Source organism: Miscanthus floridulus, chromosome 8 (genome assembly GCF_019320115.1).
Source record: "Miscanthus floridulus cultivar M001 chromosome 8, ASM1932011v1, whole genome shotgun sequence".
Taxonomy (NCBI): Eukaryota; Viridiplantae; Streptophyta; class Magnoliopsida; order Poales; family Poaceae; genus Miscanthus; species Miscanthus floridulus.
Genome location: NC_089587.1, coordinates 217,180,896 through 217,252,984, shown reverse-complemented (window position 1 = coordinate 217,252,984; position 72,089 = coordinate 217,180,896). Strand labels below are relative to the sequence as shown.

At 48.4% G+C, this 72,089-nt stretch overlaps 2 protein-coding genes and 3 pseudogenes across 2 annotated transcripts; 2 read left to right on the top strand and 3 right to left on the bottom strand.

Moving 5' to 3' along the window:
* Positions 1-5,086: 5,086 nt before the first annotated feature.
* LOC136470642 (uncharacterized) lies at positions 5,087-5,596 on the bottom strand. The gene has a single exon (XM_066468412.1). The coding sequence runs from the start codon at positions 5,594-5,596 to the stop codon at positions 5,087-5,089; it is 510 nt and encodes a 169-aa protein (XP_066324509.1).
* An 18,098-nt stretch (positions 5,597-23,694) lies between these two features.
* LOC136474966 (probable transcription factor At4g00610) lies at positions 23,695-25,202 on the top strand (annotated as a pseudogene).
* A 2,997-nt stretch (positions 25,203-28,199) lies between these two features.
* Positions 28,200-41,635, top strand: LOC136474963 (uncharacterized; annotated as a pseudogene).
* Positions 30,302-33,355, bottom strand: LOC136475504 (uncharacterized; annotated as a pseudogene).
* A 134-nt stretch (positions 41,636-41,769) lies between the features above and the next one.
* On the bottom strand, positions 41,770-44,482 carry LOC136474964 (soluble inorganic pyrophosphatase 6, chloroplastic-like). Its single transcript, XM_066472523.1, has 5 exons — positions 44,004-44,482; positions 43,063-43,163; positions 42,785-42,966; positions 42,145-42,243; positions 41,770-42,052 (listed from the first exon to the last, which is right to left on the bottom strand). Exons 1-5 carry the CDS (start codon positions 44,381-44,383, stop codon positions 41,960-41,962), a joined length of 855 nt encoding a protein of 284 aa, XP_066328620.1. The 5' UTR covers positions 44,384-44,482; the 3' UTR covers positions 41,770-41,959.
* Positions 44,483-72,089: the final 27,607 nt, after the last annotated feature.

The following is a 72,089-nucleotide window of genomic DNA, read 5'->3' as shown; positions in this document are numbered from 1 at the left end:
GAGTCGTCCGATCAACTTGGGCAACCTGATAGCTTCTCCTTTGGGGGAGATTCTGTAGGCGGGCCCCTCCAAACCCTTCTTGAGAAGGCAGATGTCGAAGCCGGAGACGCGGGGGGTGTTGAGTATGATTTTTCTGGTGAACAGAAACACCGTAGCTATCGAGGCGTAGGGTCTGCTAGTTCGTCCAGTTTTATTCAAAGTTTTATGCCCGTATTTCGTGCCCCTGGTTTCAAGCGTACGGAGGGGTCGGGTGAGGAGGATGTCTAGACTGGTAGACATCCTCGGCAGCCCCCGGGTGATGTTCGTGTCCCCGCCGTTTGACGGGGTCGGAAGCTCGGTAATGAATTTTAACGCTTAAAGCAAGAAGGCAGAGATGCTTATCTTTCTTTGGACATTCGTTCGTCATTTGCTCCCCTTCACAGAGGTCCTGTCGTCGGATCGTTCCGTGGTCCTGCATGGGGAGGCAAAGGGTCGTCTGCCCATGTGGGCGCCTTAATTGCCGCGTCCGGAGCGGGTCAGTGGTGGGCCATACCCAGGCAGTATCCCATTTGACCAGGGGGCGCCTCGTCGACCGGGGCATGTCCCGTCAGTTCCGGCGCGTCCCCTCAGGGGTCTATCAGCATTGATTTTGCATTTAAACAGGGGAAGGGAGAGAGTTTTTCGTCCCAACCTTTTGCCTTTCCTTAGCTGTAGCTCCTCCTCTTTAAATAGGGAGGGGGACGGGAGTTCTCATCCCATCTCTTATTCTGCCTCTGAGCCGCTACCTCTCATTCTTCCTTTCCGTCGGATGCGTCCATGCATCGTGGCGGTTCCTGAGTGAGGAAGGGTAATGCGAGAGAGAGAGAGAAACTCACTGATTAGCTCATGAATCCAGAGTGTGATGTCGAGCTGGAGGTCATCCAACGTAGATGAGGTGGTGCGGGCCGCCGTTGCCGGGAAGAGCTTGCTGTCGCCGAAAGAGGAGGAGTACTGGAGGGTGCCGGACATCGTTCATTGCGGCCTCCCCATGGTGGGAGGTGCCTCTCGTTCAGGCGCCGTTGTTAGGGTTGCGGCTGATGATGATGGCGTAGTCCCCGAATGCCCCGGTGGAGGGGCACCACAGTTGCCGGCGTGGAGCTCGACATTGCAGGTGACGGTGCCTTCGAGGACCCTTCAGAGTGGCGGGACGTCACCGATGGAGAGCGTGGTGTAGTGGCCGTAGTAGACGAACTGGCCCGTGCACATGCCCCGGGCGTTGCCGATGGAGAGCGTGGCGTGGTGGCCGCAGTAGTACTTGTAGTAAAGCTAGGCAGAGACTGTAATTGAATAATTTTGTGGGGAAGCCCCCAAGTAAACAGTCCTCTGAATTTACAAGTATGTTGGTCCTTTTTGTGATGAAATCACTTTGTAAGTGGTGAATTTGTGCAAAAAATGAACAAATTTTCATCTTTTGTTACGGCAGACGGCCCTTTAGCTTCCTCTTTTTGTAAAAAAGGTTTTTGTGCCCTTCGACCCTTCCCATGGTTTAAGCCGTAAGAAACTAGGAGTGTGGGTGAAATAATTCTGATCGCGCTGGTGAGCAAAGAGGTCGCAGCCGCAGGGGCGTGGGTCTCCCGCGGTCCTCCCAGTTGTACTCAGAATTTGTTCCCGAGATCTTAGTCCTTAGGACTTTTTTACGAGAAGAATCAGAAAACTCAGAGAATGTTTGCAAATATAACACAGGAAGTTTTTGCAAGCGTACTACTTGTATCACTCATATCAGCCCCTGAGTGAGGTCTGACCCCTTGCTATTTGCAGGGGTCAGATGCCACTAAGGATCGGGGTTTTGTAATGACAAAAAATGATAAGGAAGAGTATGTGTTTATTTAAGGGTAAAAACGACGTAGCTACTCAATGTTCCAGGCGTTGGTGAAGACCTCGCCGTTGATGGTTTTCAACCTATAGGCGCCTAGGTGAAGTACTTCCGCGACGACGTAGGGCCCCTCCTAGGGCGGTGAGAGTTTGTGGCGGTCCTTGTTGCTCTGCACAAGGCGGAGGACGAGGTCCCCGACGTTGAAGGATCGACCTCGTACCCGTCGGCTGTGGTACCGTCGCAACACCTGCTGGTACTTAGCTAAACGGAGGAGGGCGATGTCACGGGCTTCATCTAGCTGGTCCATGGCGTCTTGGTGGGATGTCTTGGCCCCCTGTTCGTCGTATGCTCTGATTCTTGGTGCTCCATAGTCAAGGTCCGTTGGGAGAACAGCCTCAGAACCGTAGACCATGAAGAAGGGTGTGTAGCCAATGGCTCGGCTAGGAGTTGTCCTCAGGCTCTAGAGTATGGCCAGAAGCTCAGTGAGCCAGCGCGCGCCGAACTTGTTCAACCGGTTGAAAATTCTCGGCTTAAGGCCTTGTAGGAGCATGCCGTTTGCACGCTCGACCTGCCCGTTCGTCCGGGGGTGCGCGATGGCCGCCCAATCGATCTGGATGTGTTGTTCATCGCAGAATCGAATGAATTTCCTGCCGGTGAACTGCGTGCCATTGTCTGTGATGACGGAGTTCGGTACTCCAAAGCAATGGATGATGTCGAGGAAGAATAACATAGCTTGCTCGGATTTGATCGTGGATATTGGTCGAGCTTCGATCCATTTTGTAAACTTGTCTATGGTGACAAGCAGGTGGGTGAAGCCCCCGGGCGCCTTCTTGAGTGGCCCAACCAGGTCGAGCCCCTAGACCACGAAGGGCCACGTGATGGGGATCGTCTGGAGCGCCTGGGCCAGGAGGTGAGTCTGCCGAGCATAGTACTGACATCCTTCGCAGGTGCATACAATTCGCTCGGCATTGGCTACTGCGGTGGGCCAGTAGAAGCCCTGTCAGAATGCATTCCCAACTAAGGTTCTTGGTGCGGCATGATGACCGCAAGCCCCACCGTGGATATCGCCCAGCAGGAGCTTTCCCTGTTCGCCAGGGATACAGAGCTGCAAGATCCCAATGTGACTTCGTTTGTAGAGTTTGCCCTCTACAAGAATGAAGGACTTGGCGCAGCGTGCAAGCCGTCGAGCTTCCGTCTTGTCCGTTGGTAGTATGTCACGGAGGAGGTAGTCGAGGTAAAGCGTTCTCCAGTCGTCGGGATGGTCGGACTCCGCCACTGGGTCCTCTTCAAGTGCCATAACCTCGGGGTCGGGTGGAGCGATTGATGGATTGGCCCCTGGGATCGGACTAGATGAGCCATCGTTGGCTTGTTCCAACCCCGTGTGGTGTACCGAGGGTTTGTGTTGATCGCTGGCAAAGACGCCTGCTAGGACTGGCTCTCGGCCGGATGCTGCTTTCACGAGTGCGTCGGCTACTTCGTTGAGGCGCCTTGGGATGTGATTGAGCTCAAGGCCGTCAAATCTATCCTCCAGCCGTCAGACTTCTTGGTAGTATGCCTCCATCTTGGTGTCGTGGCAGCTCGACTCCTTCATGACCTGGTTGACGACCAGCTGGGAGTCGCCTCTGACGTCGAGACGTCGGATGCCCAGCTCGATAGCGATTCGTAGGCCATTGATGAGCGCTTCATACTCTACGATATTGTTTGATGAGGGAAAGTGGAGCCGAACCATGTACCTCATGTGGACCCCGAGGGGAGATACGAAGACTAGTCCCGCGCCGGCGCCCTTCTTCATCAGCGATCCATCGAAGTACATCATCCAGTATTCTTGATTGGCGATTGTTGGTGGCATCTGGACCTCGGTCCACTCTGCGATGAAGTCAGCCAGCACCTAGGATTTGATCGCTGTTCCGGGGGCATAAGTAATGCCCTGATCCATTAGCTCGAGCGCCCACTTTGCGGTTCTTCCTGTAGCATCCTGGCTATGGACGACCTCGCCGAGGGGGAAAGACGTCACGACTGTCACATGGTGTGACTCAAAGTAATGGCGTAGCTTTCTCTTGGTGATGAGGACGGTGTAGAGGAGTTTCTGGATTTGGGGGTAACGGGTTTTGAAGTCGGATAGCACATCGCTGATGAAGTACACAGGGTGTTGTACCTTGAAGGTGTGCCCCTCTTCCTCTCGCTCTACCACTAAGGCGGAGCTGACCACTTGCATGGTGGCCGATATATACAGCAGGAGGGATTCTCCATTGCACGGAGGGACTAGGACCGGCGGTTTAGTTAGAAACTGTTTAACCATGTCAAGCGCCTCTAGAGCCTCAGCTGTCCACTCAAAGTGGTCGGATTTCTTAAGGAGTCGATAAAGGGGAAGTCCTCGTTCACCGAGGCGTGAAATGAATCAGCTGAGGGCGGCAAGGCATCCTGTGATTTGCTGAACCCCCTTTATGTTTTGGATTGGGCCCATTTTTGTGATGGCTGAGATTTTCTCTGGGTTGGCTTCGATGCCGCGTTTGGAGACAATAAAGCCGAGCAACATGCCCCTCGGGACCCCAAAAACACACTTTTCGAGATTGAGTTTGATGCCGTTTGTGCGGAGTTTCGCGAAGGTTTGTTTAAGGTCGGTAACAAGGTGGTCGGCCCGTTTGGCCTTAACTACAATGTCGTCGACGTAGGCCTCAACGGTCCACCCGATGAGGTCCCCGAAGCAGTTGAGCATACAGCGCTGGTAAGTTGCCCCAGTGTTCTTCAGACCGAACGGCATTGAAATGTAGCAGAATGATCCGAAGGGGGTGATAAAAGATGTCGCGAGCTGGTCGTACTCTTTCATCGTGATCTGGTGGTAGCCGGAGTATGCGTCAAGGAAGCAGAGGGTTTCGCACCCTGAGGTGGAATCAACTATTTGGTCGATGTGTGGTAAAGGAAATGGGTCCTTTGGCACGCCTTGTTGAGACTCATGTAGTCGACACACATCCTCTATTTCCCACTTTTCTTTCATGCAAGAATGGGATTTGCTAGCCATTCTAGGTGGTATACTTCCCTGATGAACCCAGCAGCCAACAGTTTCGCTATCTCTTCGTCGATGGCCCTACGTTTTTCCTCGTCGAAGCGACGCAGGCGTTGCTTCACCAGCTTGGAGCCTGGGTGGATTTTTAAGGTATGCTCGGCGACCTCCCTCGGGATGCCTGGCATATCTGAGGGTTTCCACGCAAAGATATCTTTGTTATCGCGGAGGAAGTCGACGAGCGTGCTTTCCTATTAGGAGGAGAGCATAGTGCCAATGCGTACCGTCTTAGCCTCGGAGCTGCTGGGGTCTACGAGGATCTCCTTGGTGCCCTCGGATGATTTGAATGACCCGGTTGTTGTCTTGGCGTCGGGCGTTTTTTCAGCAACCTTCTCCCTGAGGGTGATGAGCTCTTTGGAGGCGACGACCGTAGAGGCGTGATCGCAGCATTCGACTTCACACTCGTAAGCGCGTTGGAAGGAGGTGCCGATGGTGATGACCCCGCGGGGGCCCGGCATCTTCAGCTTAAGGTACGTATAGTTGGGGACGGCCATGAACTTCGCGTAACATGGTCGTCCCAGGATGGCGTGAAAAGCTGGAGGGAACCCCACTACGTCGAAGGTGAGGGTCTCAGTCCTGTAATTAGACCGATCCCCAAAAGTGACGGGCAGATCGATCTGCCCCAGTGGCATGGCCTGCCTACCAGGTACGATGCCATGGAAAGGTGCTCGGACGGGACGGAGGTTCATTCGGTCGACGCCCATCTCGTCGAGCGTTTTGGTGTACATGATGTTGAGGCCGCTGCCTCCGTCCATCAGTACCTTTGTGAGCCGCTTTGGGCCGACGATCGGGTCGATGACAAGCGGGTATCTTCCTAGGTGTGGGATGGCACCCGGGTGGTTGGCCCGGTCGAAGGTTATGGCGGATTCTGACCATCGGAGGAAGGCAGGCGTGGCCGGTTCTGCCGTATAGACCTCACGGCGCGCGACCTTTTGGCGGCGTTTGGAGTCGTAGGCCACTGATCCTCCGAAGATCATGAGGGCGCCATTCAGAGTCAGGAAGGTGTCGTCCTTCTCCTCGATGTCGTCTGTGCGGGGGCAGGTTCCTTCCCCTGCTCCCCTTTGTTGAGGCCCCCGGACAAGTATTTGCGCATGAGGCCACATTCCTTGTATAGATGCTTGGCGGGGAAAGCGTGGTTTGGGCATGGCCCCTCGAGCATTTTTTCAAAGTGGTTCGGAGTGCCTTCCGCGGGCTTTCGGCCACCTTTACGGTCGGCGATGGCCACGAGCGAGTTGTCGCGCCGTTGCTTCTTATTCTTTCTCTTGGCGGGACGGTCGGAGGAGCCTTCGTTGGCGGCCTCATCCCGCCTCGCCTTGCCGTCGGTGTGGTCAAAGACGACTCCGACCGCTTCCTCTTCTGAGGCGTGGCTGGTGGTGATGTCCAAGAGTTCCTTGGTGGTCCGCGGGCCCCTGCGTCCTAGCTTGTGGACTAGGGATTCGTAGGTTGTCCTAGATAGGAAGGCTCCTATCACGTCGGCGTCGGCAACATTAGGGAGCTCGTTGCACTGCTGGGAGAAGCGCCAGATGTACCCGCAAAGGGTTTCATCGGCCTTCTACGCGGCAGTTCTTGAGGTCCCATGGGTTTCCAGGGCGTTTGTACGTGCCCTAGAAGTTACCTACAAAGATCTCCATGAGATCCGCCCAACTTTGAATGGCGTTGGACGGTAGGTGCTCCAACCATGCTCGTGTCGAATCGGCCAAGAATAGTGGGAGATTGTGAATAATGAAGTTGTCATCACTCGCACCACCGGTTTGGCAGGCAAGCCGATAGTCTTCGAGCCAAAGCCCAGGGTTCGATTCTCTAGAATATTTTAGGATGTTGGTGGGCGGTCGGTACCTCGGGGGGAACGCAGCGTTGAGGATGTGTTGGCCGAAGGCCTGAGGGCCTGGCAGGCTAGGGCTCGGGCTCCAGTCCTCGCCGTTGTCGTAGCACCCACCGTGTCGAGGATGATAGCCGCGACGGGCTCCTTCCCTTTCGTCGCCGTGGGTGCGCATGCGGGCGCTGATGGTGCAGCGCATGTCACGGTTGTGGCTGAGACGTTGATGTACCGGGATAGTGGAGCACTGCCTGTTGCCTGGCGGCGTTTGGTGAACGGACGCGTCCTTGGCGGGATGTACCGAGGGCGTGCGCTGGCTGGTGTCGGGTTCGCGTCGTCGAGACAACGAGCTTTTCGCCTGCTACATCGCCGCACGCTCGAGCAACGTGCGAATTTCTCGACGGGCGCGGCAATCCTCAGACGTCGCGGCCTCTGGAAGGCCGTGAAGCAAGGCCATTGCTGTAGCGATGTTCTAGCTTGCCTGAGCGAAGTGAGGGAGAGTCCCATCATTGGTGAGGATCCTCCGATGCACATCACGGGCCGAGACGCGTGCGTGCCCACCGTCTCCGCGGCGCTTGATCTCCTCGATGTTTCGGTACTCCTAGACAAGCTATTGCCTGGCGTCATCGATCTCCAGCTTTTGTGCTCTTAGCTGCTCCATCCTTACGTGAGATGGAGCTGCCGTCTCCACCTTGATCTTGGCGTCAGGGTTGTCTCCTCTCCAGAGATGCTTTGGACATGCCCCTCGGGGGTTTGCGTCATGAAGCATTCTCGGGAAGGGTGATGGCTCCCCTTGCTGGAGTCAGAGCTAGAGGATGACTCTGGTTCCTCCGTGAGGAGCCCATAGAGTGTCTCGGGATCGTGTTCGATTACCACCACGAACTCGTTGTCCGTAGGCGGTTGAACCATGCGTAGTGCTAGAAGGTGGCCAGCGGTCGCCGCGGCGTTGCGGAGACCGAACGGAAACGCTGTTGGGGCGCTTCGTACGGGGCCTTCCGGAAATAGGGTGATGTTGCGCGGGGGCTCCCTGGATAACTGGGGTCCAAGGGAGTAGCCCCGCGAGCCCTCAAGCCTCAGACGGCTGAGGTTGATGGAAGGGAGAGGCTGTGCCGCCATGTGGGTTAGCGCTAGCTCTCCTCCTAGTGTGACGATGAAATCTAGGTCACCGAAACACACATGTGCACCTGGGACCCAGCTGATTGCGTGGGTGGCCATCCGAGGCCTGATTTGGAACGTGCAAGTCCCCTACCTAGCGCACCAACTAGCGGTGTTTCGTACAAGCACCGGCAAGTAAATTTATAGTAATGCACGTTAGGCTCGGATGGTGCGCTAAAGGACACAAGATTTATACTGGTTCGGGCTGAATGTCCCTACGTCCAGTTTGTTGCTGCTCGTGTTATTAGCACCGTGAACGGTTCGTAGTAGGGGGTACAAACAATCAAGAGAGGGACTGGTCCCAAGTCTCTGATGGAAGGGTTGAAAGGAGGTCAAGAGCTTGGTAGCAGCTTGACTGTGTGTGTGTGTGTGTGTCTTGTATTGTTCGGTCAAAAGTCCGTCCCTTTTATGGAGGAAGCGCATCCCCTTTTATAGATGAAGGGGCTGGCTTTACAAGGGTGAGGGCTTTAGGATGCGTACTCTACTTAGTCTTGTGGCTCACGTCTACCCAGCCTGGTTCTTCATTCTGATGAGTGCGAAGGAAGATAAGCGCCTACAATACTGTCGATGTCTCTGTAGAATGTCAGGTTGGTTACAGAATGCTACCCTACTCAGGGTATGGGCCGTAGTACAATGGTTTTGACTTATGAGCCTCCCCTAGCCTTGCTCTGCATGCCTTCTGGTTCCTATGAGTCTTCATCGGAGGGACGCGGGGTCGGGGTCTAGAGTAGCGCCGTGGCCAAGGTCTTCTGTCTTGGTGGACCTGAGGGGTCGGGAAGCGGGCGCCGCTCCCTTGGGTCCATAGCGTGGTGACGGAATATCCGTCGTTCGTGGAGATAGCCAATCCTTTTCTGGAGCGTAGCGGTTATCGTATATCTTCGTCGGGTTCCGTGTCCCAGAGCTGAAGGCGGCGCCTACAACTCTACAGGGCGAAGAGCACGCACCTGTAACATCTTTCGGGCTCTGCGGCGCCCGGAAGGGTCTAAAGCACCTGTCCCATCGTTCCCTGGCAGTACTTTTCCTGCCAGGGCGCAGGGTATGGTCCTTGGAGCCATGGTTGACCCGAACATCTTGTCTTGCCCTGTACCCATCATCATGAGGGAATGGGGAGAAGTTGTCAGGTAAGATGAAACCAGTCTTTAGATATCGAGCAGGGCGAGGCTTGTTCCTGGCCATCAGGTGAAACGGAGACCAATCCCTATCTCTTGGGCGAGACCGACCCCGCCCCTCCAGGGTCGGGCGAGGCGGAGTCTATCCCTCAGCCCTCGGGTGAGACCGAGCCCGCCCCATAGGCGTCGGGCGAGACGGAGACTAGCCCTGAGCCCTCGGGCGAGACCGTGCCTACCCCAAAGGCGTCAGGCGAGACGGAGACTAGCCCTGAGCCCTCGTGCGAGGCAGAGCTACCTCAAAGGCGTCAGGCGAGGCGGAACAAAACTCCTATCATTCGAGCAAGGGACGCTACGGCGCCCTCATCCGTCTAGAAGTTTTTATCGTTCGGTGGTTATTGGTTCCACCTTCTAGGGTATCCCGGTATTAGGTCCCCGACATTAGTCTTCGAGAGCACACTAACATAGGGTAGTGTCATAGCTTTTGTGTGAATAGATACTATCTAAACTAAAATTGTGGTAGGTGACTTGTATTTTGAGTAGGCTAGCACAACTCTTGCTTTGCCTCATAATTGTCTAACCTTTTGTTAAGTGTTGTTGTAGAAATTTTTATTAGGCTATTCACCCCCCCCCTCTAGCCATTAGGACCTTTCAAGTGGTATCGGAGCTGAGGTCACCGTGATTTGAGGCTTAACAACCTTCGGTATAAAAATGGCTCAAATCAACAACACCAAGAAGCCACCCCAATTTGATGGCACAAATTATCCTTATTTGAAGTTAAAGATGACCACACATATCAAGTCAACAAATAGAAAGGTGTGGAAGGTGGTATAAACCAAAATTAAGATTGAAGATCCGGAGAATCCCACCGCGGCCAAAGAAGTGCTTCTCTAAAACAATGATATTGCTCTAAGTGCCATTCATGATGCAATTGATGAGAGAATATTTGAGCAAATCAAAAATATTGAGATGGCTCATGAGGCTTGGAAGAAGTTGGAAGAATCATTTGAGGGCACTCAAGCCATGAAGGGTGCAAAGGCATACATTCTCAAAGAAAAGTTTGCAAGCTTCAAGATGAAGGAGGATGAGAGTGTGCCGGAGATGTTTCATAGGCTTCAAGTGCTTGTCAATGATCTCAAAGCACTTGGAGAAGAGATGAAGGACAAAGACTTCTCCCACAAGTTCTTGAGATGCTTACCTTCAAGATTTGGCATATTAGTCACTATTCTAGTAAGGAGTGGTTTGGACACCATGACACCAACCAAGTATTGGGAGACATCATGACCGATGATACATATAGAGATGAAGATGAGAAGGAAGAAAAAAAGGAGAAGAAAGATGAGAGGAAGAAGAGCGTGGCATTCAAGGCCACATCATCCAAGGGCAAGGCAAAGCAAGAAACATCAAGTGAAGATGATGGCTCATGGGATGATGATGATGATGATGAGAAGATGGCTCTCTTTGTCAAGAAATTTGGCAAGTTCATGATGAAGAAAGGGTACCGTGTTAGAAGAAAGAAATCTTCATTCAAGAACAAGAAAGCGTCAAGAAGGTGATTCAAATGTGGAAGCAAAGATCATCTTGTTGCTCAATGTCCATACAAGAGTGACAGTGATGATGATAAGAAGAAGAACAAGAAGAAGGACAAGAAGAAGGATAAGAAGGAAAAGAAAGAGAAGGACAAGATGACCTTCAAGAAGAAGAAGGGTGGTTCATATCTAGTCACTTGGGATAGTGATGCTTCCTCAAGTGATAATGATGACGATAGTGATGATAACAAGACCACCAAGAAGAAGGTTCTAGCAAGCATTGCTATCAATAAGAAACCTTCTCTCTTCGATTCTTCATCATGCTTCATGGCTAAAGCCACTAAGGTACAAACTTGTGATGATGAAAGTGATGAAGAACATGATGATGATAATGAAAATAAAAATGATAGTGATAGTGATGATGATAAACCTACTAAGGATGAATTAATTGACATGCTAGAAGATGCTAAAGAATACTTTGACATCAAGAGAAGGGAATGCAAAAGCTTGCGTAAGGAACTAAAAGCTCTTAAGCAAGCCTTTAATGAGCTCAATGCATCTCATGAGAGGCTAGAGGAAGCCAATGAGAAGCTTGGCAAAGCTCACAAAAAGCTTGAAAAGGCTCATTCCTCTTTGCTTGATGAGCAAAATAAAAAGAAGCATGCTGATACTTGTGATATAGGTTTAACTTGTGATATAATTGATGAATCACTATCTTTGCCTATCATTGTTCCTTCTACTAACCCTTCTTGTAGTACTTCCACTTCCACCTTATATAGTAGTGATGGTCTCACTTGTGATGCCTCACTAGTGGTTGAGAATGAGAATCTCAAGAAGGAGGTTAACAAGCTCACTCACACTTTGGCTAAGGCCTATGGTGGTGAGGACCGCTTGCTTATGTGCTTGGGTAGCCAAAGAGCTTCTCTCTACAAAGAGGGATTGGGCTATACCCCCAAGAAAGGCAAGGCGGCCTTTGCTCCTCACAAGACTAGTTTTGTGAAGAACAATGGTCGGTTTTGTATTAGTTGTAAGCAAGTGGGTCATAAAGAGCATGAATGCACCAACAAGAGCAAAAATGCTAATGTATCCTCCCTTAAGCTTGATTCATGCTATATGCTTACTAAGGGTACAAATGGTATGAAGGCTAAGTTCATTGGTAAACCATGGATGGGCTCAAAGAAGAAAGCCATTTGGGTACCAAAGAGCTTAGTGACTAACCTTTAAGGACCCAAGCAAGTTTGGGTACCAAAAAGAATTGATTTTCTTTTGTAGGTGAATTACAAAGCCAGAGGAAGGCATTGAGTTCTTGATAGTGGGTGCACTCAACACATGACTGGTGATGCAAGAATGTTCAACTCAATCAACACCAATGGCAATGATGGTTATGATAGTATCATATTTGGTGACAATGGCAAAGCAAGGTCAAAGGGCTTGGTAAGATTACAATATCCAATGACATGAGCATATCCAATGTATTGCTAGTAGAGAGCTTAAACTTCAATTTGCCATCCGTGGCTCAATTGTGTGATCTTGAATTCAAATGCATATTTAGGGTAGATGATGTAGAGATCATAAGTGTAGATGGCTCTAACTTAATCTTCAAAGGCTTTAGATATGAGAATCTATACTTGGTTGATTTCAATGCTAGTGAAGCTAGATTATCTATATGCTTGTTCACTAAGTCTAGTATGGATTGGTTATGGCATAGAAGGCTTGGTCATGTTGAAATAAAACAATTGAATAGATTGGTTAAGCATGACTTGGTTAGAGGCTTGAAAGATATTGTGTTTGAAAAGGATAAGCTTTGTAGCTCTTGTCAAGCCGGCAAATAAGTTGGAAACACCCATCCTAAGAAAAGCATGATGAGCACTAGTAAAGCATTTGAGTTATTGCACATGGATTTGTTTGGGCCAACACAATATACTAGCATTGGTGGTAATAAATATGACTTTGTGATAGTGGATGACTATACTAGATACACTTGGGTATTCTTTCTAGTGGACAAAAGTCATGTGTTTGCAACATTCAAATCATTTGTCAAGGGCATTCACAATGAGTTTGAAACAACCATCAAGAGAGTTAAAAGTGACAATGGTAGTGAGTTCAAGAACACTAGAATTGATAAGTTGTGTGATGAATTTAGAATTAGACATCAATTCTCGGCCAAGTACACTCCTTAATCAAATGGCCTTGTTGAGAGGAAGAATAGAACACTCATTTATATGGCAAGGTCTATGCTTAGTGATTACAATGTGAGTCAATCCTTTTGGGCCGAAGCTATCAACATGGCTTGCTATTGTAGCAACCGCCTCTATTGTTACCTATTGAAAGAGAAGACACCATATGAGCTCTTGAATGGTAGAAAGCCCAACATTGCATATTTTTGGGTCTTTGGTTGCAAATGCTATATCTTGAAGAAAGGCACTAGATTGGGCAAGTTTAACAAAAAAATGTGATGAATGATTCCTACTTGGTTATTCCACTACAAGCAAAGCATATAGAGTTTGGAATTTGGATAGTGGTACTCTTAAGGAAGTTCACGATGTTGAATTTGATAAAACCAAGGGTTCACAAGTAGAGAATGAAAACTTGGAAGATGTTAGAGGCATTCAACTTTCAAATACCATGAAGAACATGGATATTGGTGAATTGAGGCCTAGACAAGTGAATGATGATGAAGATGATCAAGTGCAAGTGCTCTCTAACTCAAATGTGCAAGATGATATAAATCAATCTAGTACAAGTGGCTCTCATGACAATGAACAAGATCAAATGGCTAGTACATCATCTCAACTCAATGATCAAGCAAGTGCAAGCAATCAAGTTCCTATCCTCCAACCAACCAATATTACAAGGGATCATCCATTAGACACTATTATTGGTGATATTTCAAGAGGTGTTCAAACAAGATCAAGATTGGCTTTATTTTTGTGAGCATTTCTCATTTGTGTCATCCATTGAACTAAAGAAGATAGATGAAGCCTTAAAGGATGTTGATTGGGTGAATGCTATGCATGAAGAATTAAATAACTTCACAAGAAATCAAGTATAGGAATTAGTAGAAAGACCAAAGGGACACAATGTAATTGGAACCAAATGGGTCTTTAGAAACAAGCAAGATCAAGATGGGATAGTAGTAAGAAACAAAGCAAGATTGGTAGCACAAGGCTATACACAAGTTGAAGGTCTTGACTTTGGAGAAACATATACCCCAGTTGCTAGATTGGAAGCAATTAGAATCTTGCTAGCCTATGCTTGTGCCCACAACATCAAGCTCTATCAAATGGATGTTAAGAGTGCATTTCTCAATGGTTACATCAATGAAGAAGTATATGTTGAGCAACCTCCCGGTTTTGAAGATGATAAGAAGCCCAACCATGTGTACAAGTTGAAGAAGGCATTGTACGGCTTGAAGGAAGCACCTAGAGTATGGTATGAGAGATTGAGGGACTTCCTACTCTCTAAAGGGTTCATGATGGGCAAGGTTGACACCACTCTTTTTATCAAGAAGATTAGAAAAGATCTATTTGTATTGCAAATCTATATTGATGATATCATATTTGGATCAACCAATCAAGATTTTTGTGATGAGTTTGGAAATATGATGGCTAATGAGTTTGAGATGTCCATGATTAGAGAGTTAAGTTACTTCCTTGGTCTTCAAATCAAGCAAATGAAGAATGGCACATTTGTGAGTCAAGGCAAGTATATCAAAGACATGATCAAGAAGTTTAGAATGAATGATAGTAAAGCTATTAGTACACCAATGGGGACAAATGGAAACTTGGATAATGATGTAAGTGGCAATATGGTAGATCAAAAATTATATCGGTCTATGATTGGAAGCCTACTCTATGTGACCGCATCAAGGCTGGATGTCATGTTTAGTGTATGCATGTGTGCAAGATTTCAAGCATCACCAAGAGAAAGTCATTTGAAGGCTACAAAGAGAATATTGAGGTACTTAAAGCATACACCAAATGTTGGCTTGTGGTATCCCAAAGGAGCAAAGTTTGAGCTAGTTGGTTACTCCAACTCGGATTATGCGGGATGCAAGGTTGAAAAGAAGAGCACCTCGAGCACATGTCAATTGTTGGGAAGATCACTTATTTCATAGTCATCAAAGAAGCAAAATAGTGTTGCATTATCAACCGCCGAAGCCGAATATATATCCGCCGGTAGTTGTTGTGCACAAATTCTTTAAATGAAGGCTACCTTGAATGACTTTGGAATCAAGTTCAAGAAAGTGTCATTGCTATGTGACAATGAGAGTGCAATCAAGCTAACCAACAATCTGGTTCAACATGCAAGAACAAAGCACATTGATGTCCGCCACCATTTCATAAGAGATCACCAACAAAAAGGGGACATTTGCATTGAGAGTGTAGGCATCGAAGATTAACTTGCCGATATATTCACCAAGCCATTGGATGAGAAAATGTTTTGCAAGCTAAGGAATGAGTTGAACATATTGGATTTCTCAAATATGTGTTGATGCACCTCCCACTTATATGGCATGCCTCTCCTTCGAGCAATCCAAGGTAAAAGTTGATTGGCATGACATACATCCTTGCTAAGGACATGTTTAGTGCATCTAGTCATCTCTCCATTTTATTAGGCTCATTCATGAAAATCAAATGAATTTGATGTTTATATGGTATCACTATTGCTTCTATGCTTGACTTGATCTAGTGATAGCATATGACATGTTTGTGGGCTTGTAAACCTAGTGTTTAATCTAGAAAATGAGCTTTAAGTGTTTACCTCAACATGGTACAAGATAACCCTTATTTGGAGGTGTGAAGAAGCTTGTCCTTGGATCAAACCGAGTTAAATATCTTTGGCAAATGATCTAGATTGGACAAAATTTGGAAAAATGATCCTCACCCCATTGATTGACATTGATAATCCTAACCTATCTATTTTTTAAAACCTTTGTGGTCATTGATGACAAAGGGAGAGAAATAGTGCACAAAGATAGCAAATAGACATCAAAGGGGAGAGAAATAAAGATATAACTGATAGGGGGAGATTTTGACATAGGGGGAGAGATATGACAAAGGAAAAGAATCAATTAAAATTTTGAGCACACAAGTAGGGGAGCAAGCTCATGAACTTGTATGGTACATTTGAATGTGCATTTCATATATTTGCTTGCATGGCACAAGTTTTAAATTTTAAATATTCATGCTTGCGTGATGAATGATAGTTGTAAACATGAATGATGAAATGAAAATCTAGCATGCATAGGTTTACACACAAGTGGTATCATTTCCAAGTATTATCAAGTGATATCTATTCCAAATAGATTTTCAAGTAGTATCTTTTACAAAGTTTTTACAAGTGGTATCTAGCTATCCTTCCGAAGTATTTTTCAAGTGGTATCTAGCTAACCATGGTGCTAAGGATGGTATAATGGTGCACTCCGATTGGTATCACTTTCAAATGTCTATCTTTTATACCTTAGCATCATTTGGTAGACATTGTCTCCTATATTTCCTATCTAATCATATGTGCAAGCTACAATCCAAACTCTTAGCACATATGTAGGAGGAGCAATTGCTACCATATAGAGTTCATGAAACTTGTCCATATCCTTTTACACATGGTAAATATGCTTGAACAGGCAACATGGATTTAATTGAATTTTAATTCATATCTTTGTATAAGGGTTGTCATCAATTACCAAAAATAGGGAGATTGAAAGCTCTAGTTTGGTTTTGGTGAATTGATGAAACCCTAAGTGCTAACCTAGTTTATCAAGTGATCATGAGATAGGTAGCACACTCTAAGTAGTAAAGCAAATGAAGATCATAGCATGATGATGATGATGGTATGGTGATGATCAAGTGCTTCGACTTGGAAAGAAGAAAGAGAAAAACAAAAGGCTCAAGGCAAAGGTATAAATTGTAGGAGTTATTTTATTTTGGTGATCAAGACACTTTAGAGAGTGTGATCACATTTAGGTTTGATAGCCGTACTATTAAGAGGGGTGAAACTCGTATCAGAATGCGGTTATCAAAGTGCCACTAGATGCTCTAACTCATTGCATATGCATTTAGGATCTAGTGGAATGCTAACACCCTTAAAAATGTTTGTGAAAATATGCTAACATAAGTGCACAAGGTGATACACTTGATGGTTAGCACATTTGAGCAAGGGCAAAGAAGATAGAAGTGAAAAGGAGTAAGTGTCGCTGGTTATACAGTGACCGGACGCTGGCCTCTGGGGGACCAGCGCGTCTAGTCATGTGTAGCAGTGAAGACTCTAGTGTCGGTTCTTGACCGAATGCTAGGTCACTCAGCGACCGGACACTAGAAGGATGTGTCCGGTCGTGTTGTCAGACAGCATAGACAGAAGTCAGTGTCTAACCGGACGCTGGCAGGGTCTGGTCAAGCATGACCGGACGCGTCCGGTCGGCAAAATACGTTTCTAGAACCTTACTAGAAATGACCGGACGTTGGAGGCTTAGAGTCCGGTCAGTTGTAGCAGAGTGTTCGATCAACAGATGACCATTGAGATCAGACGACTCCTGTTGAATGCAGTGTGACACGTGGCTAACATCGGGCGACCGGACGCTAGGTCTAGAGTCCGGTCAGTATGACCGGAGCGTCCGGTCACCCCGCGTTTTACCCAGTGAAGGGGTACAACAGCTCTATTTCGTGGGGGCTTCTATTTAAGCCCCATGGCTGGTTCAAGCTCATACTCTTAGCCATTTTCATTAACATAGCAACCTTGTGAGCTTAGCCAAAGTCCTCCCACTTATCTCCATCATTGATTTATCATCTTTGTGAGATTGGGAGAGAATCCAAGTGCATTGCTTGAGTGTTTGCATCTAGAGGCACTTGGTGTTTGTGTTTCACTATGGGATTCACTTGTTACTCTTGGTGGTTGCCGCCACCTAGACGGCTTGGAGCAGCGAGGATCGTCGAGTGGAGGGTGGTGATTGTCTCCGGCTCCGATCATGGTGATTGTGAGGGGTTCTTGACCTTTCCCCGGTGGAGCGCCAAAAGGTACTCTAGTAAATTACTCGTGGCTTGTATGATCCTCATCTTATGTTGGTTGTGTGGTACCCTATTGAGGGTTTGGCGTGTGATGCCAATTAGCGCGTGAACCTCCAAGTGAGTGTATCACCACAACGAGGAGTAGCTTACCGGCAAGCAAGTGAACCTCGGTAAAAAATCATTGTGTTCATCATTTGATTCCGAGGTGATTGGTCTTCATTGTTATTCTCTCTTGTGATTGATTGGTTCCTTCATCTACACGACAGTATAACTTTCTTGATCACTCTCTTTACATTACCGCAAACTAGTTGTCAAGCTCTTTAGTGTAGTTAGTTATGAGAGCTTGCTTGCTTGGTTGGTGTGGCTCTTTAGTTAGACTTCGAGAGCACACTAACATAGGGTAGTGTCATAGCTTTTGTGTAAATAGATACTATCTAAACTAGAATTGTGGTAGGTGGCTTGTATTTTGAGTAGGCTAGCGCAACTCTTGCTTCGCCTCATAATTGTCTAACCTTTTGTTAAGTGTTGTTGTAGAAATTTTTATTAGGCTATTCACCCCCCTCTAGCCATTAGGACCTTTCATGAGCTCATGCCGCATCCACGCCATGTAAGCAGCCACATCAACGACACACAGAAAATGACCCTGGACCTCAGCGCCAAAGCAATTGGCGCCGAGACGTGTTAGCTCGGCGTCAATTGTCACGGCGTCGAGGTGAGGGTCTATTTTTGAAAGGATACTGCCAGAGGCGTATTTGTGAAAATCTTTCAGAAAAAGGGCTGAAAAACAAAAAAATCAGGAGGTCAACGTAAGGACACGGCTTCAGTTTTGTAAAGTGGGGCTATAGCACGTAGCATGTGCTCACTTGCCTGGCTGGCTCGGTGCCAAATCAAATAGCCCCCTGCACCGATCCGTATTGCACCTGCCCTAACCAACAATAGGAGGCTACTATGGTGCCGATTCACAGGAGGCACTCTGCAATGATCCATATTGCACCTGCCCTAACCACAGGAACAAGGGGCCTCCGCCGTCACCCCCGCCACCACCACCATCAACAATGGGAGGCTACTGTGGAGAAGGTGCAACATAATTTACTATGTGGCCACACTACTAGGACGACCATATCTTATTCACATGGCACATCCATGTGTTTGTTGTTTGGTTTAATTACCTAAGGCATGTTAGGTTTAGTCGAAGAAACTCTGTACCCTAGTTCGATACATGTTCTCACATGCCATTTCATGTGTTTTGTGTGTTGAATTATATAATGTCCTACTTCGTTAGGTTTTGTTTGCAGCATGTGATCACATTTCACTACGTCCGTGATATTATACTGAATATTATGACCACAAATAATGAAAACAACTACATAATAAAAATCTAATACTATGCAACATTAAACAACACAATAATACTAGAAGTACGTGTCGACAGTAGACAACATTGTTCATGAATAAACCATAGAACTAGCAAGTCATGGAGACTACTGAGTGCAACGAGGCCACGTTCCCTTCCTTAGGGCATCGGGATTCTCCTCCATCGCTGCTTTCGCTCGACGTGCACGCTCAAGCTTCTTCTCCCTCTCCTCCCTGTACGTAGCAACACACCTCCTTTCTTCCTCTTCCTTATGCTCCTTTTTTGCAGCCTCCTCTCGGGTCTCTTCTCCATCATCTTCTTATCCTCCGCCTCCCACCATAATAGTTTCTGCATCCATTCCTTGTCTTCAGGCTTGATCTTAGTGTCGATCCACTGCTCAAAATCACAGAGCGGTGGAGGGATCTGCAAAAAGTGCAATTGTTACAAAACAAAAAAATCATGCAAGATGTCATATGACACAAACATCAATTCCTCACTATCTTGTTAATGCGGCGCTAACGAAGTGTAGTCTCAAACACAAAATTGGAACACATCCAATACCTCTGCCTATACGTGTCCTCTTCATCAGACTTGGCTACCTTGCAAGGATCGCCGTAAAAGCACATGGGCACTAGAACACCACTAGGCAGAGGCAATGGGTCGAAGGCATTTCCGGTCATCCAGCCATAACTATAATTTAGCCATTTTTGTTCTAAGAACCAAAAGCAATTAACATTAAATCCTACACCTAGGGTTTCCCATTTGATCCACAACAATGAACCCATAACATAACAACGTGTGATGAGGTTACCTTGGTTTGCTAGCTTTTCCACGCCTTGGCATCCTACGATTGTATAATATAAATATTAAAATTGCATGAAACCCTAAGTAATGACGATTCTTAAGTTAAAAAATCCGACTAATATATACCGAATCGATGTGAAAAAAAACTAGGAGGGAGCGAGGATACCTTGCTCTCGAAGATCTACGGATCAAATCAAAGTTTCCAAGGTCCAATATGCCGATTTGTGAGGTAGGGCGAAGTGGGGAGAGGAAAAACCCGAGAGGGAGGAGAAAGAAGAGGAAGAAGGCTCGGGCAGGAAGGTTGGGGCCGGATTAAAACACCACCTCGGCGCCAAGATCTATGGCGCCAAGCTCGGCACCAGGATCTACGGCACCGAGCTCGGCGTCAAGATCTACGACGCCAAGCTGCCTGCCAAGTCACCGCCATGTTTGTGTCGAGCCCAAGACCTAGGCGCCAAAATCTATGGTGCCAAGACGTGTAAGCTCGGCGCCAGCAACGATGGCGCCGAGCTAAGGGTCTAGATTTTGAAATCATACCTCCAGGGGCATATTTGTGAAATTTTTTCAAAAAAGGGCTAAAAACAAAAAATTCGGACCGTCCGGTTGACGCTTCTCAGTGAAGCAAGCAGCAGGCTCTCACGAGAAGCAAGTGGCATGGGCCGATTTTGATTTGAACCTGGCTTGGGTTCAGGTTGGACTGGCCAATCTTGATAGATGTCTCTATCTCTATCTCTATCTCTATCTCTACCGTCTTTATCTCTTCTATCTATCTATAACCTTTAAAAAAGATCTATCTATCTATCTACAACTAAACCTATATACAACTAAATTCTCACACCTAATAGGCTCATGGTCAGGTCTGGCGGTGCATTCTGATGTGTGCTTTGTTGTGCAATCACGAGCCAGAAAGGACAGTGCACCTTTGCATTCAGTCCCATTTGGCGAATGAGATTTGTATGCATCTCAAAATCTAGGCTAGTCAGGAGATTATGCTCCTTGGCCCTGTTTTCAGTACTACTTCGACGGTACTTTTCAGCGAACGAACAGTGTTTTTCTCTCACAATAAATCAGCATAAGCTAAATTTTAGCGAAACGAACAGGGACTGGTGTTTGGCTTTCTTGCAAAGCCACAATGCAAGACAAAGGAGAACAATTGTGGTGACGCTAGTATGCATCTTAGAACATTTTAAAGGAGAGAAAACGTAAGAATCTTTAAAGATGAACTTAACTCACCGATGTAAGTTTTTAATGTGATAAGAAATGGCTCTTAGGAGAGTTGCTTGTGGGCTGCCTTGCATCCATGGCTTTAGCTAATCAGGATCTTGGTTACTATGTTAGTTAATGTAATAGGAGTATAGTATCACAATGTGCTGAATTTGCTTACTCTTCTTCTTAAAATGATATGTAGTGCTCCTGCAAAGTTCCAATAAAAAATGAGCATAAAGGACATGCCTACATGAACATGGCGAGGCATTTCATGAATAATGTTGAACTGGGCATCGGTTCCCTGTTTCACAAAATAGGAAACCTACGATCACGTCTCATATCATCTTTCCTGTGACTGACCGCCTTACAAAAAATAGGCAAAACTGCATCTAATCACCCACAATTTTCTCTTTCCTTTTGTTTCTTTCCATCTCGACCGTGGTATACTCTGAACACAAATGTGAAGCCACTGTCAAGCAACTACGTCCACCACAAAACCATCATCACGACTATGTCGACCACACACCAAAACAACATGTCAATTATCGATGGTCCTCTTCTCCTCTTTGGATGTCCCCCATCTGATCTCCCCTATGGTCATCTTCGCTATATTGATTCCAACATGCCTATGTGGTGTCAGGACAATATTCATGTGTATTGTCTACGAGTTGACAATGAAACAGACAGAGTGCATCTGAATCACACATCTCTACCTCCACCTGCATGTTCGTCCAATGAGGTAGGAAGACATGTGTGTTGCATGTGAAAAGCATATAGTCCCCTATTTGGGTTTTGATAAATAATAACACACTTGTGGACTAAGAATTCATGTGAGGAATGAAGGTTACAAGGTAAGGACCACAAGGATGCTTTGAGCAAAACATGGGTGCCACCGATAGCATGGATGGATGGAGAAGAGCTCAAGGCAAAGGTATATGATAGAGGTTTATGTTTCATCGGCCATAGGTGATTAGAGAAGTTGCCACTACGTGAGGACTAATAATGTATATGTGTTAGATCTAGTGACGCAGTGAGGAAGTAAGTGCAAACCTTTGAGAAACATTTAAAAATGCTAGCTTAGTACTAAAGATGTTGTTATTCATGTAGGAGTTTGTTTGAAGTTAGTGCTTTTGAAAAAGGTTAGAGAGAGAGGCTTGGTGGAGTGATTTTATACCTACCAAAAAAGTCCGGTGCCTATCAGAGGATAGCCACCGAAGCTTATGCTCCCCTGACCGTTCAGTTCCGATCATCGTATTCGTGGTGTAAGGCTTCGTCTCGTGAAACTCTGCCTCCTAAGGTTCTAGGCATCGGAGTATAGGGTTCGCAATTTCAGTAACAAGTATACCGTATACCTATTGTTTCAGTGCCATCAGAGAAAAGGGCACCAAAGAATAGTCCCTCACACGTGGCAGCAACCGACTCGAAGGCAGTGCGCGGGAGGTTTCATAGTGAGTCACGGGAAGCTCCAATGAGGACCACCGAAAGGTTTCGGTGCCCCTGAAACAATACTGCATAGGGTTTTGAACCGTCAGATTTCTTAAGTTGTGAAGCACTAGAAGCTTCGCCGCGGTAAATCGTCTACATTGTTTTTCAGACACAAAAAGTATCTGTGTGGGCACTAGATTTCCTTGATTCCAACAAAGAAGCTGCACTAGAGTAATGGCCATGCAATGGCAAGTTTAAACTAATCGTTGGGGGCTCCGGGATGCAAAACTCCAGTGCCTCTCGTCGGAGCTTTCCAGTGAGGATGTGCTCGACCCATTGAAAGGGTATAATGGATAGTTTCTAATGTGGTTTATAAATAGAGTGCGTGTCCAAGTCTTAGACCCACTCTTGGCACTCCTAACAAATACACGCACTAACTATAGCTCAAGAAAACCCTCCAATCACGTTTTCTTAGTTGAGATTGCGTCCTTGAGAGATTGGAGACGTATGATCTAGTGCATTTACTTTGAGAGTTAGCATATAGTGACACTGAGGCTGTGGGATTCTTATTATTCTTGGCAGTTGCCACCACCTAGACAACTTGGAGGCAGCAGACTCTGTCGAGCACTCATTAGAGATTGTTGAGGACCGGAGCTCCTGAGGTTGATTGTTTGTAAGAGGCTCTTGTGCTCATCCTCGTTGGAGATTGATGAAGAGCAACTCTAGTGTCGGGGCTTGAAGAGCATCTTGTGATCGAGCCAGCCGAGAAATCAAGCCCTCAAGTGAACGAGGCAACCTTGTGGCCTATCCGGTTTTACTGCCTAGCTCAAAATAATTGTCAACGATCTCTTTTTGCTGGATTCACCTAGACGTTGTTACATGTTGATATCATCTTACGCTGCCATATTCTTTTTTCCCATGTATTTGGTGACTAGATTAATAAGATGAAAACACGCATCGTATTATTGTTGGAACATATTGGGCAATTCGGCTAAGCCGTACTGATGCGTTTTTTAGTAAAGCTCAGGCAAATCTCCTATGCACGTCAGTTTTAGCGGAATACACCGGCTTGTTTTTGGTCTTCGCTGCCATGCCAACGTTTTGGTTTTCAGAGTATATGGATTATTATCCCGTGGTGGAAGCTGTAATAACCAACGACGGCTCTGTGCATTCTCAGCTGCTGATACAAACGACCAGATAACTTTATTACGGAGTATTTCTTAATAATCTAGCAAAAAAAGAGAATTTCATGTCGATCGTTTTATTGCCTGCTTTTGCTTGTTTTGTTTTGTTATAAAATGGCGCACAGTTCAGCACTTCACGTTCGAGAATCGAGACACTGATTTGTGAAGACGAAGTTGCCGAATGCCGAACAAAGCAAGCGGGCACATCACGGAAACGGAATGCAACTAGCCGGCGCAGCGGCAATAGACACGCGGTGGCATCGATTACCGGCGACTTCCCCACCCCAATCGCCAGAGTCCACGCCCCATACAGCGCACGCCCTCGCCACGCCACGCCACGCCGCCCACGCCGCACGCCGCGCCCCGCGTCCCCCGCACGTCGTGCCGCGACGATGTCATCCGGACGCCCGTCCGAATCCGCCATGGACGCCGACGCAGCGCCCGCGGCGTCCTTCCCTCTCAGATCGAAGAAGCGGCTGTCCCGCACGGGCGACGGCAACTCGAGCCCAAACCCTAGCCCCCGCGGTTCCCCCGCCCGCGGTAGCGAGCTTAAGCGCAGGCGCCGCACATCTGCGGAGTCCGCCGCGCTCGCGCTCGCCACGGCCGCCGCGCGCGCGTCCGCGACCGGCGTCCGCTCCGACGCGGGCGACGGCGCCGTCGAGAGGCGCAGACGCCCGCGCGCCCGCGCTGAAGGAGGCGACGGGGCCATCCGGATGCTCGGAGCCGCGGCCGCCCGCGTCGGTGGAGGCCGCGGCGCCGCCCAGAAACACTGGAGCGACGACGACGAGTTCACGCTCCTCACCGCAGCCGTTGCCTTCCGCGAGCACAACGGCCGAGCCCCGCGCCTCCCGGACATGGCCGAGCTGTTCGAGTCCATTAGGGACTCCATCTCCCCGCGCATCGACCAGTTCATGGTGTACTACAAGATTAAGCGCCTGAAGAGCAAGTTCCACCACTCCGCCGGCCCACGCGACCGTCGCCTGCGGGACCTGTGCTCCGTCCTATGGGGTGTCGGCGTCGTGCCCTCTTCCGAGGACGACTCGGACGTCGGCGAGCGACGTGCTGTCCCGGATGCAGCAGCCATGATGCCGGTGGTCACCGAGGTGCTCGGCGAGTACTGGAAAACGAATGAGCGAGCCATGGCAGGGGTGTCCCTTGAGAAGGGCCTGTCACTACTGGGCAAAAAAGAGGGCAGACTTATTGAAACCAAATGGAGGCAGCAGCTTGATCAAGAGATGCAATCTCAGATGCGGCGGCATGATCTGGCTAAGGAAGTCTGCGGCTTGCTCACTGATGCCATCAAAGGCCTCGGCCCTTAGCTCGGCTTGCATCTGGTTTGTAGGAGACTTCCTTCTCTAGTTTACTTGTTTGTTGGTGTGATTGGTTTAAACCTGTTGCTCATCTCAGATTAAGTGTTGGGTCAATTATTACAGCAGAAGTTCTTCAGAGGAAGCTGTATACTGAAATTCCCTATTTGTTGTAACATTTTCTCAAAACTTGTAACACAGTTGCACTGTCTGACTTCTGTAACAAAACAGGACGGCGAGAATGCTCTGCTTATTCTAGCTTGTTTAGTGAATTAGTGATGTTCTATTCAGCTTGCCTGTAAAAAGGCTAAGCTTCGGCCAACCTAACCATCTTGTTTTCAGTTTGTTTACCTTCATCAAGGCTATGGTTTCTTTGTTCAGATCCTCATCCTTGTGGAAATCCAGAAATTGTCGGTTTGCCATGCGGATCCTGATTCCTGAATGATGGTGTCGAGGGAACAGTGCCGTGGAAGGGAATTTTGATGTGAAAGGCAACTGTAATTTCAGATGGATTGTGGAATTTAAGCTCAGTATATCTATTTCAGACACTGCAGTAGTATCTGAGACCAGATTATGGAAGGCTGTGTTTAGTTGGGCGAAATTTGGGAATTTGGCTAATGTAGCACTTTCGTTTTTATTTGGTAATTAGTATTCAATCATAGACTAATTAGGCTCAAAACGTTCGTCTCGCGATTTTCAACCAAACTGTGCAATTAGTTTTTTTTTCGTCTACATTTAATACTTCATGCACGTATCGCAAGATTCGATGGGATAACTACTGTGGTACTTTTTGAGAAAACTTTTTGGAACTAAACAAGTCCGAAGTTAGCTCAATCTGTGCAGTGATATACTAGCATTTATTTATGCTGTCTGGAAGTTGTTCAGGCTATGCAACATTGAAATATTGATCTACTACTCCTTTGCGTACTATCTACTGTGTGTTTCCATCTTCCTTATTTCTATCCAATTTGAGGCCCGACTGTCAAGAGTGGGGACATTTTCATAGGTGGCACAAAAAGCCTAGCAATACTTAAAAAAAAGAAACAGCAAGTCAATTTTCCTTCAATATCACGTCGATCAGATCCACATCGCTAGATGCTTTTCTCCCTTACAATCAGATGTGTCATCGCGGTTTTGTTGTTTTTGTCCCCTCCCTACATTTTTTTTGAGAGAACTACATTCACCCACCGTACCTCAAAGGCACCAATAACCTTTCCCCCAAGTCTGATGACAATTAGTGTGTTTGGTTGAGAACCAAGTTGGATAGATTGATTCCATCTTTCTTTTTTGGGTTGATCATATTTCATTTTTTGTTAGAGGGATAGGATTGCCCTAGGTTTTCTGTTTGGTCCGAAGACAAATGAATATGGGTCGAGGACCTTGATACATGGCCGTGTTATCCTCTTTCTCCTCCCTTTTTCCCTTGGCTTTTCTCTCCTCACTGCAACTAATCACCGCTGCTGCATGCTCGCCCTAGCCCACCGCCACTGCGCTACGCCGATGCGCCCCCACTTGGACTGTGTTGCACCACTCGTTGCACCCCTCTAGCTCCCACGCTCTAGCCACGTCATCTATCTTGGTCATGCACTCTTGAAGAGAGAGTAGATTCGATCAATTTCTTCGTTTCAGAGGAATGGGACGAACCTGGATATTAAGGATATATTACCTTGTACCAACACTCTTAGCCCCCAAACCAAATACCATACCCCTTCAACTTCAAATTAAACACATGCTTAGAGCAATTTCACCGGATTGAGAAAACCAATCTCATTTATGTATAAAGGACAATAAAGGGGATTGAGACTAAAGAACATGCTCCAACAGATCTCCTTCCCAACCCCCTTTCTCTAAGTTTTTTTTTCACAATTCCTCAAAATCTCCTCCCTCTCCCTCAAATAAAGGGTATCCAACACTAGTTTTTCTCTCAATCCCCTTTGTCTCTTCATCTCTCACTGATGTCTCAGGCCCACGTCGTTGAGGTAGGGGCGTGCCATCACTATGCCGTCCACCGAGGCCGCTGGGTCCATGTGGGCGTGCCACGCTGGCCGCTGGGGCCACGGGTGAGCTTGCCGCCATTCCGAGGCCATGCGGGAGTTGGCCGCCGCGTGAGGCCGCGCGTGAGCTAGTCCGCCCTGACTCTTCCACGTAGGTTGCTACACGAAGAGAGGAAAAGAGAGAGAGAGAGAGAGAGAGAGAGAGAGAGGAGTAAGAGAAAATAGGATGGATTTCTCGTTTTTTAGCAACACTTCCCTAAAATCATAAATATGGTTTTCTCAATCCCTTATAGTGAATTTTAAGTGAAAGGAGAGAGAAAATCTGATGAAGTTGGTCTTAGAAACCTTGTGGAAGTCGAGAACCCTCAAGTACAAAACCTTGGGCCCTAGCTTCTCACACGATACGCGACCAACAATACCTCCCCTTTTTAAAACCAAACATCCCTATGCTCCGGTGGAACAGGAGATCGTGAAAAGTAGAAATAATAGTCATCTTGTTCTGCACTACTACTTCAGCATACTTTCCAACGAGCGAACACTGTTTTTCCTCTCACAACAAATCAGCATAAACAGCAACATAAGCCAAATTTCAGCGAAATGAGCAGGGCACTGGCGCAAAGCAGAGTAAACATTTCATGAGTCACCCACTTTTTTTATAAGCACAAGCCACAGCTACCCTACCACCCCCCATCGCGAGAAAATTGCAATTATAGGACACGAAACAATGCGCTTCGCTATTATAGGACTCCAAACATCGACTTCGCTAAAACGACCCTTGAAACGTTGGCACTTTGTTATACATGACATTTAATCTTTTTAATCACTTTTCTCAACTAAAATACATGTATTTTGTCATAATGTGACTGTATTGCCCTCGGGGCTTCCATTGACGTACCCCCCCTCGTTTTTTTCAACTCTCGAGAACAAAAGGATGGTACGTACTCCAAAACCAAAAGCATGTGCGTGTTAGCCCACTTCCATCCAGGCTCGGTGCGCTCCACAAAACCATAAAGTGCTGGCTGCTGAGCACAGGAACACTCGTACGTTTTCTCCTGATGAGTGGTGATCCGGTCCATCCATTGTATTCTTGGCAGCCTTTTGGTGAGAAAATGGTCACGGCTCACGGTGGAGCAGGTTTCTCGGCGCTCTGTCCCCCAACAGGCAAAAGGTACGTCAATGGAAGCCCTAAGGGCAATATGGTCACATCATGGTAAAATACAAGTATTTTAGTTGAGAAAAGTGATTAAAAAGATCAAATGTTATGTATAATAAAGTGTCAACGTTTCATGGGTCATTTTAGCGAAGTCGACGTCCTATTATAGCGAAGCGTATTGTTTCGCGTCCTATAACTGCAATTTTCTCCCCCCCCCACATCGCTCATCGGAGTATCCAGCCACCCACGCCCACGCACCACGCCGGACCGATGCCCTCCGAACAACCGTCGGCATCCACCAGGGCTACCGACCGGGGCTTTTACATTTTTACCATTATAAAGATTAACGCTCATCCGATTATCACTTTTAGAATGGCACTTACATTTTTACTAGATGAAAGAAGTTTGAGTTTCTATTTTACCACATTTGCGCATGTGGCAAGCCACGACAGCCCGACACGCTGGCACCCAGTCAACAGGCGAAGGTAAAATGTCATCATTGCCCCTGCCCATTTTGTTCATTATGTAGCATCCCTCCCGCTCATTTTGTCCCCATCCCACCCGCCGCCGCCGACGCGTTCTTTCCCCGCGCCGCCGTCGCCTCCTGCTCCCCTCCCGCCGTCCCTACGCCACGGTGACCGCATCTGGTGAGCGGGACCCCTGGTGAGCTCATTGAAGGTATGTGGCCTTACTCCCCTTTGCACCCAGGTCCCGTGTCCATTAGGGTTTAGGGTTAGGGTTCATGGACACTGACTTTGTCTTCCTCGGTTGATTGTTTCGTAGGCTTGTGATGTAGTGGGAGAGGTGGTGTCAACCCATGTCACAATGGCTAGCAGCAGTGATTGCCGGTCGTAGAGGGTGGAGTCATCCAGCGCCAGTAGGGCGTTGAGGAGGCAGGAATGAGGCGGGAGCTCCATGCGCGCGCATGTTGTGGCGTATTCGGTCGGTAAAGAAACTGGGCTTCCTTTGATTCAATGTCCGGATTGCCATCTGGCCCGTGTGATCGAGCTTCGCGTCAAGCAGGACACTCCCAATAAGGGCTGAAGCTTTTTCAAGTGCCCCAGGAATGGGGTCAGTTTTATTGTGTCTCCATCTGTCTTACTTTCTTTGTTTGAAATCTAGAGTTTAACAGTCATGAAATGGTGTTTGCAGAATTCGAAATTGTGTGGATTCTACAGATTCCAGAAGGAGTACCTAGATGAGCTGATTGATAAGAAGATCATCATTATCAATTGTAAGGAGGTCGAGGAACTGGAAGAAGGATCAGAGGGCAGTGAATATGCTAACCATGAGGAGAAGGACCTTGAGAAGAAGATGGAGAACTTGATGTGGAAAATGAACTGTTTCATTGTTGTTGTTGCAATTGTTTTGTTTGGAATTGTTGTCAGATCAGTTGTAATGACTTGATTTGTAGCAATGTGTTTGAAAATGAATTGAACATGATGTATGAACCATTTGCAATGAAACTTTGAACTGTGTTGTCCAGATAACCTTGTGCTATTTGATTCATTTGAGAACTAGAAGTCTAGAAGTAATGTCGCATTAACATGCATTGGAGGCTTAGACAACACCCTGCCTTGTGTATCTAGCTGTATACAGCTACTTGTCATCACAGAAAGGTCGCGGAAGGAGGTTGCCTTGTGTATGCCTAGAATTTGCAACATGTATCATGTTAAGTTATGCTGACAAAGATGTTATGCAGACACTCGACATTTTAACAATGCAAATAATAGCATACCTTTAAATTCATCCTCCCACACACCATAGTTATTTGTGAATGGAAGGTCATGCCCAATGAGACCTACAGTGAGACCTTGCTTAGCTGACTATGAAGCTAGAGAAAGACTAACAGGACCACAACCAATGATAACCAAATCAAGTACTGTGTTTTCATCAGATATGGGCATATAGATAGCAAATTCTAGGCATTATACATAGAGTTTATACAGGTAGCAAATCCTGGCCATTATACAGGTAGCAAATTCTGGGCATACAGATAGAGTTTAGCGCCCATTACACATAACAAGTTCATCTTGGGGCATTACATGCTATTTTTGTTCCCATCATTACATAATATTGTTTTTGCAAAATAATGAAAGTTCATGATCTTGGCAAAACAAGACCAGTCAGGCTCCTGTCTTTCTCTTTCCTGCTCTTGTCTTGTGCAGTGTCTTCTTCACCTTAGTTGCCAACTGCTTTTTCCTAGGAGTTATCTTCCTAGCTGGCTGCACTTCAACCTCCAGTGCATCTTCAGCAAATAAGGACCTGTGGAAAATAAAGTTTGATTAATGATTGATTTATTACACATGTAATCCATTATCAATTATCGTGCTGTCATAGGAAGAAGAGCAGTACCTCCTAGTTGTTGTGGTCTAAATAGTTGTCTCTGGGAGCTCAACTTCTAAAGGCATCACCTCCATCACATGTTCATGTGCTTGAGTTGTTGAAAATTCATCCCTTGCTGCTGCTGCTTGGGCTACTTCCCTTGCTGCTGCTTGGGCTGCTTCTGCTTCTTTCCTTGCTGCTGCTTGGGCTGCTTTTGCTTCTTTTCTTGCTGCTGCTTGGGCTGCTTCCCTTGCTGTTGCTGCCTTTAGCTCTAGTTCTAGAGCCTCCCTCTTAGCCTTTGCTGCTGCCTCCCTTACAACAGCTGCTCTGGTCCTTGGAGTTGGTGCTTCCTTAGCAGTGGTACCTTTTTTTGGCTTTTTTCCTCCCAACCTTGATTGTGGTCTTCTTTGCTCTCTTCCTGTAATAATGATAGGATCAGTTTCATATTGTAATGTAACAAATAAAGAAGAATTGAGAAGATACCTTTTCTTGGTGCCAGTGAGTGGACATTTCCAGCTACCACCCCTATGACCATACTCACTGCAGTTAGGACACCTCACTTGCCTTGTTGCCTTACCACCTGTCTCCTTTGTAGACTTGATCCTATTTTTCCTTAGTCTTTCTACTTCTCTCTTCTTCTGGCATGGAGGGTGTAGTTTGAACCCTTTGTCTACCTCAGGCCACTGGTTCCTATCAGTGATATTAGGAATGATACCCTCATACGCTACTTGAAACTTCTGAACTGAATAATACTGATCCACAAATTTGACCATGTCTGGTTGCCTGGTGCTGGTAATCACAGCCAAGGCATGGGGACATGGTTGACCAGTTATCTGCCACTGTCTACATGTGCAAACTTTGTTAACTAGGTACACAACATGCCTTCTCACTTCTTCATCCTTGTAGATCTCTGTAACCTCAGCCTGATTTGGGTGCCCCTTGGAAATGGTTAGGTGTCCAAGTCCCTTGGATGCTGCATTTAGTTGATGGATTGAAAGCATCTAGGCCTCTAGTTGGGTTTCGGTGATTAATGACAATACAAGATCACTATGACTAACATGTGTTTTATAGAGGCAATTAAGTTGGGTCATAGTAATGGAGATCAATTGGGCAATCAAGGTGGTCATGCCCCTACGGTGGAAATCGTTTTGGTTTTCAAAGGATGGACGACAAGGTTAAGGATGACTAGTTCTAAGTGTCGATTAGAGTTGGAGAGACACTTAGAGTAGTTTAGGACTTTGTTTTTCCTTTGGCCGTACTATTAAGGGGGATATGGACGGGTAGCTTGACCTAGATGAGTCTAGTGAGTTAGGTGTGGTGCACACTTGTCAAAACTAGCACTAGGTAGCTCCTACATATGCCTAAGATCCTTTGGAGCAAACTTCATTCACATATGATCGAGAGTTGGAAGTGAATGAAGGGTCAAGTACTGACCGGACGCTGGCTCCGGTGCGACCGGACGCTGGCCGCAGGGTCCGGTCAGTTAATTTGACTAAGGAGATTGCGTCTGGCGCGACCAGACGCTGAGTGGTCAAGTGACCGGACGCTGAGGTCCAACGTCCGATCGACTCCAGTAAGGTTCTAGAAGAGAAAATCTACGACCGGACGCGTCCGGTCAGTACTGACCGGACCCTAGGGGTTCAGCGTCCGATCGAGTACAGTAAGGTTCCAGTGAGGGTTAAATGCGACCAGTCAACACTTAATCACTGGTGTGCGGATTGAACTGACCGAAGCGTCCGGTCAACATGACCGGAGTGTCCGGTCACCCCGTAGAGGCACATAACGGTTCGTTTTTTAGCCCATGTTATAAATAGAAGCTCCACTCGTGTGTGGAGTGACTTTTGCTTATTCCAACAGCTAAGAAACACGTTTGTGAGTGCCAAGAAGAGCAAGGTCCTAGTGAGGTGATTGAGATTTGAGAATCCAAGAGAGTAGCCTCATTAGTGAATCAAGAGTAGCAAAGTGTGCATCCATCATTCTCATTAGGCTTCGCGTGGTCAAGTGAGAGTTCGTGCTTGTTACTCTTGGTGATCGCCATCACCTAGATGGCTTGGTGGTGATTGGGAGCTTAGTGATCACCCGACGGAGCTTGTGGGTGACCCAACTCAAGTTGTGAGCGGTTGTGGGTGATTCACCGTGACGGAGTGTCGAAGAATTAACCCGTAGAGAGCACTTGATCCTTGCGCGGATCAAGGGAGAGCTACACCCTTGCGTGTGTGCTTCAACGAGGACTAGTGGGGAGTGGCGACTCTCCGATACATCGGCAAAACATCGCCGCGTTTCTCTCTCTCTCTATTTATTTTGAGCGTTTACTTTGAGCATTTCAATACTTGTTTTTACATTCATAGAATTACCATGCTAGAGTAAGTTTGGAACATAGGTTGCAAGTCCTCTATGCGTTAGATTAATAGAAACACTTTTCTAGACACAAGGGATTAATTGGGCTAACCGTATGATTTAATTATTGCAAGAAAATTTAGAATTAGCCCAATTCACCCCCCTCTTGGGCATCTTGATCCTTTCATGGATGATCCCAGGCAATATACCTGGTGAGAGGGCCCTTGAAATCTTCCTCCTTTTGGCAAACAAGACCATTATCTTCTCTCTGATTGCATCTGCCATGCAATGCATAGGTAGGTCTTTGTGCTCTTTGATCCAAGAATTCCATGATTCTGCTAAATTGTTGTTGATATAGTCACACTTAATGTGTTCTGAGAATTTACTTCTAGCCCACAGAAAAGGATGATGCTCTGTCAGCCATTTCTGCACATCTGGACTAGCTTGGAAGACTTTATCAAAAAAGTACTTGAATTTATGTGGTGAGTAAGCTCTAGCTACAGACCACATATTTTTGCCATACACATCACCAATGTAGTATTTCTTCATGTTCTCCATTAAGTGCCTGAAACATTCTCTCATCTCTACTTGTGGAAATACTAGTCTAACAGCTAACTCCAACCCCTTACATGCATCAGTGCAAATAGCTAGCTTATCCATGGGTCCAATGGCCTTCCTAAGTTGCTCCATAAACCAGGCCTAGTTTTCCTTTGTCTCTGACTCAAACATTCCAAAGGCCAGAGGAAACATCCAATTGTGGCCATCTAAAGCTAAGGCTGCAGGCATATGGCCATTCCACATCCCATTAAGTGCAGTGGAATCTACACTTATGTAAGGCCTGCAGCCATTCAAGAATCCATCTATACTAGCCCTGAATGCATAGAAGAATCTACTAAACCTAATTTTCCCATCCTTAGGATCAGTGACAGTGGCTATCTCTACAACACTTCCAGATGATCTTAGCTCTATCTCAGCCTTAAACCTAAACAAATAATCGAAAGAATTATTCTATTTACCAAATAACTTATCTAATGCTCTCTGTCTCCCATTGTACACTGTCTGGTAGGGGATGTCAATCTTGTACTTGTAATTAAGCTCTTCTTTGAGTTCTTTAGCCCCCATTTGTGGGTTCCTCTTGAGGTAGGGGATTGCTCTCTCAGCCACCCAAGCTATAGATGCCATCCTGCTGATAACCCTTTGTGTAGATGCATAATTATGGACCCCCTGATTGATTTGAATCTGCATAATAAAAACAAAAGGACATATGAGGACAACAAAAAAGCAACATTCAACAAACACAGAAAAAGATTGTATTCAACAATAAAAAAAATTGTACCCTAACACTGTGAAAGGTCCTTGTTGGTTTTGGTAATTGAGTGACAACCTAGGTGGACTAATTGTGTTTATGTGAGATACACAGGTGATTAGTCCACAGGTACATGTGTGTGAGCAACATATGCCATGAAGGTGAAAATGGCTTGGAGATGTTGCAAAGCTCACACATGTGATGATGAAGGAGCTTATTGCACATGAGACATGACATTGAGTCATGTGATCAAGGTGGAGAAGATCAAGACATGACTTGGCTTGATGGACCGGTTGCAAGCGTGAAGGGCAAGTCGAAGGCTTTGGAGTGATGGACCGCGTGGCGGTGAAGCTTGAGCAAGACTTGGCGCCGATGGACGATGGCAACGGTGAAGAGCAAGTAGAGTCAAGATCGATGAACCAATATGATCATGTGATGATATGAAGTGGATCATATCATTGTTGATCGTGTTGGTGCATGTGTTGCATCGACATTGAAGGAGATGGAATGGAATGCGCAAGGCAAAGGTATAACCTAGGGCATTTCATTTCACCGGTCATAGGTGTGTAGAGAAGTTTATGACCGGGTTTAGGATAGATGACCGTACTATCAAGAGGGGCAAACTTGTTTGCATATCGGTCATCTAGTGCCACTCGAGTGATCTAACTTTGCATTGTCGCTAGGATCGAGTGGCGTGGCAAGTTGAGTGGCTAACATCCTTTGGGAAATAATTGTGAAAATGCTAACACACATACACATGATGGTGTACACTTGGTGGTGTTGGCACATTTACAAAGGAGGTGGTGTTTGCAGGGGTGAGATGGGTTTTGGGTCCCTCTCTCCCTCCCGCCGAGCTTGCTCAACTCTTACTTCTTCACCTTTGCTCAAGTGTGCCAACCACCAAGAATTTGCATCCGGCGCAATAGAAAATAGGCATTCCATTTTCCCGAAAGCGCCGAATCCCGCCTCGCAAGCTCAGCGGGATTCGGTGCTTTCGGGAAAATGGAATGCCTATTTTCTATTGCGCCGGATGCAACGCGGGATTCGGCGCTTTCGGGAAAATAGAATGCCTATTTTCTATTGCGCCGGATGCAAATTCTTGGTGGTTAGCTCATTGGAGCAAGGATGAAGAAGTTAGAAGTGAGAACGAGTTGGTCGCGAAGATGCTAGCGTCGGTCAACTGACCGGACGCTGGATCTGAATGCACCGGACGCTGACTGCCTGCGTCCGGTCGCGCTGACGTGGAGTGTAGCAGTAGCTGGAGAGTGACCGGACGCTGGTGCTGCATCCGATCGCGTTTGACCGGACGCGTCCGGTCATGCTCGGGAGCTTACTGGAAATGACCGGACGCTGAGGGTCCAGCGTCCGGTCAGTTGAAGCTGCTGCGTCCGGTCAGGTCAAGTGACCGTTGGAATCGGGACACGTGGTCGTCTGCGGGCGACCGGACGCTGAGGTCCAGCGTCCGGTCAACACGACCGGAGCGTCCGGTCGGCCCGACCGTTGCCCAGTGAAGGGGTAACGGCTAGTTTAGCCCTTGGGGCTATAAATAGAAGTGGCCTTCGGCCATGGCTGGTGCTGAGCACCTTGGGGGACTTTGTGTCCATGCTTGAGAGTGCTTAGGAGCCCTCCATCTCACACATACTTGATAGGGATCATCCGATTGTGTGAGTGAGCGATTCTAGTGCGATTGCATCGTGAGGTTGCATCGAGTGGCACTAGGTGATCGAGTTGCAAGCCGATGGTGCTTGTTACTCTTGGAGGTTGCCACCTCCTAGACGGCTTGGTGGTGGTCTCCGTCGAAGCCCGCAAGAAGTTTGTGCGGTGCTCCGGAGAAGAGCTTTGTGAGGGGCATTGTGCTCGCCCCGCAGGAGCCGCGAAGAGCAACTCTAGTAAAGCGAGACACGAAGGGCGACAAGTGGTCCGGCCGGGTCAAGTGCTAGAGCTTGTGGTAAGCACTCCACGTGGGAGAGTGTGACTTGCAAGTCACTACTAGCAAGAGGACCGGCGGCAACCTTGAAGCTTGTCTCAACGGGGACTAGCGTGTTGGCAAACACGTGAACCTCGGGAGAAAAATCATCGTGTCAACTTTGTTCTTCTCGTTGGTTTGCAACCCCCTTACACAAGCTTGTAATTACTTTCACATACATTGTGCTTGTGTAGTTGCTCTTGTAATTAGTTAGCTTGTGTAGCTCACTAGTTACCTTCTAGCTTGTGTAGCATAGAAGTAGCTCCCTTGAGTGGCTAATTTGGTTTTAGTAACCTTGTTAGTCACATTGCTTAGTTTGTGTAGCTAAGTATTTGCGCTATCTAATTAGGCATTGGTTGCCTTGTTATTGAGCTTTGCTAGTGAGCTTAGTTGGCTTTGTGCTTTTGCTTACTAGCATGTGTAGGAGCTCCCTTGTTGCTTAAAGTACTAGTGGCATAGGTTTGTGTGACCTTGCTCCTAGAATTGTTTAGGAGAGCTCTAGCTAGCCCGGCACCTTAGTTGCATAATTAGTATCTTTGCAAGGTGCTAGTAAACATATATAGAGGGGTGTAGTCTTGGCTAGACCGATTGTTTTTATTCCGCATTTATATCGGTTAGCCGACGCGATTAATTTTAGAAAAGACTATTCACCCCCCCTCTAGTCCGCCATCTCGACCCTTCACACTGTCATCATATTGGGTTCTAGCTCTAAGAATCCATGGGCAGCCTAGAGCAGCACAATTAGCCCTGAACCTTTTTTTGTCTGAATGCTCAGTATCATACTCAAACTCCTTAATTATAGCATACTGCCTAACTGCTAGCCTAAACTCAGCCATGCTAGGATAGCATGTGCCAACACTCAGGATTGTCCCTGTCCCATTCATGCATTGGTTCTACATCAACTGTATCATCAACATTAACAGCTGCTTTATTCATATCTACCTACATCTCTGCTGACATAGCTGGAATGGGCACCTCTTCTCTAGATCCTTCTGCTGTTGTCTCTGACTCCATGAACCCCATGGCCTCATAAACCTTGTCCTCATCAGCAACCTCTTTTGCTAAACCATCATCATCAGGCTGCCCTATTATTGTTAGAGTAGTCCAGTCAACTGCTATAGCCAAATCAGTATGTGTTTCTACTAGGGAACTGCAAGTATCACCACAACCTTCACCATCATCATGCACAACACGTGAGCCACCAGTGGGCCCACTTGTGACACCAGAGACACATCTACCTTTAGAAGCACCAGAGCTGACATTTGCATTAGAACCATCCTTCCTCACAACATCCACTGCAATAACAGCCAACCTCTCATCCCATGTGTCCTTAATCATCTATTGGAAATGCTTATCCCTCCTAATCTTCCACTCAGACCTAGTATCTTGGTCAACAACCCACACTGCAAGTGTTTCAGTTGGCCCCCAGATTATCTTTGTGGCTAAATCCTCCTGGAATTGAGCCATAGAATACTGACAGTTCCTATCCAACCATAAGTCATGCTGCTGCTCTACCATTTCAACTAGCCCATACTCACCATCAGCCACGAATTTAGCAACATTAACGACTAGTCTAAACGCATTGCCAGGATCGATCCTGACATCATGGTAAACAATGAAAGAAATGAGGAGTTAGAAGGTACCCAACTCCTCCAATTCTGCCTACACTGCTAGGTTGATTAAGCACTTACCAAGGAGACCAATCACTGCTGCTAGCCATTGTGACACGGGTTGACACCACCTCTCCCACTACATCACAAGGCTACGAAACAATCAACCGAGGAAGACAAAGTCAACGTCCATGAACCCTAACCCTAAACCCTAATGGACACATGACCTGGGTGCAAAGGGGGAGTAAGGCCACGTACCTTCAATGCGCTCACCAGACGCGGTCACCGTGGCGCAGGGACGGCGAGAGGGGAGCAGGAGGCGGCGGCGGCGTGGGGGAAGAACGCGTCGGCGGCGGCGGGTGGGATGGGGACGAAATGAGCAAGGGACGAAATGAGCGGGAGGGATGCGGCGTAATGAATAAAATGGGCAGGGGCAGCGATGACATTTTACCTTCGCTTGCTGACTGGGCGCCAACGTGTCGGGCTGCCGTGGCTTGCCACATGCGTAAATGTGGTAAAATAGAAACTCAAACTTCTTTCATCTGATAAAAATATAAATGCTATTCTAAGAGTAATAATCGGACGAGCGTCCATCTTTATAATGGTAAAAATGTAAAAGCCCCCTGCCCACCCGGCGCACACGCCCCTCTTCCCTCCGGTCCCCAGCCCCGCTTGGGTGGCGGCAACCAACGGAGCCTCAACCTAGTCACCTCGGGCCCCCTTCAAGCAGGAGCGAGCTCAAGCGCACGCTCCGCGAGTCCGCGGAGACTGCCGGACTAGTGCTCGACCTCAACGCGGCGAAGGGCTCGCGTGGGTCCGACGCCAGCGTCCGCCTCGACAGAGACAACGGCGACCTCGAAAGGCTCGGAGCTGTGCGCGTCGCCCTCGACGTAGACCATGGCGCCGCCCAGAGTCTCTGGAGCGATGCGGACGAGGTCAAGCTCCTCGCCGCCGCCGCCGCCTTCCGCGAGCGCACCGGACGACCCCCTCTCCGCCTGGACGCAGGCGCGCTGTTCGACTCCATCAAGGATTCCGTCTCCCCGCACATCGACGAGGCCATGGCGGACGACAAGCTGATGTGCTTCGAGAGCAAGTTCTTGTGCGGTGCGCTGGCGAGTTCCACCGCCACGCACGACCGCCGCGTGCATGACCTGTCCACCAGAGTGTGGGGTGCCCTCGACGTCGTGCCCCTTCCGGAGGACGGCTCGGGCGGCCAAGAAGCTGACGAGAGCTACAGCGACGAGCGACGCTTGATCACAGAGCGCGCGCCCATGCCCGCACCCTCGCCATGCCTCGACGCGGCGATGCCGTACGAGCGGTCATCTGCATCCTCCATCGACGCCGGCGGGGCGCCCACGCTTCCTTCCCACGACAAGCGACGCCTCATCACAGAAGGCGCGCCCATGCCCGCACTCTTGCCACGCCTCGACGCGTCATCGCTGTCCGAGCGGTCATCCGAATCCTCCATGCACGCCGACGCGACGCCCACGGCTCCTTGCCCCGAGCGACGGCTGATCACAGAGCGCGCGCCCATGCCCGCACTCTCGCCACGCCTCGACGCGCCGTCGGCGTCCGAGCGGTCATCAGCATCGTCCATGGACGCCGACGCGGCGCCTACGCTTCCTTGCCCCGACGAGCAACGCCTGACCACACAGCGCGCGCCCTTGCCCGCACTCTCGCCACGCATCGACGCGCCGATGCCGTCCGAGCGGTCATCTCCATTCTCCATGGACGCCAACGCGGCACCCACGCCTCCTTCCCCTCCCAGTTCGAAGAAGCGCTCGCTCAGCCCTCTGCTCGGCATGGGCGACGGCCACCAGGACCCAAACTCTAGCCCATGCGGCTCTCCCTCCCGCAGGCTCCGCATATCCGCAGAGAGCACCGTGGTCGCGCTCGCTGCGGCTGCGGCTGCTGCTGCGGCGGCCACGCTCTGGTCGGACGTCGACGGAGGGCATGAAGATGTCCAGAGTCTCGAATCCGCGGGCATCGCTGTCGACTTAGGCCGCGGCGACGTTCAGGGACTCCAACCCTCGGGCGACGGATGCCATGGCGTCGCCCCTAACTATCCCAAGAGATGGAGCGACGCCGACGAGGTCACGCTCCTCGTCGCAGCCGCCTTCTTCCGCGAGCGCACCGGGCGATCCCCGCTCCCCATCGACGCGGGCGCGCTGTTCGACTCCATCAGGGACTCCGTCTCCCCGCACATCAACGAAGCCAATGTGTCCTACAAGCTGACACGCTTCAGGAGCAAGTTCCTGCACTCGGCGCCGGGGGAATCCGCCACCTCGCACGACCGCCTCTTGCATGATCTCAGTGTCAAAGCGTGGGGCTCTGTCAACACTGTGGCTCGAGACGCCCGAGATGCAGCAACCAAGACGCCAGTAACCGAGGTGCTTGAGGCCCGAGATGCAGCAACCAAGGTGACAGTGGTCACCGAGGTGCTTCGTGAGTACTGGAAAATGAATGAATTGGCGGGGTTGTAATTGGAGAAGGGGTTGTCACTACTATGGAAAAAGAATGGCAGATTGATTGAAACCAGGTGGAGGAAGCAGTTTGATGGAGAGATGAAAACACAAATGCGGTGGCATGATCTGGATAAGGAAATTTATGGCTTGCTCAATGATACCATCAAGGGCCTAGGGACATAATTCAGGTATGAATGACATGTTGCATATAGTATGTAGGAAATCTCCTTCCCTAATATATTTGGTCAATATGTTAAACTTGTTGCTCATTCTGTAATGCAGTGTTGGGTCAATTATAGTAGAAATTGTTTAGAGGCAGATGGAAATCGAACATTCTGCCTGATTGTTGGACTATTTTGTCAAAATTATAAATCTGTTGCATTGTCCAACTCCTGTTTGCAAAATAACACGGCAAGTGTTCCTTAACACAGTTCATGACATACTGGAAACTTGCAGTGGGAATGGATTGCTAGTTCTAGTTTGTTACTAAACTAGTAATGTTTTATTCAGCTAGATTGCAAAGAGCTGAACTTCAGGCAACTAAGTTAGCTTCATTTCAATTTGTTTAGGCCTATATAATTTAGCTATTTACTGTGTTCCTATTGAGTGAATCTACGCTGATTCTGGTGACATCTTAATTTCCATGCACTCTTAGTTTCTGATTTAGATCTAGGACTCGATAATTTTGAGTGGGCACAGCATTTTGAGAGGGATTTTAAAGAAGCAACCCTTTTCAGATGGATTCTGTAAGTTGGTACAATTTCACTCACATGTAATTCCTAAATGTGCACATTCTGTAAAACCAGACCAACATATTTGTTGGAAGTTAGCTCAACCGATATGTGCAACAGTGTAGTATTGTCTGGAAGTGGTTCAAGCCATGTAGGTCGAAATATAAACTTCCATCTGTTTCGTGTGCATTTGCTCACTCTGTAGTTTTGGTGCTCATGGCTCTTAGGAGTAATGGAATCCACATAGTCCCTACTGTCATGTAAATCTCTCATGGATTAGGGTTTACTCAATGATATTTGTGTTGCTTCAGCCAATCGGCCTGTAGAATCAGCGAATCACATTGTCATCATCAAGTTTCCTTGTGGCATCCACCTGATTCGACCTGCACTTCTCATTCCCTTGTAGGTTGTGACTTGTGATCTTCGACAGCTCGATTTTTAGTCGACTGAAAGATATGTGGTCAGCAGTTCACTGCTGATTAGGCTATCCATGATTAGGGCCATAGGGCGTAAAACATAATATGATAACTGTATCGATCACCGTGCATATTTTAGCCTAGTGTAGTATTTTGCTTTGTTGTTAATTTCGGCATGTCATAATCAGATTTGAGGGTTCTCAATGGGTGCAAAACATAATATACTCCTTTGGCTTTGTTCAATCACTGATACTGATTTTGCTCATGAACACAGTTCGGGTCTAGTGCTAACCTAAGTACGCTTTGCAGGTACAAGTGAAGGCGTATATGGATCTGGTACGCTGGTGCAAGTCATTGTAATCAGGTGGAAGCCTTTTCTTTGCATCAATCAACTACTTTAGGCTCAAAGTGGTTAATTTCCACGGTTTAGACCTGTTTTGGGCATGAAAATTTCCCTAGGTTCATGTGAAATTCTTGAGCACCAAAGCCGATCTTAGAATTGAAGGGTTTTAAGTAACTTCTGTAGACGCAATGTTACATCTGTATTCTGACTTGTAGGTGTAACAATCCAACACAAGGCACGGTGTGGAAAGACTAGCTTAACGACCTCAAACTGCTTTTGGTCAGTTCAATAGTGTTCCAACTTCATAAATTACACGTTTCTGTGTTTGGAAAACATGACCATTACTTAAGAAACATTCCTTGCCCTTCTGATAAGCTCGCACCAGAATCATTATTCTTCCGACAAGATTATTTTTGTTAAACAGTTCGTAAAAAGGTTTGGAATGCAAATGAAGAAGCATGGTGACAGCATACAAAACGATATGCCTATGAAAGCAGTTCAAAGAATGTGGTGGCTTCCCATGGGCCAAGATTAGGCTAACGAGAGCTCTCCAGCGGGAGTATTCCTCTTTACCAATTTCTCCCATGATTCGTTGGTCTCTTCAATGACCTTCAGGGCATATTCCTAGTTCAGACAAACACGGATACCATATTATTATTATTGCAAGAACAACCTCTGTGCTTCAGGCTAACTGAAGAAGCTGCGTTCAGGCTTACCTTGCTTGCGGGCTTGTTGCCGAGACCAAATCTGTTGGCAGGCTTTCCATCAGGTATCTTGTAGTCTCTGAACCAGTCTCTGATGGCAGTCAGTGTCCCCTGAATAGATATTACAAAATGGTCAAGACAAATCTAAGAGAAACTGGACATGGACTGCAAATGCAGCATTGCAGTGCGGACTGTCATTGAACTCAATACATATAAGCCTCACAACAACGCATAAAAACAGGGACAAGCTGATTAGAGTCTGATCATTATAGGGGGTAGCATTTATCTCTTTTCCAGTGACATGAATGCAAAGTAAGTCCGCTACCAATTATTACTTTCAGATTCTTCAGCTGAAGCCCAAAAACTAAAAACAGAAAGCAGTAGTGAGTAACAGCATAATATGAAGGCATCCAAGTACCATGAACGGAAACACAAGTATGCTCTACATTATTTGCTTTTGAAATCTTCAACTGACATGAAATTTAAAGAAATGCTTAGTAACAACAATGAAACTTTTTTCTCAAGAAAAAAAAGAAGCAATAACAGTGACATAACATTGAGGCATGCCCCACTTCCCACCAGGGAGATCAGCAAATAGATATTGAAGGAGAACAAGGACAAGCGTAAAAGAGGACAGGAACCACAGTCATACCGGAAAATGCTTCTCAACATCATCCACGTCATTCACAAGAGATGCTTTCGGGTCATCCAAAGAAATGGCCACAATTTTCCAGTCAAGCTCCCCCTCATCAATCATTGCTAAAGCTGCCAATGGTTTAACCTTAAGAACATCCCCGATATTGGCACGTCTTTCACCTATCTCAACAACATCAACTGGAAAAGAAAACCACAGAAAAGAAAGATTTATTGAAAGTGAAGGTAATATGAAAACCATGTTTGTCAAAGGTAACAGATAAAAATGTTCATTACCAGGATCATTATCCCCAAATGCTCCTTCAACATCAGAATTTGCAGAAGTCGGGTCCTCCCATGTTTGAGGAAGTAACCCATAGTTCCAATTAATGTTGTACCTGATGCAACAAGTAATGTCAAAGAAAGCTGTGCAAAAATGTGTCGTGAGGCCAATAACAGTGTAAACTCAATTGCACTGCAAACAAGTATGTAAGTTTCACAGATGAAGCATGACAACTTAAATGAAGGAACAATCCATGAATATTGTATTATCCCAAATTAAGGGATCAAGTCAAAGCATAACAGAACGGCGTTAGGCTGTCTTAGTTGAGAACAACTTCCCTATGTTCATTTCATCAATGTATCATAACGAATCATAAGTTTCTAGCATGATTACAACTACCATCGTCCTTAGGGCTTGTTTTGATGCACACCAATCCACCACAACACACATAGGCTCTAAACAGCAAAATTTTGTTTTGACAGAGGTAAACCCGGCTTTTATAGAAAGCGAAGTGTTTACAAAGTTCAAAAACGAAAAAGGCAAAGAAAACGGCTGGGGTTACCAGCTTACAGCAGAGTCAAGGCCACCACGCGCACCAAAACAACCTCTAGGAACCAAACCGGCCCAGCACAAGCCAACAGACAAAACAGACAGACCCCAACAAAAGCAGCCTTAACCTGAGCTACAAACAGTACTGACCTATAATATACCCCGTTCAGAATCCATCAGATGGGATAAAGGGAGCGAAAACCTTAAAAATGCCATGTTTTCAACTATACGACACCATTCAGTGGAATCAGTTAGTTGGCCTACAATCATGACTCAATTCACGCCCAAATGGAAGATACGATACCTTTCTAATAAACAGAAAAAAGGAACAAGTCTAAAACCGCACATTTCTTATCCAATTTTCCTGTTTTTTTTACAACAAATTTCCTGGTTTGATAGTCCTTACGGGTAGTATCGAAGGTTGCCCTTCTTGGTGTCCTGCTTGATGGGCGTGAAGGCCTCGTCGGTGGCGACCTCCATCTTGGCGCTGCTCTCCTTGGGGATCTCGACGACGAAGTGGAACACCCCGTCCCCGGCGCGCAGCGGGACGTCGTGCCACGGCGACACCTTCCGGCCCCCGCCGTCGACGAGGAACACGCGGTAGTCAAGTGTCTCGGGCTGGCCCTGCGCCTTGGGCAGGAGGTCGGCGGTCTTTAGGAGCGCGGTGGTGGTGAGCCCCCGCTGGCGCTGGAACCGCACGGCGGTGGGGCGGCGGCTGATGCGGCTGCGGAGGCCCGCGCCCGCTAGGAGCGTGAAGCGGGTCGCCGCCGTGGCCGCCGTCGCCATCTGCGCGGGCTACGCGGACCGCCGGAGATGGTGGTGGTGGTGGGGGTAGGCAGAGGCGTTGGAAAAGGAGGAGGCGGCGGCGGGGGTCACTGGTAGTGGGGGCTGCGGATGACGAGGCCAAGGATTTCAGGATTTGGCTTACGGGTCTGGTTCGCGGCTCGCGCGTACAGTGGCTAGCTGATCAGGTGGGCCCGCGCTTCTGTGGTAACAGTAGGCGTAGCACAGCAGGAAGCCAGGCACGCCGCACGCTTGCATACCCGGAGATTCGGGAGTGTTGAGTAGGCCGGGTCAGGCCAGATCGGGCTAGGCAAGTCATCCAAGTTGATTTTTTTTTTATTTTTAACACTTTTTTAAACTAATTTTAAATCTAACACTGTTTTAATTTTTTTTACAAAACTAACATTTTTAGCTGCGTCTATTTTTCTGGCGCGGCGAAACGCCTGTGCCGCGCTATGCATGGTGGCGCGGCGAGAGAGATGACGTGGCGATAACCGGGGCGCTGACCGGTGACGTGGTAGGGTCTGCCGCGCCACCGATTTTGGCGCGGTAGTGACGTGCCCTGATTGGTGTCGCGGCAGAGCCGGCTAAAAGGGCCGCGGCCCAGTCCCGCCTGCCTGTCGTGCCCGCCGTGCCTTCGCGCCCGCCGCGCCTGCCCGCCGCCGCGCGTGGCCGCCGCCTCGCCTGCCCGCTGTGCCTGCCGCCGGCAGCGCCAGTCCGTCGCTTGTAACAACCCAAAAATCCACACACCAAAAATCACAACTACAAATTTTTTCTTAAAAACCCCCATGTGATGATGAGTGACATTGTAGGAGCCAACCCTAAGTGTTGCATTAGAAGTAACCCAACTAGACAATTTCATGAGCATGACATGCCATTTGTTATCATGATTATTTAAATACTGACTAATGAAACATAGCATACATTGTCAACTTAAATAGAGATTTGGATTTTCATTTGTTTTATGTAATGTCTAACAACACCTTTAAAGAAATAAACCTTAAAGTAATTATTAGTCAAGACCAAGAATAATTGTATACAAAATAGTAAATAAAGTTCCTAATATATATAAATAAAAGTGTTGTGGACCATACATCTAATAATCCAATGGATGAGGTACACCAGCCTTGAACTCAAAAATTCCAAAAACCAAATTTGAATTCAAATGAATAAGAAGGAAAATAAAAAGAAAACAGAAAAAGAAAAGGAAGAAGAAGGCCTCGCAGGCTGGCTCAGGCCTGCTCGGCCCAGCTTGCGCGCGCGGCAGCCGCCCAGCCCAGCTCACGCGGCCAGCCCAGCAAACCGGCCCAGGATGCCGCTCACGTCCGCGCGCCCGTCAGCCCCGCCAGCTGCCGCTGCCACTTGGCCCCGCACGTCAGCCGCGCGTTGCTCACCCGCGCGCCCCTTTCTCTTCGCCCGCAGTCGCTGCCAACGGACCCCACCCGTCAGCGTTCCCCTGTTCATCTTCTCCACGCCATGCTCAACCGCCAGCCGACCGGAGGCTGACAGCGATGGTAGAGCGGGCCAGGGGGTCACGCCCAGGCCATGGTGAAAGCTCTAGTTTGGTTTTGGTAAATTGATGAAACCCTAAGTGCTAACCTAGTTCATCAAGTGATCATGAGATAGGTAGCACACTTCAAGTAGAGAAGCAAATGAAGATCATAACATGACAATGGTGATAGCATGGAGATGATCAAGGGCTTAAACTTGAAGAGAAGAAAGAGAAAAACAAAAAGCTCAAGGCAAAGGTATAACTTGTAGGAGCTATTTTGTTTTGGTGATCAAGACACTTAGAGAGTGTGATCACATTTAGGTTTGATAGCCGTACTATTAAGAGGGGTGAAACTCGTATCGGAATGCGGTTATCAAAGTGCCACTAGATGCTCTAACTCATTGCATATGCATTTAGGATCTAGTGGAGTGCTAACACCCTTGATAATATTTGTGAAGATATGCTACCACATGTGCACAAGGTGTTTGTAGGGTTGAGATGGGTTTCGGGAAAATGAAATGTCTATTTTCTATTACGCCGGATGCAAAATTCTTGGTGGTTGGCACACTTGAGCAAAGGTGAAGAAGTAAGAGTTGAAATGGAGTTGATCGAAATGATGCTGGCGTCGGTCTACTGACCGGACGCTGGGTCACTCAGCGACCGGACGCTGAAAGGCTACGTCCGGTCGAGCTGTCAGACGGCACAGTGGCTAGGGTTGAGCACCGGACACTGGCTGCGTCCGGTCAAGGTGGACCGGACGCGTCCGGTCGAAAAAACATGCCTCGGGGAGCTTACTGGAAACGACCGGACGCTGGGGCTTCAGCGTCCGGTCAGTTTTATCGGAGCGTCCGGTCAGCTTCGTAGCCGTTGGAATCTGACGAACATCATTTGAAGGCGATGACACGTGGCGTCCATCGGGCGACCGGACGCTGAGGGCCAGCGTCCGGTCAGTATGACCGGAGCGTCCGGTCAGAGCGCGTTTTGCCCAGTGAAGGGGTATAACGGCTCTATTTGATTGGGGCTCTATTTATAGCCCCATGGCCGGCTCAAGGGATAACTCTTGCACATTTTTCATTGACATAGCAACCTTGTGAGCCTAGCTAAAGGACTCCCACTCATCTACATCATTGACTCATCATCATAGTGAGATTGGGAGTGATCCAAGTGCATTGCTTGAGTGATTGCATCTAGAGGCACTTAGTGATTGTGTTTCGCTGCAGATTTCGCTTGTTACTCTTGGTGGTTGCCACCACCTAGATGGCTTGGAGCAGCGAGGATCGTCGAGCGGAGGTGGTGATTGTCTCTGGCTCCGATCGTGGTGATTGTGAGGGGTTCTTGACCTTTCCCCGGCGGAGCGCCAAAAGGTACTCTAGTAAATTGCTTGTGGCTTGTGTGATCCTTATCTTGTGTTGGTTGTGTGGCACCCTATTGAGGGTTTGGCGAGTGATGCCAATCAGCGCGTGAACCTCCAAGTGAGTAAATCGCCACAACGAGGACTAGCTTGCCGGCAAGCAAGTGAACCTCGGTAAAAATCATTGTGTTCATCATTTGATTCCGAGGTGATTGGTCATCATTGTTATTCATCTTCGTGATTGATTGGTTCATTCATCTACACGGCGGTATAACCCTCTTGATCACTCTCTTTACTTTACCGCAAACTAGTTGACAAGCTCTTTAGTGTAGCTAGTTGTGAGAGCTTGCATGCTTGGTTGGTGTGGCTCTTTAGTTAGCCTTTGAGAGTACAATAACATAGGGTAGTGTCATTGCTCTTGTGTGAATTGACACTATCTAAACTAGAATTGTGGTAGGTGGCTTGTATTTTGAGTAGGCTAGCGCAACACTCGCTTCGCCTCATAATTGTCTAACCATTTGGTTAAGTGTTGTTGTAGAAATTTTTATTAGGCTATTCACCCCCCCTCTAGCCATTAGGACCTTTCACATGGCCTTGCCCCCCCTTGGCGCCGCATCCACGCAAACTCCGCGCCAACCACCCACGCCCCGTGATGCCGCTCGATGCGCTCGGCGCAATCCCCAGCCGTCCGCCTTTGGAGCTCGGAGCTCTGGCTATAAAGCCACAGCCTCGGTTGCCCTAGCGTTCGTCCCATCACCCGCCCCCACTTGGTGGCCATCCACTGCGCACCCAAACCAAGAGAGGAGGGAGAAAGGGGAAGGAGAGGGGGAAGCGCCGAAGCCGCTGCGGGGGAGGAGGTCATCGGAGCCAAAGACGACGCCGTCGTCTTCATCACTAACGTGGGCAACGCGGCACTGCACGGCTTCTAGAGCTGCACGGCAGCAACTCTCCACCGCGTCACCATCCAATCTTCCACACCACCAACGGTGAGCCTCCCGGTCTCCCCCTTGCCACCATCGGACATCACCTTGTCAGCCATGGCGCTCCACCCCAGGAGCACGAAGGCTAGGGCCGTCTCCGGTCCGTGGGAACACATGTACCCACGCGCACACCCGTGACCACACCGTGACCACCCCACCAGAACCCCGTAGCGCACCCGCGTGCCTCGTCGTCATCTTCATGATCACCGTGGTCGCTGGGGAGCCCCTAACGGCCACCTTGAAGCCGAAGCCCTGCCTTGAGCCCTGGATGCCTTCGACGTGCACCCACGGATCCGCTGAAGCCCCTGTCTGCCCAGTCGAGCCACCGGAGAGCCTGCAAATGCGACCTCGCCACCGGCGAGCACTGCCGAGCCATCGTTCACCGTGGCCAGCGCCTTGGTGAGCCCCGACCGCCACCTAGACCCCACCATCGTAGTCGTCGTAGCCTGGGGAAGCCTTTCCCCTCCCCAATTAGACACCAACACCGCCACGGAGGCTCACCAGCAAGCTCGCCTCTGGCAGGAGCACCACCGCGGGAGAAACAGGGGAACACCCCCCTCGCTGGCCACCCGTGCATGAACCCGGTGCACGTGAACCATAGATAGAGAAGAGAGGGGTGGACGCAGCTCACCGGAAGAAGACGCGGTCCACCGTAGACCGGCGCATCTATCCACCATGGACCGTGAGCCGTGGACCATGGCCCAGTGGAGGCGCGTCACAGCATGCCACGTGTCTGGCCTGGCCCAGCCCAGACCGGCCCAACCCGAAGCCCGTTTGAGACCTGACCGTATTGACTGTTGACTGGTCAATGTTGACCATTGACCTGGCCCCACATGTCAGTGACACGGACACTCTGGACCCACACGTCAAGCGCTGACGTCATGCGGACGTCACACGGGACCGACATGTCAGAAGCCCACAGCTAGGGTGACGTCATGCTGACATCACGATGACATCATCTGCTGACGTCAGCAGCCAGGCCCCACATGTCAGTGACCCTGACCGATGACCATTGACCATTGACCGTTGACCCACCGTTGACTTTGACCGGACCCACCTGTCAGTGACCTAATAGCCTCTGGCCCCACCTGTCAGAACTGACGACGTTGATGATGTCATGCTGACGTCATGCTGGCGTCAGCTGGGCCCCACCTGTCAGTACTAGAACCGTGACGAAGACGTCATGTTGACGTTGCTGACGTTAGCATGCCATGTGGACCAGCCACAGCGTGACACGTGTCAGCTCAGGATTAATTCAGCCCTTTTCCATTTTCAGAAATGATTTAAACTTCGGAAATTCATAACTAATTCATACGAGCTCAGAAAAATATGAAACCAGGACCAAAATTCATCTAAAATCGAGCTCTACGCAATGAACCCATGTTTGAGTGCATTTGGCTCTTTTGAATTTCCATTGCTTCTTTGTGCTATTCTATAGACGTCGCTAACGCGACTATAATGCGATCATTGCAGACTCGGAGGAGAACCTGACGGATGAGGATCGTGAGTACAACGAGGAATACAGAGACGACTACACTGAAGGTGCCACATCCCACCCAATCTCGTAGTACCTATTACGCATGGCTAATATAGAACTGCTATTACTTTACTTTATTATTGTAATCACACTGTGATAGGACTTGCATGATAGTATGTTGTCTTGATGACCTTTACCTTGACGCAACCTTACCCCTGCTCACCCTGCTATTAGGTTAGACACACGCTTGCTACTATAATGCTTATTACTTCTACTACGCTTGTACTACATTGATGCATGGTGGAAACTGGTGTTAACTGGGCCATGGGGAGAGTGTTGCGTATGTGACTTGGGTGCGTGGAGGGTGAGGGTTGTGTCGACCAAGTTGGAGTATATGATGAGCCTAGGGCAAGTCTTGCAGTGTGGTGCTACCTGGGCACCCCTGGAATGGATACCTGTGGTGGGTAAATGGTATATGAGGTGGTCCTGGGTGTGAACCTGTGATGGGAGGAGCCCGGGATGGAGGTGTTGTGGTGGCACAGTAAATGGAAACCCTGATGAAGACATTCTGGTTTGGTCATCCTTAAGGACTTACTAGTACTCAGATTCACCGGGAAGCCTTACGTACCACTCGCCCTATATGGTGCAGGACGGCCGAACTACTTGGTAGGATATTGCCACTACTGCTAGGTTGATAGCGGACAGTGTAAGGAGGTACGGGGCACGGAGGATTTCCCCCACACCCTTCCAAGACTTCATGGAGACCTTGTGGACCCAGCTCATGACTCACAGTTTTAGCCACCCTAGACTAGACTTGGGGTGTACCAGGGCTGAATGGTAGAGTGGCATTATCCTAGGCTAGCAAGCGGCCAAAATAAGCCCAGTTGACGACGGTCAGCGAGGAAGACAGATCTTGTGGTTATGTAAAACCTCTGCAGAGTGTATGGTTGATCGATCGATACATGTGCCGACTTGTCGGCTATGGACCTTTCCTGGGTTTCGCTTAAACTAGATAGAGAGATGAGTCCTTCTTTTCTCCCCCCTGGAAGTGAGTGTTCGGTCATAGCCAGGGGCTACGGGCCTTGAGACAGTGCCGAGAGGGAGTTGGCCTATTGACTGAGCAATGGTATGGTATGGTATGGTATGGTGATGGTGTGGAGATGGTGGTATGTCGATCCCCGGGATCGAAACCTGGCTCTAGAATGGGAATGGGTGGAATATGTGTGGGAATGGTGTTAAAACTTGACTATACTGTTATATACTTGATATGCTAAAATACATAGGAAACCCCAGCCTTATAGGTTCCTTTTGACTATATCCAACTTGCATCCAATTTCCACAAAGCAATGCTCATAGGGTTGGGAGTGGCCAGTACAAATCATACTAATAAATTTTGGCATACAGGTTCTGCTGAGGAGTATAGCTCTGAGGAGTTTGATGGTTGAGGGGTTCGTGCCTACGCTCGAGTTTGGCGATCTTATCTTCAAGCTGTTCTGAATGAATGCTACTTTTGATTTCGCCAATGCGGCGATGTAATAATTTATATAATTCCGCACTATTTGTACTCTGATATTATCGTTGTATGGATGTGATATTCGACTGGAATTTGGGTAATATGATCTACCACGGTCTTATTACACTTCAACTCTGTGGATTTCCCTTCACGGAAATTAGGGTTGTTTCAGTTGGTATCAGAGCCATACTTGACCATAGGACGAAACCCTTAGAAATGGACGATAGAATAGGACGTGAACAGCCCTTCTTTCGGTTATATACCGACCCTACATTTACTTTTATGCAAGGCTTATCTATTAATGACCTGTTAACACATGTTCCTTAAAACATGCAGATGGCAACGAACGTCGACTGGCCGCCTCTAGGACCGCTACCTCTGGACCATGCCAAGCTTACCTTCGACTTACGTGAGCTCGGGGGTTTTGCACAGACCCTCTGCCGAGTTCTCGTCACATTAGGTGTCCCCAACGAGCTTGTCAAGGTCACCTGCACCGGGAAGCCAGCTCAGGAAGGAGGAATCGAAGGACCGATTGTCACCTCAGTCGAGTTCCCAGCTAGCACTACCTTACCTTCTGTCCCAGCTTCCACCGAGTTGACTATAGAGGACACCGTCGAGGAGGGACTGTGAGCTATCTCGCACAAGGCACTTCGCAGAATGATGAGGGACCACTACAAGCACTTGAAGACGACAGAGTTCCGTCTACTTCCCCAGGCCCTCGACCTCAGCCTTACCCCTAGTGAGCAGAGTTTCGCAGTCGGCAGAGTTATCCTTGCCGAGGAGGACAGATGCCTTCGCGTCTCAGCTATCCACCTGCTGGAGCAGGACAGGTACGTGACCTAGCTAGAGCAGAGGAGACGTCAGGACCAGGCCCTCCAGTGGGAGTACTAGGAGCGAGACTCGCAGAGAGCACAGGAGCGAGCTAGTCTACTTGAGACAGTTGCCAAGCTACAGGACGAGCTCAACTGCCGTGAAGAAATCCACAGAGCCGAGGTCGACGACTTACAGGACAAAGTCGCCGACCTAGGCAACATGAACTGCTACCTCGACAGTAAGGTCTTGGAGTTGCAGAGAGAGTTGGATGACAAGAAGGCCGAGTTCAACCGCAGAGGAGACAGAGAGAGATCCAAGGGGATTGACATGCTGAAGATCCAGTCTCGAAACAAGACCATGACTCAAGATCTAGAAGAGTTCAGAAAGAAGGTCATTCGCAACCAGGGTCACCTAATCGAGGCACTCAGGCAGAACGAGTACCTACAGGACAAGTGTGAGAGGACTCGATAGGCCTGGCAGAAGTCTGATAGGAAGCGCCTCAGGGAGATGAAGGGTATGTGGGATCAGCTACCCAAGGAGATTCATAGCAAGATGAAGCCTAGGATAGAGGAGTTTGAGTTAGCCCTGACTCACCTCAACCTAGACGCCTGCCCTACCCTACCTGGAGCCAAGCCTACTAAGGAGCTCACCGAGGCCTTAAAGTACGTGTCCCAACTTCACAAGTCTGATGAGGAGATCGAGATCGAGAACAGTCGTATCCCAGCTACGGTGTACGAGTTAGAGTAGATGACCCTACGTGGTCATGAGTCATGTCAGTAGCTTCCATAAGTTGTACCCCATGATATACCCCTTATGAGATGTATTATGAGACACTATGTGTAGCTACTGGAGATGATGCTATGTACTAAAACCCATGTAATGAATGTTTCGGATCTTATTGCATCTTTATGAATCTTATTGCTTCTTTGTAATGAGTGTTGGATAGCATAACTGTTTTTCTTTAAATCATCAAAATCATGTAATCATATGAAATTATAAGCACTAATGGCACAAGCGCTAAAATTCTCTATGATCCGTGTTGCAGATGCCGAACCGCCGTTCTAATCGCCTAATGAATCGAGGACGTGCGCCCACCCCTGAACCAGTTGAACCCAATGGGGGACGTGGTGGCAACAACCGTGGCCGTGGCCGTGGACGTGGACGTGGAGGGATACCCTTCCACCTAGAGAATACTCCACCGCCTGAGGAGAACATTCCTCCACCACCACCACCGAACCTGGCAGAAGTGATGGCACAGCAGACCCAGCTTCTTGCAGCTCTTGTTGAAGGAGCAAACCGTCACTAGGGAGGTCAGCAGAATGACTTCCAAAGGAAGCTGGAGGGATTCCTAAAGCTAAGGCCACCTACCTATGATGGCACCGACCCTGACCCACTTGTAGCCGATGACTGGCTCAAGGAAATGGAGAAGAAGCTTGACCTCACTACTTTCACCGATGATGAGTGTGTTGGAGCTGCCACACACCAGCTCACAGGTGTAGCACACGCCTGGTGGGATAGTTTCACTGATTCCCATGAGGACCCTACCAACATCTTATGGGATGAGTTCGCCGAAGCATTCACTGAGTATCACATTCCCAAGGGTGTCATAGAGGCCAAAGCTGAGGAGTTCCGCAACATCAAGATGGGAAAGGATAGGGTGACTGAGTACACCACTCATTTCACCAATCTTCTTCGCTATGCACCTTCCTATGTTGTGAACTCTGAGAAGGAGAAGCTGTACTATTACCGCAAGGGTCTTAACCTGCACATCAAGCTAAAGTTTGGCGGTATTGAGAGTAACACATTGCGTGCTCTGGTGGATCGCTGCATCCAGATTGAGAAGGACCGTGCTAAAGCTGGAGAAGAGTATAGGGAGAGGAAGCGTAAGCCTGAGGAGTCTCTCTGTGGTCGTGATCGTAAGAGGTTCCGTAGAGATGCACCATCCAGGGAACGCTCTCGCCACAACAGGGATGACAACCCTGGATCGAGTAGGGGAAGTGGAGGCTACACCACCAAATACACCCGCCCTGCTCAGGATCGTTACACTCGGGACCGTTATGCTCAGGACTGCAACACTCAGGACCGTTTCAACCGTCCCCGCTCAGTGAATGAACGCCCAGCACAGAACCGCTCTGCACCAAGCACTAGAAACTAGAAGGCACCCATGCCAACCCCTACAGGCGGTACGCCTTTCACCTGCTTTGCTTGTGGCCAACCGGGTCACAAAGCCGCTGAGTGCCCACAGAACTCAACTGCTCAGAAATCTCAGTTCAAGGGATCTGCTACCCGTGGTTGTCTCAACCATCTGGACGCCGAGGAAGCACAGGCTGCCCCTGATGTTGTGTACGGTATGTTTTTAGTTAATGGCAATACTGCATCAGTTCTATTTGACTCTGGAGCAACTTGTTCATACATATCAGCCAAGTTTGCACGAGAGCATGACCTGCCTATAACCCCATGTGAAAAGCCTATCATCACTAGTTCACCATTAGGAGACCTAAAATGCACCCACATCTGTAAGGGAGTGAGTCTTACCATTGAGGGTCTTGTCTTTAAAGCCGACCTAACCCTTTTACCTTCCACTAGCCTAGATGTCATCCTAGGTATGGATTGGTTAACTATTCACCAAGGTATCATATCATGTTCACCTAGATATGTCCAAGTGACCCACCCATCAGGCCAAGTCATTAGATGTGAACCCCAGTCTAGAAAGTCCACCTCTATCCTATGTGCCCTTAAAGCAAGTTCAGAATCATAAAAAGAGGAGAAGACATTTCATGATGTGCCAGTAGTCAGAGACTATCCCAATGTATTCCCTGAAGAATTACTGGGTATGCCACCAGACCGTTATGTAGAGTTCATCTTTGATCTGTTGCCGGGAACGGGACCCATTGCCAAGAGACCCTATCGCATGTCAGTTGATGAACTGGCTGAGCTCAAGAAACAGCTTGATGAGCTCATCTCAAAGGGATATATCAGACCCAGTGCTTCACCCTGGGGATCCCCTGTTCTGTTTGTCAAGAAGGACGACTCAATGAGAATGTGCATTGATTACCGGAACTTGAACGCAGTCACCATCAAGAACAAGTACCCCCTGCCAAGAATTGATGATCTGCTTGATCAGCTTCGAGGTGCCAAGTATTTCTCCGAGATTGATCTCAGATCTGGCTATCATTAGATGAAGATTCAAGAAAGTGATATCCCGAAGACAACTTTTGTGACTAGGTATGGGCAGTTTGAGTTCACTGTGGTGTCCTTTGGACTCATGAATGCTCCCGCATACTTCATGAACATGATGAATAAGGTTTTCATGGATGAACTGGATAAGTTCATGGTGGTATTCATTGATGACATCCTTGTCTATTCACCCACCGCTGAAGAACATGAACATCATATGAGAACTGTGCTCGAGAAATTAGCCCAACATCAGCTCTACGCAAAGTTCAGCAAATGTGAGTTTTGGCTACAGGAAGTTGCCTTCCTAGGCCATGTACTATTAGCTGAAGGTGTCGCAGTTGACCCAGCCAAGATTGAAGCTATGAAAGTGTGGGATCAACCCCGTAATGTGACATAAGTCAGAAGTTTCTTGGGATTGGCTGGATATTATCGCCGATTCATTGAGAATTTCTCCAAGATAGCCCGTCCAATGACCAACCTTTTGAAGAAGACCAAGGAGTTTGAATGGATGCTCGAGTGCGAACAAAGCTTCCAGGAATTGAAACAGAAGCTTACCACAACTCCTGTGCTAGCATTGCCTGATATCGGCAAAGGTTTCGTGGTCTATTGTGATGCATCCCGTCAAGGACTTGGGTGTGTACTGATGCAAGATGGAAAAGTAATAGCATATGCGTCCCAATAGTTGAAAGAACATGAGAACCGTTACCCAACTCATGATCTTGAGTTAGCAACAGTTATGCATGCCTTGAAGATCTAGAGGCACTACTTGATAGGCAACAAGTGTGATATCTACACGGATCACAAGAGCTTGAAGTACTTTTTCACTCAAGAAGATTTGAATATGAGCAACGCCGTTGGCTAGAGTTGATCAAGGACTATGACCTAGAAATTCACTATCATCCGGGAAAAGCTAATGTAGTCGCAGATGCTCTCAGTCGCAAGAGCTACTGTCACACTTTGATCACTGAATCCGTACCACCTGAGCTCAAGGAAGAGATTGATGATTTCCAACTTGAGATACTACCGCACGACTTGTTGAATGAGCTCCGCATACAGTATGATCTCATAGAACGCATCCATCAAGCTCAGAAAGATTGTGAAGAAATCGAATATCTCCGTGGTCTGATGAAACTAGGCTATAAGACCAACCACCATGAAGATGAACAAGGAACCATCTGGTTCAAGAACAGAATCTGTGTTCCATCTGACCCAGTGCTACAAGAGGAAATTCTATCAGAAGCTCACGATTCTAAGTACTGTATCCACCCTGGAGGTTCAAAAATGTATCAAGATTTGAAGAAACACTTTTGGTGGAAAGGCATGAAGACAGACATTGCAGGACATGTGGCACGATGTGACACCTGTAATAGAGTCAAGGCTGAACATCAAAGGCCTGCAGGTTTGCTAAAGCCTCTTGACGTTCCCAAGTGGAAGTGGGAGAGCATATCCATGGATTTCATAGTTGGATTGCCCCGTTCACAGAAAGGCAATGATTTCATCTGGGTGATTGTTGATCGCTTGACCAAGATTGCTCACTTTGTACCAGTAAAGACCAAGACTAATGCTGAAAAATTAGTAGATCTATATATTGAGCATATTCTCAGACTACATGGAGCTCCCTCTAGTATTGTATCTGATCGTGGTCCTCAATTTGTGTCCCGATTCTGGGAAGCTCTACACAAGTCCATTGGAACCAAACTTGATTTCAGTACCGCTTACCACCCACAGACAGATGGACAGACAGAACGAGTAAATCAGATCTTAGAAGACATGCTTCACGCTACTGTACTGAACTATGGCTCTGATTGGGAGAAATGCTTACCCTATGCTGAGTTCTCTTACAACAACAGCTACCAAGCCAGTATTAAGATGTCACCATTTGAAGCTCTGTATGGCAAACCATGTAAGACACCTCTGATGTGGTCCTGACCGGGAGAAAGATCATTCTTTGACTCCGCCAAGATTCAAGATGCCGAAGAAGGAGTTGCTCAAGTGAAGGAGAACTTGAGAATTGCTCAAAGTCGATACAAGAGCTATGCTGACAAAAGGAGAAGAGAACTTGAGTTCAATGTGGGGGACTTCGTCTATCTCAAGGTATCCCCGCTACGTGGAACTGTCAGATTCCATGTGAAAGGAAAGCTTGCCCCTAGATTTGTTGGCCCATACAAGATTTGCAAGAGGATTGGAAAGCTCGCCTACGAACTTGAGCTACCCGAGGAATTGATGGGTGTACATCCCGTATTCCATGTCTCATAGCTACGCAAGTGTTTGAGAGTACCTGATGAAGTAGTTCCAACTGATACACTTGACATTCAAGATACACTTGAGTATAAAGAACATCCTATCAGAATTCTGGGCAGAGATACCAAAGAGACCCATAGCAAGACTATTCCTATGTGCAAGATCCAATGGAGCAATCACACAGAGAGAGAAGCAACATGGGAAAAAGAGTCTAACCTCCAGCTACACTATCCTTATCTTTTCAAAGAGTATGTTATGCTATAATCTTGGGGATGAGATTCTATTAAGGGGGTAGGACTGTAACAACCCAAAAATCCACACACCAAAAATCACAACTACAAAATTTTTCTTAAAACCCCCCATGTGATGATGAGTGACATTGTAGGAGCCAACCCTAAGTGTTGCATTAGAAGTAACCCAACTAGACAATTTCATGAGCATGGCATACCATTTGTTATCATGATTATTTAAATACTGACTAATGAAACATAGCATACATTGTCAACTTAAATAGAGATTTGGATTTTCAATTGTTTTATGTAATTACTAACAACACCTTTAAAGAAATAAACCTTAAAGTAATTATTAGTCAAGACCAAGAATAATTGTATACCAAATAGTAAATAAAGTTCCTAATATATATAAATAAAAGTGTTGTGGACCACACATCTAATAATCCAATGGATGAGGTACACCAGCCTTGAACTCAAAAATTCCAAAAACCAAATTTGAATTCAAATGAATAAGAAGGAAAATAAAAAGAAAACAGAAAAAGAAAAGGAAGAAGAAGGCCTCGCAGGCTGGCTCAGGCCTGCTCGGCCCAGCTTGCGCGCGCGGCAGCCGCCCAGCCCAGCTCACGCGGCCAGCCCAGCGAACTGGCCCAGGATGCCGCTCAAGCCCGCGCGCCCGTCAGCCCCGCCAGCTGCCGCTGCCACTTGGCCCCGCACGTCAGCCGCGCGCTGCTCACCCGCGCGCCCCTTTCTCTTCGCCCGCAGTCGCTGCCAACGGACCCCACCCGTCAGCCTTCCCCTGTTCATCTTCTCCACGCCATGCTCAACCGCCAGCCGACCGGAGGCCGACAGCGATGGCAAAGCAGGCCAGGGGGTCACGCCCAGGCCATGGCCTTGCCCCTCCCCCTTGGCACCGTGCCCACGCAAACTCCGTGCCAAGCACCCACGCCCCGCGATGCCGCTCGATGCGCTTGGCGCAATCCCCAACCGTCCGCCTTTAGAGCTCGGAGCTCCGGCTATAAAGCCACGACCTCGGTTGCCCTAGTGTTTGTCCCATCACCCGCGCCACTTGGTGGCCATCCACTGCGCACCCGAACCAAGAGAGGAGGGAGAAAGGGGAAGGAGAGGGGGAAGCGCCAAAGCCGCTGCGGGGGAGGAGGTCGTCGGAGCCGAAGATGACGCCGTCGTCTTCATCACTAACGCGGGCAACGCGGCACTGCACGGCTTCCAGAGCTGCACGGCAGCAACTCTCCACTGCGTCACCATCCAATCTTCCACACCACCAATGGTGAGCCTCCCGGTCTCCCCCTTGCCGCCGCTGGACATCACCTTGTCAGCCATGGCGCTCCACCCCAGGAGCGCGAAGGCCAGGGCCGTCTCTAGTCTGTGGGAACACATGCACCCACGCGCACACCCGTGACCACACCGTGACCACCCCACTAAAGCCCCGTAGCGCACCCGCGTGCCTCGCCGTCGTCTTCATGATCACCGTGGCCACCGGGGAGCCCCTAACGGCCACCTTGAAGCCAAAGCCCCGCCTTGAGCCCTGGACGCCTTCGCTGTGCACCCATGGATCCGCTGAAGCCCCTGTCTGCCCAGTCGAGCCACCGGAGAGCCTACAAATGCGACCTCGCCACTGGCGAGCACTGCTGAGCCGCCGTTTGCCGTGGCCAGCACCTTGGTGAGCCCCGGCCGCCACCTAGACCCCACCATCGTAGTCACCGTAGCCTGGGGAAGCCTTTCCCCTCCCCAATTGGACACCAACACCGCCACGGAGGCTCACCAGCGAGCTTGTCGCCGGCAGGAGCACCGCCGTGGGAGAAATAGGGGAACACCCCCCTCGCTGGCCACCCGTGCATGAACCCGGTGCACGTGAACCACAGACAGAGAAGAGAGGGGTGGACGTGGCTCACCGGAAGAAGATGCGGTCCACCGTAGACCGGCGCATGTGTCCACCGTGGACCATGGGCCAGTGGAGGCCCATGGCCGTGATGTGGCTGCGTCACAGCATGCCACGTGTCTGGCCTGGCCCAGCCCAGACCGGCCCAACCCGAAGCCCGTTTGAGACCCGGCCGTATTGACCGTTGACTGGTCAACGTTGACCATTGACCTAGCCCCACATGTCAGTGACACGGACACTCTGGACCCACACATCAGGCGCTGACATCATGCTGACGTCACACGGGACCCACATGTCAGAAGCCCACATAGCCAGGGTGACGTCATGCTGATGTCACGATGACATCATCTGCTGATGTCAGCAGCCAGGCACCACATGTTAGTGACCCTGACCGATGACCATTGACCGTTGACCTACCGTTGACTTTGACCGGACCCACCTGTCAGTGACCCAATAGCCTCTGGCCCCACCTATCAGAACTGACGATGTTGATGACGTCATGCTGACGTCAGCTGGGCCCCACCTGTCAATACCAGAACCGTGACGAAGACGTCATGCTGACGTCAGCATGCCATGTGGACCAGCCACAGCGTGACACGTGTCAGCTCAGGATTAATTCAGCCCTTTTTCCATTTTCAGAAATGATTTAAACTTCGGAAATTCATAACTAATTCATACGACCTCAGAAAAATATGAAACCAAGACCAAAATTCATCTAAAATCAAGCTCTACGCAATGAACCCATGTTTGAGTGCATTTGGCTCTTTTGAATTTCTATTGCTTCTTTGTGCTATTCTATAGACGTCACTAACGCGACTATAATGCGATCGTTGCAGACTCGGAGGAGAACCTGACGGACAAGGATCGTGAGTACCGCGAGGAATATGGAGATGACTACACTGAAGGTGCCACATCCCACCTAATCTCGTAGTACCTATTACGCATGGCTAATATAAAACTGCTATTGCTTTACTTTATTATTGTAATCACACTGTGATAGGACTTGCATGATAGTATGTTGTCTTGATGACCTTTACCTTGACGCAACCTTACCCCTGCTCACCCTGCTATTAGGTTAGACACACGCTTGCTGCTATAATGCTTATTACTTCTACTACGCTTGTACTACATTGATGCGTGGTGGAAACTGGTGTTAACTGGGCCATGGGGAGAGTGCTGCGTATGTGACTTGGGTGCATGGAGGGTGAGGGTTGTGTCGACCAAGTTGGAGTATACGACGAGCCTGGGGCAAGTCTTGCCGTGTGGTGCTACCTGTGCACCCCTGGAATGGATACCTGTGGTGGGTAAATGGTATATGAGGTGGTCCTGGGTGTGAACCTGTGATGGGAGGAGCCCGGGATGGAGGTGCTGTGGTGGCACAGTAAATGGAAACCATGAATAAGACATTCTGGCTTGGTCATCCTTAAGGACTTACTAGTACTCAGATTCACCAGGAAGCCTTACGTACCACTCGCCCTATATGATGCGGGACGACCGGACTACTTGGTAGGATATTGCCACTACTGCTAGGTTGATAGCGGACAGTGTAAGGAGGTACGGGGCGTGGAGGATTTCCCCCACACCCTTCTGAGACTTCATGGAGACCTTGTGGACCCGTCTCATGACTCACAGTTTCAGTCACCCCAGACTAGACTTGGGGTGTACCAGGGCTGAATGGTAGAGTGGCATTATCCTAGGCTAGCAAGCGGCTAGAATTAGCCCAGTTGACGACGGTCAGCGAGGAAGGCAGATCTTGTGGTTATGTAAAACCTCTGCAGAGTGTATGGTTGATCGATCGATACATGTGCCGACTTGTCGGCTATGGACCTTTCTTGGGTTTCGCTTAAACTAGATAGAGAGATGAGTCCTTCTTTTCTCCCCCCTAGAAGTGAGTGTTCGGTCGTAGGCAGGGGCTACGGGCCTTGAGACAGTGCCGAGAGGGAGTTGGCCTGTCGACTGAGCGATGGTATGGTATGGTATGGTGTGGAGATGGTGGTATGTCGATCCCCGGGATTGAAACCTGGCTCTGGAATGGGAATGGGTGGAATATGTGTGGGAATGGTGTTAAAACTTGACTATACTATTATATACTTGATATGCTAAAATACATAGGAAACCCCAGCCTTATAGGTTCCTTATGACTATATCCATCTTGCATCCAATTTCCACAAAGCAATGCTCATAGGGTTGGGAGTGGCCAGTACAAATCGTACTGATAAATTTTAGCATACAGGTTCTGCTGAGGAGTATAGCTCCGAGGAGTTTGACGGTTGAGGGGTTCGTGCCTACGCTCGAGTTTGGCGATCTTATCTTCAAGCTGTTCTGAATGAATGCTACTTTTGATTTCGCCAATGCGGCGATGTAATAATTTATATAATTCCGTACTATTTGTACTCTGATATTATCGTTGTATGGATGTGATATTCGACTGGAATTTGGGTAATATGATCTACCACGGTCTTATTACACTTCAACTCTGTGGATTTCCCTTCGTGGAAATTGGGGTTGTTTCATCGCTCCTGCCGTCGGCCGCTGCCGCACGCCTGCGCCACAAACGCCGGCGCACCACGCCTGCCGGCCGCCCGCACGCTGGCGCGCCACCCCCTTCGGCTGCCCACCGTGCCCTCCGGCCACGTATGGCGGCTACCCGCCGTGCCACGGATGTCCACCGCGCCCGCCACCACCCTCACTGCCGCGCCGCCGCCCTCATTGTAGGGCCCGCGACTGCCACCGCCGCCCTCACTGCCGCGCTGTACACCGCTCCTAACTGTCGCATGCCCTTCTCTCTATCCCGTGTCCACCCGCCGTCGCCGTCGAGGCCAGCGCCCACGCCTCCCAGCACGATCTAGCACGTTGCCGCCGCGAGGACGAGCGCCGCTGTCGCGAGGTACTCCCCTAGTGTATTTGTTGATTGAATCAACATTGTTAGTATAGTAAGTTAGTAAAATAAATAAAGTTAGTATAATTAGTAAAGTATAGTTAGTAAAGTTAGTTAGTTTAGTTAGTATAGGCAATATAGTAAGTTAGTATAGATAGTAAAGTTAGTTAGTTTAGTTAGTACAGTTAGTGAGTTTAGTTATACATTAGTTGTTGTAGTTAGCCTTGTATAGATGTTAATATTAGATTAGTTAGTATAGTTATAGTTAGAATATGTATTAATATTACTATAGACATTACGTACGACGATTTCGATGAATTGATGAAGTTTCTTGAAATGCTTTTGTAGATGGATTGTTGTGTTAGAGTTTTTTTACGGAGGAAGTGTTAGGAGAGAAGATGGTATGTTTGAGGATATGGAAGAAGAATTGGAATGGTTTGATGAACCTCCTAGCTTCAACGACCTTTGTGTCCGTTTGAATATAAAGTTTGGCAGTGATTTCACACTGAAGGAGAGGTTTGATACTGGGAAGACTAGGGCACACTATGTCCTCATGCCCTTACGCGACCCTGCTCACTGGTCACGCTACACTAGGGTGCTCCAAGATTCCAATGTGCCCATAGCTGAGGTGGTGGTGGAGAATGGGTATAGGATGCAGGGTGTCCAGGATGGACCGTCCATTGACGGTGTTGGAGGCAATGAGCAAGAATTGGAGGTCAAAGGGGAAGCAGCTCAGGGTAATATGGATTTGGACAGTCAGTTGACATAGGAGCAGTTCATTTCAAGTCAAGTAGGTTGTATAAGCAATGATTTCGATGTGAACGAGTTCGAACTGGAAGAGGAGGAGCAGGACAGAATCGGTGATGTAGTTAGCAGTGATTCGGACGATTCAGATGGTGACCAGGGAGATAGACATGCTATGCCCACACCGGTTGATGTCATGCTAGTACCTGTTCATGGTATGCATGCTATCCAGGCTCAGGGTAGATGTCGATACGGGACCCACGGGATACCCTACAAGGAAGGGAGAAGATCTAGTCTAACTAGGACTTCTTTCTCTGTAATCTTAGTAGTAGTATTATTTTATAATCCTACTAGGAACCTCATTGTAAACTGACTAGGACTCTGGCCTCCTGACTATATAAAGGAGGACAGAGTTCCTAGAAACACAAGGCAACATAACGCAACGCAACACTTTACAATCAATCCAACGCAAAGGCTAATGCCGACTGGACGTAGGGCTATTACTCGATCACGGTCGAGGGCCCGAACCAGGATAAATTGACTGACTCTTGCATTAACCATTGAGTTCTGCATACGCTGAAGCCCGAACAAACTGCCCCGGGTATCCTCGTGGCTGGCTATCGGTGGTGAAACATCGACAGCTAGCATGCCAGGTAGGGGCTTTCGGCAAAACTGCATTCGAGAGCTCGATGGACCTCGATAATATGATCTTTTCAACAGGATCAACCTCCATCTTTGGTTTATGGATCTATGAGGCAGGCAACGATGGCAAGCTCCAAAGCCGTCTCCTCGAAGATTCGGGTCACTATGAAAACCTTTCTATTTCGGCGACTACGACAGATCAACTCACCGAAAGATTCGCGCAGCTCGTGATGTCCGATCCAACTCAGATTTCGTGACTTTGCGCATCCGACTCAAATTTAGGCTCCGCATCCGAGATGGAGTCTTACCCGAGTTCTTTTGAGAAACCGAGTTCTTTGCCGGCAGGGCTCCAAAACACAGCCTCAGTCTATCAAGAATTCAACTCGGAATACACTCAGAGTCTTTTCAAGAAGTCGAATCCTTTTCCATTCGGACTCCACAACATGGCATGATCTTATCAGACACGGTCTGAAGGATCCCTCGATCCGGTGCTTAGAATGCCACTAAAAGGTGTCGATGAAATATGGTCGGCAGTCTACCTAGGGGTATGCCCAAGGTAGTAGATTATCGGCAGACAGGTGCGCAAGCTACAAACGAGATGGTGACGCAAGACAGACATGAGGTTTTATCCAGGTTCGGCCGCTGTGAAGGCGTAATACCTACGTCCTGCGTCTGATTGTATTACTGTATGTAAATGAGATCTGTCCACTAGAGGACCCCTGCCTCTCCTTATATATTCTGGAGGGGTAGTGTTACAAGGTAAGTATCCTATTTGGTACTATACAATAGCTTGCGGTGCACGCCAAGCAGTGCCGTGCACGCCTTGATCTTGTGGGTCGGGCCACCTCTGATGGTGCGGCCCATGTCTTGTCTTGTAGATACCGGGGGCCATACCCCCACAGCTAGTCCTCAAGCCTGACAGTAGGTGACGTAGTCATGTGGTGCCAGGGTCAGAAAGTAGAAGACCAGCCGAGCAGGCAGCCAGTCCTCGGGCGTAGCCTCAAGATGAGAACAAGCACATTCACCGCAAGGTGAAGTGTGCCCACTTAGTCCCTGAGCCTGCTGGAAGATGAAGAATGAATCTTATAGCAGGGTCAAAGAAAAAGAAGCCTGAAAGCTTTGCCGACATCGTCCGACATGCGCATATCAAGACCCCAGACGTGCTGCCCAAGATCAGCACCCTGATCCGAACATCATGGAGCAGCTTGATAGCACACTGATGAGACGTAGCAAGATCCGAGCAGCAAGGGAGTCCCCAGCGTCGCTGGCGATGACCGAGCACCGAGGAGCGAGGAGTCCCTGGCGTCGCTGGCGATGTCCGAGCACCGAGGAGCGAGGAGTTCCCGGCGTCGCCGGCGATGACCGAGGAGCGAGGAGTCCCCGACGTCGCTGGCGATGACTGAGCACCAAGGAGCGAAGAGTCCCCAGTGTCGCTGGCGATGACCGAGCACTGAGGAGCGAGGAGTCCCTGGCATAGGCGGCGATGACCGAGCACCGAGGAGCGAGGAGTCCCCGGCGTCGCTGGCGATGACCGAGCACCAAGGAGCGAAGAGTCCTCGGCGTCGCTGGCGATGATCGAGCACCGAGGAGCAAGGAGTTCCCGGCGTCGCTAGCGATGACCGAGCACTGAGGAGCGAGGAGTCCTAGGCATAGGCGGCGATGACCGAGCACCGAGCAGCGAGGAGTCCCCGGCGTTGCTGGCGATGACCGAACACCGAGGAGCGAAGAGTCCCCTGCGTCGCTGGCGATGACCGAGCACCGAGGAGCGAGGAGTCCTCGGCATAGGTGGCGATGACCAAGCACCGAGGAGCAAGGAGTTCCCAGCGTCGCTAGCGATGACCGAGCACCGAAGAGCGAGGAATCCCCGGCGTCGCTGGCGATGACCGAGCACCGAGGAGTGAGGAGTCCCTGGCATAGGTGGTGATGACCGAGCACCGATGAGCGAGGAGTCCCCGGCGTCACTGGCGATGACCGAACACCGATGAGCGAAGAGTTCCTGGCGTCGCTAGCGATGACTGAGCACCGAAGAGTGAGGAATCCCCGACGTTGCTGGCGATGATCGAGCACCGAGGAGTCCCTGGCGTCGTTGGTGATGACCGAGCACCGAGGAGCGAGGAGTCCCCGACATAGGCGGTGATGACCGAGCACCGAGGAGCGAGGAGTCCTCGGCGTCGCTGGCGATGACCGAGCACCGAGGAGCGAAGAGTCCCCGGCGTCGCTGGCGATGACCGAGCACCGAGGAGCAAGGAGTCCCCGGCATAGGCGTCGATGACCGGGCATCGAGGAGCGAGGAGTCCTCGGTGTCGCTGGCGATGACCGAACACCGAGGAGTGAAGAGTCCCCGGCGTCGCTGGCGATGACCGAGCACCGAGGAGTGAGGAGTTCCCGGCGTCGCTAGCGATGACCGAGCATCGAAGAGCGAGGAATCCCCGATGTCGCCGGCGATGACCGAGCACCAAGGAGTCCCCGGTGTCGTTGGTGATGATCAAGCACCGAGGAGCGAGGAGTCCTTGGCATAGGCGGCGATGACCGAGCACCGAGGAGTTGGGGAGTCCCTGGTGTCGCTGGCGATGACCGAGCACCAAGGAGTCCCCGGCGTAGGCGGCGATGTCTGAGCATCGAGGAGTCCCTGGCGTAGGCGGCGATGTTCGAGCACCGAGGAGTCCCCAACGAAGCTGGTGAGGTCTGAGCACCGACGTAGCTGACGACGTCCGTGCAGTGAAGTGTGCCCACTTAGTCCTCGAGCACCGAGGAGCGAGGAGTCCCCGACGTCGCCGGTGATGATGGAGCACCGAGGAGTCCTCGGCATAGGCGACGATGTCCGAGCACCAAGGAGTCCTCGGCGTAGGTGGCGATATTCGAGCACCGAGGAGTCCTCGACGTAGGCAGCGAGGTCCGAGCACCGACGTAGCTGACGACGTCCGTGCGGTGAAGTGTGCCCACTTAGTCCTCGAGCACGAAGTATCCAAGCGCCTAGGAGTCCTCGGCGTAGCTGGCGACGAAGTTCGAGCGACGAATAGTCTGGCCAACTGGTCGGCGGCGAAGTGAGCATTAAGTAGAAACGACCGGCGAACAGTCCGATCAACTGGTCAGCGACGGAGTCTATGAACTGAGTGGTCCGACCAGTTGATCGGTGGGGAAGCCCGAGCACCAGGTGATTCGATCACCTAGACGATGATCCTACAATACAAACATGTAGAACGGGTAGTACATGACGCACAAATAAATAAACTCTGGAGAAAAATCAGCAATGGTGATGAAATGGTGTATGCAGCTCGATGATCAGTTGGTGTGAAAATATATTTATGTTTAATAGAAACCACCCGAACAGTTAGTGTATAGCTGAGTCTCCAGCCCTAGCTGGCCCGTTAACCATAACGTGGAGCGTGGAGCTTGTGCACGTGTAGGAGGAACAGGTGTGACCAAGGAGCCGCTGCCGACCACCCATAACGCAGAGCGCGGAGCCCATAGCACGTGTAGGGAGGAGCTGGAGACAGGGCCATCTCTGGAGGCGTCCGAGCATCAACGTGACTGTTCGAGGGTTCGCCTTAGACTTAGCTGTATGTCATCTTTAAGATGGTATACATGAAAGAAAAACGTTTGGAGAGCAAACATAGAGAAAACAGCTCGGAGAAACATTATGGTGATATACGAAGATTGGAGAATATTTAGAAAAATATTAAAGCATCACTTAGTGTGGCAGAACCTCCTAAATTATAGGGCCCACATGCACTTGTCACTGTCCAACAACCTTTGACATCCATGCACATGTTCCTGGTAACTTAAGAAGTCTGTCGGGTGTCCTCAGGGAACCCCGAATCATCCACGATTTCCGAGCAGGATCACATTACAGAGTCATTGCAGTATTACAACATTTATTCAAATATCTACACCAGAGTAAAAATAGCGGAAGTCTTACAATAACATAATTTACAAAACAGTAGTTTCAAACCTAACAACTAAGTTCGATGATTATTACAAAACGAAATAGTGGAGTGGCATTATAATATAATACAAAACACACAATGAAACTATCCTGCCCAAGGGCCACACATTTACTTCTCATCGTCAGATCGAACAATAGTCATGCAACACGATCCAAAATAGATCTGCTCATGAGGCTCACCTGCAACAAGGGTTAACGAACCCTGAGTACAAAAGTACTCAACAAGACTTAACCGAAATAAGAACTGATAAACTCAGGAATACAGGCTCAGGGATTCAAGGTATAGCTTTAGCAATGATCAAAGTTATTTTTGCGTAAAAGCTCTTTAACAAAATTCTTTATTTCAACATATAAAACTTTATAAGAACCACATATGAATCTGCCATAATTCGTAATGAGACCATGATCTTCATATCCAACATCTTCTCAAACCATCCTTAAGTTCTAGTTATTAAACTACGATGATGAACAGAGAAGTGAGTCTCCATAACTGAGGAGCAACAACGATTCGAACCGATTATAAACCCAGCTAGGAATTCTAGACCACACGACATATGCAGGTCCTCGACCTACATATACCAACCTACCCTCGGATCCTCTAAACAAGAACGGGTCCGCGCCACCCGAGAATACAGTACTCCACCATTCCAGCCCATTGCCACGTGGGTACACGCTATTCCTGCCATCTCTCCACTCCCAGTGCGCGAGTAGCCATTCTCGTAATAGAATCGCCAAGTTAAGGCTTACCGGAGTATGTGGTTAGTACTATAAAGTCTCACGGCACACAGTTCAACAACGGACAGACCTTAACCGACACAGGCGGAAAGGACCCGCTCACAAGACCTCCATGTCTTATGGCTCACACACACCTAGTCCACCCGGTCTAGACTTATTACCCCATATGCTCATATTTTATGATCACATAAGTAACCAAAGATCCATTTAAAATTCTTAGGTGACAGGTAATCACCCGACTAAGCATGACTAAGTATATCTAGACATTTACGAATAAAATAGGTAATCAAGGTAGATATGGAAAAACAATGTTGGTAATGCACCAATTAGGCTTTTACTTAACTCTTAATCACTTAATGCAGTATAGAAAAGCAAAAGCGAAATTAATTTGTAAAACACAAGGTAGGGTTGTATGCATCCGGGGCTTACCTTCGTTGACAAAAAAGTCTGATTCCTGCGACGTTCCACAAGTATTCGATCCGACCTCAACAGATGGACTAACCTCCTCAGCAACTTGATTAACTATCACGTGTTCACCTTCGTTCACTACATGTAGTAACAATGCCATGTTTATCATGATGCGGAATACGAAACATGATGCTTGATGATGGATGCAAAAATTAACAACTGGAATACAACTTTCCTTCGCGGTATAGTTACAATTCAAACTAACTAAACCTTTCTAGAATACTAACATCAATTGCCAAAGATCATTACCAACTAATGACCCAAGGACATCACTCAATCAAAAATTCAAACAAAACCTAAATCACTAAAGGTTACTATTTGCTTTTATGAATTAATTAATTAATTAAGAATTATGAAATAAATCAACTTGTTCCAATTGACCTCAAAATTTTTGTAAATGTTCATCACATGATAACTAAGTGGCAAAACAAATTTTCATAATTTTTGGACAATTAAATAAGCCTAGAAAAATAATGGAAATCCATTTATTAATAAATTGAGCAATTTTCATCACATTCAAAATGTGCTGAAAAATAACATTTCATATTTTTCTTAAATAATATACATCGCAGAGAGATAACACAAAAATTTTCATAATTTTTTGATCTCTAAATAAATCTACACAAAAATAACAAATTACATCACTATTCATTCAAATCTGAAAATAGAATAATCCATTTTGAACTACACAGTCACTGATAACTTGACCCCACCTGTCATCCCCAACCTCCGGCTTGACTGCGGCGGCACGCGCGCTGATCGGCAAATTCTCGCCGCCGGTGAGACCAACGACGACGGTGAAAGCACCACTACGTCCCCTACACTACTACGCTTCGACTGGTGGCAAACACAAGACCAAACACTGACTGGACCGAGCACAGCGACGACCATGGCGGGCACGATGGCACGCCATGCTACACCAGCGACACAAGTGTGGTAGAGGTTAAACACTTAGCAGAGAAGGGTTCAGCACCTCACCCCGAACACGACTGAGCAACGAGCAGGGTCGAAGGAGCAACGAAGATGCTGGCCGACGTTCCGAGCAGGCACGGCGGAGCAGACCATCGTCGGTGGCGATGCTCCGGTAGCTGTGGTGGTCAAAATGAGAAATCAATGGGTCATAGAGTACCACGGCATTGTGGCGAAGCTGAAGCAAGACTCAGCAGGGGCAGGGGCGCACCGTGGAGCTCTAGCCACGGTGAAGTGCTTGCGACAGGGACATTGCCGGCCATGAGGAAGAAGAGCGCACAGAGCAGTTTTCCAATGAAGTCAAGCAACAAAAGCGGGTTGGTTGGGTGCGCAAGGAGTAGGCAGAACTATTGAGCGCTACGCTGCGATGGCATAGGCGCTGGTTCGACGGTGGGAGCTCGCCGGAGATGAGTAAGGCGACGGGAAAACAGAGGAGGAGGAAACGACAAGGACGACGGCGGCTCAGGTTATAAAGGATGGCCAGGAAGCTCAAGGAAGCCACGACGACTCCATTTCCCTCGCCAGTGCGACGCCTAGACGGCCACGCGCGTGACTGGAAGCAAGCCGAAGATCGCCGGCAATGTAGCTAAGGCGGTGAACACTGTTCATCAATATTTACAAGATTGCCATTTGCTTTCAAATTCAAATTACTCCCAAATTTGTATAACAACTCAAAAATCTCCAAAAATAAAAGTTGTTCAAAATCAAAAGTTCTACAACTTTGCTTTTATAACCAACCCCAAATTTGGTATACATTTTGAAACGAACTTTTGAATTCAAATAGGTGACATTTAACGAATTACGCCTTTTCGAATTACTCCAAATTTTTCATAACAACTTTGAAATCTCCAAAAACAAACTTTGTATAACTTGACAAGCTCTACACTTTTGCTTTTGGGCTCAACCCCAAAATATGCTTAGATTTTGAAATGAGTTTTCAGGGTAGGATTTTAATACTAAAAATCAGGGTTTTCTGGAAAATTCAAATCCAAACCAAATTTTGACTTGATTCAAACAATTCAATTCAACACTCATAACACAAATGTAATCTTGTTTTAGTGAATGCATATCAAAGTTTGCAATATGACCAAATGCCTTGCAATGCATATGATGATATGTCCTGTTTTTAATATTTAAACACCCGGGGTGTTACACTTAGCTTTAGATAGAACATCTGGTCGGCGGCGTATGGCATTATCTGGTCGGCGTTGATGAAGTTGGCCGGCGCTTGAGCTTTCCGAACTATCATCATGGCAGCAGTCGCCGTTGTCACGGCACCATTCTTCACGGCGATCATCATTGCGACGCGGCAGATGGTCGGAGTAAGTAGTCTGGGCGACGTTGTCCTTATATTAGTGATCGGCCTTAGGAGATTCAGGGAGATCATTGACTGGTTGGAGAAACGATGCTGTATGGCGGAGTAGATGGGGTGTGGCCAAAGCATGCTTGATGCGTGCGTTGTCTTTCTTGTTCTGTTTCGCCAACTGCCGGTGGTTCGTCATTACTGACGACATTGATGAAGTCTCCTCGCCTTGGTGGGAAGGATGAGAATCGTGGGAACCCTAAGGAGTGGTCTAGGATATCCAGATCGTATCCAACTTCTTCATTGTCATGATGCTGAAGCTCAGTGTGGATGGAGCCATTAGATGCGATGCTGGACGGGGAGCTTGAGCCGCCCTCTTGAACTATGTGGACCGATCCTTCTTGATACTCCTCAATCCAAACCATGTTGATGAAGTTGCGTGGCTTTGGCCGAGGTCGATGTATAAAACATAGATCCGAGCAGCATTGTATATTGTATGCGTAGTTGGAAGCAGTGTTTCACAGGCCATAGGGCTGAGCCTGGTAATTCTCCATTAAGGCTTCACACTTGGAGAGCCAAAGACCTGTTGCGGGGGCTGGTCGGCGACGAACGGAGCACCCTTCAGGAGTAGACGTGACCACGAGATCCGTACCGAGTCATGCAGGACGACTGGCCCGAGCTAGTCAGGTAGATCTGTTGTGGGTAGTGGTTACCTGCTCAGTAGGTTGATTTTGAATCGAATCTACCAGAGCTAGGGTTTCAGCAAGCTTGGTGTCGACCTGATTGATGGAGTCGAGCAGGTCGGTGTTGTCGATCTGCCTCCCTTTGTAGCGAGGAAGCGAACGACAGG

Bases quoted from the DNA above. Each gene is read 5' to 3' on its own strand.
- LOC136470642 (XM_066468412.1), bottom strand. From the start codon at position 5,596: ATGGGCGTCGACCGAATGAACCTCCGTCCCGTCCGAGCACCTTTCCAT.
- LOC136474964 (XM_066472523.1), bottom strand. From the start codon at position 44,383: ATGGCGACGGCGGCCACGGCGGCGACCCGCTTCACGCTCCTAGCGGGC. The intron at 42,967-43,062 runs GTAATGAACATT...TTTCTTTTCCAG, and splicing joins ATTTGGGGATAATGATCCTG to TTGATGTTGTTGAGATAGGT. The intron at 42,053-42,144 runs GTAAGCCTGAAC...TGTCTGAACTAG, and splicing joins GCAACAAGCCCGCAAGCAAG to GAATATGCCCTGAAGGTCAT.